We start from the raw sequence: 72,089 nt of genomic DNA, 5'->3' as shown, positions 1-72,089 counted from the left end.
CAGAAAACCGCCAGAAGACTAGCAGAATGGACTCTCTAGAGCCAAGTGTAGACAAGGGGCCCATGGAAGAGGGGCCCCTCCTGAAGCAGACTACCAAAGGCAAAGCGAGCTGAGTCTGCCCCTCCAGCCCCTGTGTACCTTGCGGATCCGCCCCGGCTAATACGTCAGTTCCCATCTAAGCAGCACCACAAGCCTGGCAATGTATAAGTAGCCCAGACAGGGGCCACACCACCCCTGGGAGAGGGGAAGATAAGGTACACACCAGTCTGACTGTGGCCCCAGGGGTGGGCTGGGGGCAGACATCAGGTCTGACTGCGGCCCTGACCACCAGCGCGAGTTACTCCAGACAGCACAGAGGAAGAGCCCTGCAGTTCCGTGCCACTCCAGGGACTATCCAAAATGACGAAATGGAAGAATTCTCCTCAAAAGAAACTCCTGGAAGTAGCGGCAACTAACGAACTGATCAAAAATGATTTAAGCAATGTAATAGAAAATGAATTTAAAATAATAGTCATAAAATTAATTGCTGGGCTTGAAAAAAGTACACAGGACAGCAGAGAATCTATTACTACAGAGATCAAGGGACTAAGAAACAGTCAGGAGGAGCTAAAAAATGCTATAAATGAGCTGCAAAATAAAATGGAGGCGCCCACAGCTTGGATTGAAGAGACAGAGGAGAGAATAGGTGAATGAGAAGATAAAACTATGGAAAAAGAGGAAACTGAGAAAAAGAGAGATTAAAAAATCCAGGAGTATGAGGGGAGAATTAGAGAACTAAGTGACACAACTAAACGTGCTAACATATGCATAATTGGGATTCCAGAGGGGGAAGAGACAGGGAAAGGTGAAGGTGTACTTGAAAAAATCATAGCTGAGAACTTCCCTGAACTGGGGAAGGAAAAAGGCACTGAAATCCAAGAGGCACAGAGAACTCCCTTCAGACGTAACTTGAATCGATCCCCTGCATGACATATCATAGTCAAACTGGCAAAATAAAAGGATAAAGTGAAAATTCTGAAAGCAGCTAGGGATAAACATGCTGTAACACATAAAGAGAGGCTGATAAGACTAGTGACGGATTTATCTACTGAAAGATGGCAGGCCAGAAGGAATGGCAGGAAATCTTCAATGTGATGAACAGAGAAAATATGCAACCAAGAATCTCTATCCAGCAAGTCTGTCATTCAGAATAGAAGAAGAAATAAAGGTTTTCCCAAACAAACAAAAACTGAAGGAATTCATCACCACTAAACCAGCCCTACAAGAGACCCTAAGGGGAATCCTGTGAGACAAGGTACCAGAGACATCACTACAAGCATGAAACCTACAGACATCACAATGACTCTAAACCCATATCTTTCTATAATAAAACTGAATGTATATGGACTAAATGTGCCAACCAAAAAACATAGGGTATCAGAATGGATAAAAAAACAAGACCCATCTATTTGCTGTCTACAAGAGACTCATTTTAGACCTGAGGACACCTTCAGATTGAGAGTGAGGGGATGGAGAACTATTTATCATGCCACTGGAAGTCAAAAGAAAGCTGGAGTAGCCATACTTATATCAGACAAACCAGACTTTAAATTAAAGGCTGTAACAAGAGATGAAGAAGGGCATTCTATAATAATCACAGGGTCTATCCATCAAGAAGAGCTAACAATTATAAATGTCTATGCGCCGAATACAGGAGCCCCCAAATATATAAAACAATTACTCACAAACATAAGCAACCTTATTGATAAGAATGTGGTAATTGCAGGGGACTTTAACACCTACTTACAGAAATGGATAGATCATCTAGACACATGGTCAATAAAGAAACAAGGGCCCTGAATGATACATTGGATCAGATGGACTTGACAGATATATTTAGAACTCTGCATCCCAAAGCAACAGAATATACTTTCTTCTCGAGTGCACATGGAACATTCTCCAAGACAGATCACATACTGGGTCACAAAACAGCCCTTCATAAGTATACAAGAATTAAGATCATACCATGCATACTTTCTGACCACAATGCTATGAAGCTTGAAATCAACCACAGGAAAAAGTCTGGAAAACCTCCAAAAGAATGGTTAAAGAACACCCTACTAAAGAATGAATGGGTCAACCAGGCAATTAGAGAAGAGATTAAGAAATATATGGAAACAAATGAAAAGGAAAATACGACAATCCAAACACTTTGGGATGCAGCGAAGGCAGTCCTGAGAGGAAAATACATTGCAATCCAGGCCTATCACAAGAAACAAGAAAAATCCCAAATACAAAATCTAACAGCACACCTAAAGGAAATAGAAGCAGAACAGCAAAGACACCCCAAACCCAGCAGAAGAAGAGAAATAATAAAGATCAGAGCAGAAATAAACAATATAGAATCTAAAAAAACTGTAGAGCACATCAATGAAACCAAGAGTTGGTTTTTTGAAAAAATAAACAAAATTGATAAACCTCTAGCTAGGCTTCTGAAAAAGAAAAGGGAGAGGACCCAAATAGATAAAATCGTGAATGAAAATGGAATTATTACAACCAATCCCTCAGAAATACAAGCAATTATCAGGGAATACTATGAAAAATTACATGCCAAACAACTGGACAACCTGGAAGAAATGGACAATTCCTAAACACCCACACACTCCTAAAATTCAAACAGGAAGAAATAGAAAGATTGAACAGACCCATAACCAGTGAAGAAATGGAATCAGTTATCAAAAATCTCCCAACAAATAAGAGTCCAGGACCAGATGGCTTCCCTGGGGAATTCTAAAGCAGGCATTTAAAGCAGGCATTTAAAGCAGAAATAATACTTATCCTTCTCAAGCTATTCCAAAAAACAGAAAGGGAAGGAAAACTTCCAGACTCATTCTATGAAGCCAGCATTACTTTGATTCCTAAACCAGACAGAGACCCAGTAAAAAAAAAGAGAACTACAGGCCAATATCCCTGATGAATATGGATGCAAAAATTCTCAGTAAGATACTAGCAAATTGAATTCAACAGCATATAAAGAATTATTCACCATGATGAAGTGAGATTCATTCCTGGCCTGCAGGGCTGGTTCAACATTCACAAATCAATCAATGTGATACATCACATTAGTAAAAGAAAAGATAAGAATCATATGATCCTGTCAATCGATGCAGAAAAAGCATTTGACAAAATTCAGCATCCTTTCTTAATAAAAACCCTTGAGAAAGTCGGGATAGAAGGAACATACTTAAAGATCATAAAAGCCATTTATGAAAAGCCCACAGCTAACATCATCCTCAATGGGGAAAAACTGAGAGCTTTCTCCCTGAGATCAGGAACACGACAGGGATGTCCACTCTCACCACTGTTGTTTAACATAGTGTTGGAAGTTCTAGCCTCAGCAATCAGACAACAAAAGGAAATCAAAGGCATCAAAATTGGCAAAGATGAAGTTTTCACTTTTTGCCGATGACATGATACTGTACATGGAAAATCCAATAGACTCCACCAAAAGTCTGCTAGAACTGATACATGAGCTCAGCAAAGTCACAGGATACAAAATTAAGGTACAGAAATCAGTTGCATTCTTATACACTGATAATGAAGCAATAGAAGGACAAATAAAGAAACTGATCCCATTCACAATTGCACCAAGAAGCATAAAATACCTAAGAATAAACCTAATCAAAGATGTAAAAGATCTGTATGCTGAAAACTATAGAAAGCTTATGAAGGAAATTGAAGAAGAAATAAAGAAATGGAAAAACATTCCGTACTCATGGATTGGAAGAATATTGTTAAAATATCAATACTACCCAAAGCTATCTACACATCCAACGCAATCCTAATCAAAATTGCACCAGCATTCTTCTCGAAGCTAGAACAAGTAATCCTAAAATTTGTATCGAACCACAAAAGGCCCCAAATAGCCAAAGTAATTTTGAAGAAGACAACCAAAGCAGGAGGCATCACAATCCCAGACTTTAGCCTCTACTACAAAGCTGTAATCATCAAGACAGCATGGTATTGGCACAAAGACAATAGACCAATGGAATAGAACAGAGTCCACAATTGGACCCACAAAAGTATGGCCAACTCATCTTTGACAAAGTAGGAAAGAATATCCAATGGAAAAAAAGACCATCTCTTTAACAAATGGTGCTGGGAGAACTGGACAGCAACATGCAAAAGGATGAAACTAGACCACTTTCTTACACCATTCATAAAAACAAACTCAAAATGGATAAAGGACCTGACTGTGAGACAGGAAACCATCAAAACCCTAGAGGAGAAAACAGGAAAAAACCTCTCTGACCTCAGCCACAGCAGTTTCTTACTTGACACATCCCCAAGGGCAAGGGAATTAAAAGCAAAAATGAACTATTGGGACCTCATGAAGATAAAAGCTTCTGCACTGCAAAGGAAACAATCAACAAAACTAAAAAGCAATGAACGGAATGGGAAAAGATATTTGCAAATGACATATTGGACAAAGGGCTAGTATCCAAAATCTATAAAGGGCTCACCAAACTCCACACCCGAAAAACAAATAATCCAGTGAAGAAATGGGCAGAAAACACGAATAGAGACTTCTCTAAAGAAGACATCCAGATGGCCAACAGGCACATGAAAAGATGCTCAACGTCGCTCCTCATCAGGGAAATACAAATCAAAACCACACTCAGATACCACCTCATGCCAGTCAGAGTGGCCAAAATGAACAAATCAGGAGACTATAGATGCTGGCGAGGATGTGGAGAAATGGGAACCCTCTAGCACTGTTGGTGGGAATGCAAATTGGTGCAGCCACTCTGGAAAACAGTGTGGAGGTTCCTCAAAAAATTAAAAATAGACCTACCCTATGACTCAGCAATAGCACTGCTAGGAATTTACCCAAGGGATACAGGAGTACTGATGCATAGGGGCACTTGTACCCCAATGTTTATAGCAGCACTTTCAACAATAGCCAAATTATGGAAAGAGCCTAAATGTCCATCAACTGATGAATGGATAAAGAAATTGTGGTTTACATACACAACGGAGTACTATGTGGCAATGAGAAAGAATGAAATATGGCCCTTTGTAGCAACATGGATGGAACTGGAGAGTGTGATGCTAAGTGAAATAAGCCATACAGAGAAAGACAGATACCATATGGTTTCATTCTTATGTGGATCCTGAGAAACTTAACAGAAACCCATGGGGGAGGGGAAGGAAAAAAAAAAGAAAAAGAGGTTAGAAAGGGAGACAGCCAAAGCATAAGAGACTCTTAAAAACTGAGAACTGAGGGTTGATGGGGGGGTGGGAGGGAGAGGAGGGTTGGTGATGGTATTGAGGAGGGCACCTTTTGGGATGAGCACTGGGTGTTGTATGGAAACCAATTTGACAATAAATTTCATATTAAAAAAATTAAAAAATAAATTTAACCATATAGATGTATCATATCAAGTAGACAGAGCAAGTCCTTTGAAGTTATTTCAATGCACAAAGATACATACATATAACATCTGAGATGTTGAAATACTTGACATTAGAGAGAATAACTAATGTTCGTTTTTTCTTCACCTTGTCCCACAAAGGATTTAAGGTAGCTACAAATACTATACACACCCATTCATTTAAATCACACCTAGCAGGAGTATAATCTGGCCCCATCACTCTGCAATAGTTAACACATACAGCTTCATCCATTTTAACCCATGCTTACCTTATGAGTTCAATAACAGGATCCCAGAGGGCACTGAAGTTAACATACAACATGCTTAATAAATAACGAAGTGGCACCTGTGATTATAGGAAACTAGTTTAGTAAATGGGCTATAAACTACAGAATATATGAAATATAAATATCCCAACTCAGACAATCAGAGGTTAAAAAGAAGCTTGTGCTTTAAGGAACAAGTTGTAGGTACCAATCCAAAATTCGGCATATAATAGTTTTCTGACTCTCCCCAAAATGTCACTCGCTATTTAACAAAGAAGAATCACTAAAGCAAAAGTACTCAAACTCACTCCAGATGTTCACAAAGGATACAGCATTTGAATAAACAGATCTGACTCATGATTAAATTCCCACCTAACAAACACTGCTATTACCATCACCGTGTGAGCTAAAACCTGAACAGCAAGCAGTAAAATACAGATACCAAAGAGCCCAAGACGGTATACACTGTGAATGGCAGCTGCAGCTCTGTGAGCAGATGGCTGAGTTTTCAAAACTATGCATTAAAGGCATTCAGTTCAGAGGGTCTCAAGTTTTCTCAGTCACCTTTGAGAATGACTGCCATCACTCATATCTCCATGTGCTGGGAGGCATCATATAGAATGGTAGTTTTAGTATTATTTGGGAATGAGGTGTTTATTACTCTTTTAGCAGCAGAGCCCTTTTTCCAAACGAAACGTTAACACAAGACACTAATGTATAAAACATGTAAAGAGCAGAAATGCTCTGATCTAAAGGGAACACTTCCATTGGCCTTACTCACAAAGGGATCTGTGATCCATCCTCAAGGGTCACGCACAAAAACCCCCAATACAAAAGATAAGAGGCCTGACATCCTGCAGCACATGGAGAAGAATGTCAGGTCTTAAACCGGATGTTGAGCCCTTCTGTTGCACCTACCTTCACATATTATGCCTGTATTCAGAGGGAGGACAGTTATTTCCACTGTGGAAAAGGCTGGCAGAGCCATTTAATTCAAAATACCTAAGGAAACTGGAGATTTATCTAGCTTAAATAAAAAACTTTTTTTAACTACTTGCTATGTTTCTCTTTCCAAAAGCCAGCTAAACAGATCAAAAAGCACAAATTGTTTAAAAACCTGAGACGCTGTTTTATACCTCCTGTAATGGCCCGTCAGGGACTGCAGCCTGCACCATATCATGTCTTAGTTTTCTCAAATGAAGAAGCTTCTCTCTGTAATCACTCACAGTTGCTGGAACAAGTTCTGCCTGGCGTAATATAGCCAAGGCAGACTGACGCTCTGAGAGCCCATCATCCTGAGTGGACAGAGAAAACCAAGGAGGCAGGTCAGTACTTTGATTTCGCAAAAAGAACATGATATGTGACCAAAGTTCTAAAAAAAAGAAAAACTGGGGTATGTTAATGTTGTAATTAAATAAGCAACACTTCTTGTGGTAAATGATCCATTTTTCCTCAAACTATTTACTTTTTGTTAGAATCTAATTTAAGAATAATGTCTAGCACAGAAATGACAAGGAAAAAACAGGAAACTCATTCTCAGAATGACTCAAATCGATTGGCAACATTTGTTCAAATAAAAACGTATACATATACTTCCACTTACACAATTCTACTTCTATAATTTCTACTTCTACAAGTAGTAATATGCATTATGGGAATATTTCCCTATTCAAATATATCAACATAAGGATGTTCATTACTATTTTATTGGAAATGCTGCAAAACTCCAAACAATCCACCTCAGCATCCAGCAACAAAGAACTGGTTATATAAGATATTTTAAACTCTGGTATCGGGGCAGTATCCTTTTAAGCCTCAAAAGAAATGAGGTAAGCCTGAGGTACTGATATGGCAAAACCTCCCTGATGCTATTTAAATTGTACATGTGTACAAAAGATCTGAAAGAATATTCACCAATTACCTGTGACTTTTCAGTGTGGGCAGGACTAAGAATTACAACAACAATTTCAGTTTTTATGATAGATATTTACACAATGGTATTTGAATTCTCTGTAAAAGTATCACTTTGGAAATTAAAAAAAGAATGATGTTTTTAAAAAGTTATCCAAATTGAACAGCAAAAATACCTCCATCAGTTCTGGAAGTCGAACCTCAAAATGGTTTAGGATCCTTATTGTCAAAAGCCGTATCTAGAGAAAGTAAAAGGCACATTTAAAACTTCAAAGTTTACACATAAGAAACCGATTAACAGCCAGTGAGACTTAAGTTTTATAGCATTAAGGAAAATATAATGCTTATCAGAAAGATACATGTTATTCTATACCTTATTTCATATTAGACACCAACCAACACCTTATTCAAATAGTACACGGAACAAGTAATGACCAGACTAGACAGAAAAGATAAGGTTGCCCATAGAACCGTGTTTTTCCTTCAACCGTGACACTATAAGCATCTCTGTAAATAAGGGCAAAGAAACTGATTAAATTTACAATTCTGTTGCAATTAGTGATTGTTATCCCTACATAACAATCCCTACATAACGTATTCAGGTATTTCTGCACACCTGACCAAGCGGCAGAATCACCTAGAGGGCTTTAAAAAAAACGATGCAGATTTTTCAGTTTCTGAATCAGAACTCCAGCCTGTGAGGACCTGGAATTTGTATTTTTATTAAGCTCCCCAAGTAATCCTGCTGCAAACAGTTTGTAGGTCAATTTAGGAATCACTGCTTCAAACAGAAATCACCCCCTAGCAGCATTTTCTGATTAAGGAGCTCTGACAACCACTGGCGATACATATATAATCAAAGAGGAGAGACTGAGAACATACCACAAAACACCATTACCTTGGATATGCCAGTTGAAATGTTAGCTTGTAACCTGGGAAATAATTCCATTAAAGCTTCCTCAGAAAGTGGCCCTTTGCAGCCACATAAGGATAATCTCTGATAATAGAGATCAGCTAACAGCAACACAGATGGCTCCACAGGAAATGTTCTGCAACAAGATTATTTATTAGACCCAGCCTGCACCACACAGCTGGGTATTTAGACTGTAAAAAAAACTACAGAAAATTATCACTGGTAAAGGAATTGTAAAAGAGACCAAGGTAAAATGTAGACATTTTATGCAGACATTGACTCCATTTTAGAGACAAAGAATCTGAGGCCTTGCAACAGTGAGTAATGAGCTCAAGGACACACAGCTAGGTGGAGGCAGAGATGGGATTAGCATATGCTATTTAAAAAAATATATTTTTTTAATGTTTATTTATTTTTGAGACAGAGAGAGACAGAGCATGAATGGGGTTGGGTCAGAGAGAGGCAGACACAGAATCTGAAGCAGGCTTTAGGCTCCGAGCTGTCAGCACAGAGCCCGATGCAGGGCTCAAACTCATGGACTGTGAGATCATGACCTGTGCCGAAGTTGAATGCTTAACCAACTGAGCCACCCAGGTGCCCCAGCATATGCTATTTTTTTTTTTTTTTTAATTTAAATCCAAGTTAGTTAACATATAGTGTAATGATGGTTTCAGGAGTAGAATTTAGTGACTCATCACTTACGTATAATACCCAGTGTTCATCCCAACAAGTGTCCTCTTTAAAGCCCATCACCCATTTAGCCCATCTTCCATCCAATACCCCACCAGCAATCTTCAGTTTGTTCTCTAAATTTAAGAGTCTCTTATGGTTTGCCTCCCTCTCTGTGTTTACCTTATTTTCCCTTCCCTTCCCCTATATTCATCTGTTTTCTTAAATTCCACATGAGTGAAATCGTGTATTTGTCTTTTTTGACTTATTTCGCTTAGCCTAATACACTCTAGTTCCATCCACATTGTCACAAATGGAAAGATTTCATAGAATATGCTATTTTAACTAAAACCCAATGCTAATTTTTCTTTCTTTTAAAAAATCTTTTAATGTTTATTTATGAGAGAAAGTGAGAGAGAGACAGTGTGAGTTGGGGAGGGGCCAAGAGAGGGAAACACAGGCTCTGAACTGTCAGCACAGAGCCCGATGTGAGGCTTGAACTCATGGACCATGAGATCATGACCTGGGCCGAAGTCGGACGCTTAACCAGCTGAGCCACCCAGGTGCCCATAATGCTGTTTTTTCAATCTACACAGTTATAAATGACAATGACATAAAGGGAGATTATAGAATATTAGTAAGTGTTTTCCATGTGCCAGGCACCGAGCTGAGGGAGGGACAGTACAGAGGAGGGTACAGCACAGGCTCTGGGGTAGGGAAGCCCAAGTGTGAAACCAGCTCTGCAGTCCATCAGCAGTGTCCCCCTGACAAGGCTGCTTAATTTTTGGGTGTCATCCTCCTTCAACAAATATTTAGTGAGTATCTACTATATGCCAGTGACCTTTATAGACACTGGACATAGCAGTAAACACAAAACAAAGTCCCTATCCTCCCGGAGCTTATATTCTAACAAGAGAAGGTAGCCAACATAATAAATAAACTAATTATGTATGACAGTGATGAGTGAAGCAGAGAAAAGCAAACCATGGAAAGTCAAGACTGAGAGACAGGTTGTGCAGGGGGGGAGGAAGGTTGAAAAGGAATATATGTGATATCGGGGTGGTCATGGGAGGTAGGGCCTGAAGGAGGTGAATGAGTCAGCCACTGGATATCTGGAAGGCAATTCAGGCAGAGGGAACGGCGATGCCAAGTCACAGATAGGTGTGCTTATCTGGAAGAGGAGCATCAAGAAGACCAGTCCAGCTGGAAGGGAGTTATTAACAAGGAAGAGTGGCTGGGGGTAAGGTCAGAAGTAGCCCGGGTTGGATCTTACAGAGCCCCAAGGAACAGGATAAGGACCAGACTTTATACTGAGTAAGATGGGTTTCTCATAGCAGCATGACTGACATTTTGGGCCAGATAGTTTTTTGCTGTGGAAGCCATCCTGTAGGGTGCTTAGGAACATCCAGGGCCTCCACCTACTAGATTGCAGTAGCAGCCCCCAGTTGTGACAACCAAAAGTGTCTCTGGCATCACCGCTAGTGGAGAATCACTGTCGGCAAAAGAGTGCCATAATCGGTCCTTCATTTAATAGTATCGTACGGTTGGGAGACACCAAACAGAGCAGCGGGACAAGGACAGAAGTAAGGGGGCTTGTTCGGAGGCTAACGCAATAATCCAGGTAAAAGAGATGGTGGTTTAGAGCAGGGTGGCAGTGGATGCTGAGTAGTTAGATTCTGCACTTATTTTGGAACTTTAGTGCTCCCATCTGTAATGATAACAGTCCCCACACCTCATGGAGCTGCTGTGAGGATTAAATAATGGACATGAAGTACTCAGAACAGAGACTGGCATGTAAGGACATAATAAAAATGCAATGTGTATGACGCCATGACAGGATGTGGTGTTCAATTTAACGCCCATGAGGGAAGTGCTGTTATTCCCTTGAGAGAGATAATGAAGTTGAGGTTAATAAACCCACCAAAGGCTGCAGGGCTAGTAGATGGTAGAGACAAGATTCTAATCCAAGTTGTCTTGGCTGTGAAACCTACGTGCTTAACCAGTAACTAGCACGGCACCAAGTACAGAAGCTTGCGTCTAAAGCTTTCACAATTCCAAGTTTACGCCTCCACTTTCAAAGCTGTATATACTCCTGTTAGAGGTTTCCAGGCCTCCAAGGCTAAGTGCCACCTGGTTGGGAGGCTGGCTGGTCTTCTGCAGGGGACGTACTAATCCCTGTGTTATGTGTGCCTTTTTATTTCAAAACCTCTACAGATGGCTTAAATTGTTTATACCCAAGAATATACCATGAGAAGTTTAAACAGATCAATAAAGTGAACAAGAGAACATAAAACGTGAGATATAGGATGATATCAAAGAAAAACTCCTTAAAGGAATGTAAACCAATTCAAGGAACCATGGAGAATTGCCAGCTTTGTCCAGATCTGGAAATGGAAAGAGACTCTGGATTACTGCAGTAAGTCTTCTAACTGGTCTGCTTTGTTCTCAGCACAGTAGCCAGGGTGGTCCTGCTTAGGCCTAAGTCATTCTCCTGCCAAAATTCCTCTTGTAGCTTCCTTCCCTTTCACTCGGAGTAGAAGCCCAGGCCCCACAACGGCCAAATGTCACACACTGTCGGTCATGGCCACCACCTCTGTGTCATCTTCTCCTACTACTCACCCCTCGCTCTGCTCAGCTGCCAATAGCTCCTTGCTGGGCACCCCCTACAGCGGTGGCACTCAAGTCTCCCAGGTCAGGAACGCAGAAAGGCCCCAACCCCAGATACCCTCATGATTTACCTCCTTCTGCTTCTGGGTTTCAGCTCAGATGTCTCCTTCTTGGTGAGGCCTTCCCTATTTAAAACTGTTGTTGTCCCCAACCTCCAGAATGTCCCTATCCCAACTCTCCTTTAATTTTCTTGCCACTTGTCTAACATGCTATAAATCTGACTTATTTATCGTGCTTAGTGTTTCTTCTTGCTAGAATAGTAGCTCCATGAAGGCAGGGTATTTTGTGTGTGTTTCATTCACTATGCCTCCCAGTGCCTAGAATAGGGCCTGGTACCTAAGAAAAGCAAATGAATATTTACTGAATGAAGTAAATGAATAAATCTGTTTCAAGCCCCAAGTAGAGCTCTGTGCTGTGTGTGGAGCCTGGTTAAGATTCTCTCTCTTTCTCCCTCTGCCCCTCCCCTCTCCCTGGCTTGCACTCTGTCTCTGTCTCTCTCTAAAACAACAACAGCAGCAACAACAACAAAAAACAGCATGGATGGAAAATGGATTAGACTCTGGAAAAAGAAGCCAACTACTTTACCAGGTTTTCAAAAGGTGTGACCTTTAGAAAGGGTGCTAAGCTGAGAAGAACACGGCTCCCCGATAACAGACTTCTACTACTACCAAAATCAGGAGCTGGTTGACATAAACTTATAAAAACAAAAACCTGGGTTGTTTTGCTATGTAGTAAAAGGACCACAGGAAAGTTTTCCAAAATGGTGATATCAGGATGAGACAGAATGAGTGTAGTGGAAATGCGTGTGTTGGAATCACTCAGGAAGTCACAAAAGGTCAACACTGTGCAAGTCTCGGTTGGGAATAATCAGTATTATATACCCTTATGCTCTACAACATGAGCTTACCCACATGGTAAAATACCGCTCTACAAAGATGAATCTGCATTTAAAGACTGCATAAAAAATGTACTTATTTTAAGGATTTAAATCAATCATAAATTTCTAATATGAATACAACTTGGGTATAAAATAGATCAAAATAAGGACTTTTATCATGCCCAAGATTTCACAAAAACAGAAGCTTTTATATTTTATTCATGATTAATATACATGGGAGATATGTTTACTTACAATACTAAATTCTTCACACGTTCCACAGGAACCAAATGCAGAATTTCAGAAGATTCTTCCAAACTTAACATAGTATTTACAGCTTGACAAAGAACAAACAAGTTTCCTAAGGGCAGAAAAACAGGAGAACCACATAACTTATTCCTTTGACACAATTACTACCAGGCATCTCATTTATCTAACACTTGCTGTTTCTAGGAGTTCCTAAATGAAAGTGAAGCTGTACCACCTAAAGAATCATGTGTCAAACGTAAGGATGTAATAGGCAGTTTATTTATTTATTTTTTTTAAATTTTTTTTTTTTCAACGTTTTTTATTTATTTTTGGGATCCAGGCTCCGAGCCATCAGCCCAGAGCCTGACGCGGGGCTCGAACTCACGGACCGCGAGATCGTGACCTGGCTGAAGTCGGACGCTTAACCGACTGCGCCATCCAGGCGCCCCGTCGTTTATTTATTTTTGAGACAGAGAGAGACACAGCATGAACAGGGGAGGAGCAGAGAGAGAGGGAGACACAGAATCTGAAGCAGGCTCCAGGCTCCGAGCCGTCAGCCCCAGAGCCTGACGCGGGGCTCGAACTCACGGACCGCGAGATTGTGACCTGGCTGAAGTCGGACGCTTAACCGACTGCGCCATCCAGGCGCCCCATCGTTTATTTATTTTTGAGACAGAGAGAGACACAGCATGAACGGGGGAGGGGCAGAGAGAGAGAGGGAGACACAGAATCGGAAGCAAGCTCCAGGCTCTGAGCTGTCAGCACAGAGCCCGACGTGGGGCTCGAACTCACGGACCGCGATATTGTGACCTGAGCTGAAGTCGGACGCTTAACCGACTGAGCCACCCAGGTGCCCCTCTTGTAGCTTTCTTAAGAGAAAAATATATTCAAAAATAGAGAATCAAAATGTATGTTCCATTAAGATGAGGAGATAAGTTCAATGGTTCGATTCGCTGCCAATAGCAAAATTAGAATTTTTGAGGAGACACACTTGTACTTTTCAAAAGCTAATAAATTATTTTTTTAAATTAGGCATTCATTTAATCTCAGACTAGAGATTGGGAAACTTTGGCCCATAAGTCAGATTTGTAGGTAGCCTGTTTTTATATGGCCTGTTAGCTAAGAATGTTTTTTACATTTTTTAAAGGGTTGTTTAAAACAACAAACAAGCAAACAATAAAGAATATGCCACAAAGACTGAACAGGATTTATAAAACCTAAAATATCTACTATCTGGTCCTTTACATAAAAATTTTGCCAATCCCTGTTTGAGATACTAGAACAATGCTGTCCGATAAAACCTTCTGCAATGACAGAAATGTTCTGTACTCGTGCTGCAATCCAATATGGCAGCCACTAGCCACATGTGGCTATTGAGCACTTCAGCTGTGGTGAGTCTGCTTTACCCTCTAACGTGTTTGCTTAGTATCAAACAGAGAACCTAACATTTTAATATTTAAATGAATGAACAACTACTATATATTACATTAGAAAATACTGTCCTAGGATAAAACAAAATATCTACTTTCAAACTGCTATCTTCATGCTAGTGGGAGGAGGTGTTCAAGTGTATAATAGGAAAGGAAGTTCTGGGCAGGGCAGCCTAACTCTGCCAGGAAGTCATGTAGGCCTTCCTACAGGTGCTGTGCTTGAAATGAGTTTTGAAAGAAAATTAAGAGTTCACCAAGTGACAAAGGCCTAGAAAGGACTCTGGCAGAAGGAACACATGTACAAGGGCAGCGGAAGGCTGTAAAAGATAGTATCTTGCTCAGAGTGAGCAAATGGAGGCAAATGGACTATAAGGTGTATACCAGGGATAGAGTATGCATGGGAGACAGAGAACAAGATAAAAGCCGGGGCTTGAAAATGAGGGGTCATATACCATGGCACCCTTCTAACACTTCCTCTTCAGATTCAGCTTGTGTTCAAGCCGCCCTGAGCCGGTCACCACATTCTGAAGTACAAGTGCAATACATCCATCTTATCCTTTTTTTTTTCCTGTATTTATCATATAGGGGGTTATGTCAGAGCACAATGCTAGCACTATTCTCTGGTATTCCGTTGTGTTTATAGTTACTTTGGGTGTGCCAGAAAAGAAAGAAGAGAACAAATGGGGATTGTAACTGACCTTTTGCAAAACTCTCTCTGTCAACATTCATGAAGAGTGACTCTATGAAGCATGTGACGACTGGTATCACCTTCTCTTTCTCAAGAGGTCTGTCCAAGTAGGGAGAAAAAGAGAAAAGTTCAAAGTTGCATTCAATGGCTTTTTTCAGGGAATAGCAAGGAATGGCTAACACATGTTGAACTCAGCATGCTAAGTACTTCTTTCAAAATTACCCACAGTTTATTTTCTCACCTGATGTGAGGTAACACGACAAGGGCTGCCCAAGAATGTGAAAGGTAAGTAGAATCTTTATTTGCAGGTAACTGAATTAGAGATAAGAGGTGGTCCAGCACTGGGATCTGTTCTTTTCCTCCCTTGGATCTAGTCTTCTTCTGCCTTACACAGGATCTGAAGGAAGAGAAGAAACACGAATGTTGAAAAGAGGAGGGAATATAATTGCTCTTGTCCTCTGAAGTCTGAAATAAAACTGGCTCCTCTCCATGAGCGGAACATGGAACATTTGTGGGGAGGTGCAAACTGGGGGTGGTGGTTGAATATAAGTAAGTAAATGAACGGGAGTTGTTTCTGGACTTTCAGTGAAAGGCTTTTCCAACTCCTTTGGTTCTACTTTCTTCTACTCTCTCTTTTTTAAAGTTTATTTTTTTGAGAAAGAGAGAGAGAGAGAGCGGGCGGGCGTACGCATGCCCAGGTATGGGGGAGGAGCAGAGAGAGAGACAGAGAGAGAGAGAGAGGGAATCTCAAGTAGGCTCTACACTGTCAGCACAGAGACTGACGCAGGGCTCGATATCATAAACTACAAGAGAATGACCTGAGCCCAAATCAAGAGTCGGACACTTAACCGACTGAGCCACCCAGGCGCCCCTTCTATTCTCTATTTTAATTTACTTCATAACTTAAAGCAAGTCTCTTCTAATTTTAGGTATTATTTCTGAATTTTCTAATTCATTCTGATTCATTCTTTTCTGTACATTCTGCTGAACACTTTTTTAAAACGGGAGAGGTAATTAATTGTAATGAATGGACTTCCTCTATTCCCCCCTTCCATTTTGACATGAATTTTGATTTTACAAATGTAGAATGATGTTGCACATAGTGGTGAATTTGACAAATGCCACTGAAGTGATTATGATTTAGAAGTAATGTTCTCTGTTTCTTTAATCTGATAAATTCTTCCTTGATGTTTTCTGACATGACATTTAGGTTTAGGTGTCTGTTACTTTGGCACTATTCTTGTTTGCCTCTTTTCCTTTTTGCCAATGAACTACACCTCACGCCTATTTGAAAGACAGAAATCTAATTGAAAGAAAACTCATAGAAACAGTAAGTAAATTGATTTGTTTTGATAATTTAGCCTCCATGCCCAGTCTGTTACACAACAGAAGCAGAATATCAGGTTTTTATTTCTGTGCCCTGTTATTATTAAAATTAACTAAAACGTTGTATTCTTTTTTGTTTCATACTTACCAGGATATCAAATGTTCAGAAATTATAATAGTTTAATTTCATTGGTGATTTCTGAAAGTCACTACATCTTGACATATATTCTAGTAGTAACCGCGAATCAACAATCTGCAAAAACCTTACAAGAAAACATTGAGCTGCTTGAAAAAAAAGTGGGTCATTCCTTGCCAAGTGATTCCCTTGCTTTGTCACACCTGCCGATGAGCTCCTCCAGGAAAATCCACACTCCCTACTTCACCCTACAAGACCCCATGTGATCTGACCCAGGCCTCCCATTCTGCCCTCCTCCTTGCTCGATGCTCTGTACTCATACTAGGCAGAGGGAAGACTTCCTGCAGAGGCTGCTGGACAGGAATCAGCCCAGTATGCTGAAAAACCAACAAGATTTTGTTTGCATGTTTTGATAGAGAGAAGTTACTTCTAAAGTCAGCAGGAGAGCAACATGTAAAGAAGAGGAGTTCCTCCAGAATCTCAAACTGATCCCGAATCAACAACTAACTCCGCTGTGTGACCATGGGCACAATGACACCCATCTCAAGGGATTCTGTGATGCTTCAAAGCTGAGTACTCAGGAAAAACTCAAGAATTGTTCATCTATTCCTACTGTCCCAAAGCAAAATATAAATGCAGCAAGTCTAACAAATCCCAGAGAAATAAATTTAAGCATGAACACATAGGAATGATAAGGGAACTGGTTTCCTAATCTATAATTTCTAAAAACACACCCACAACTACTTGAAAAATGATCAGCAGAATCCTCTCACATGTTTATATAAACCTCATTTTCAGCTTCCAAAGGGTATGCATTATTTTTAATGAAATTAAGAAAGTAATCCATGGCTCTTTTAACAATTCAAATGATGCAAAGTTATATAATCTAAAAGTTAACAGTCACTTCCTTCTTTCCCTTCCTGTCCTCCTGACATAAACAAAGTTAACAGTTTTGCGTATCTTTAGGGAAACGTCAATTGTCCCCAAATTGATCTTTGATTTAAGGCAATTCCAAACAATATCCCAGCAAAGTTTTTTTTGTAGACATAGACAAGATTCTGCTAAAATTTATATAGAACGACGAAGGACGAGGAATAGCTGAAAAAATCTACAAAAGAAGAATAGAATGGGAGGAATTTTTTTTCAAGATTTCAAGACTTATTTTAGAGCTAGTGTAATAAGATAGTGTGGTATTACAGGAGGAGAGATACATGATCAATGGAAGAGAACATAAAATAATAGCCTTTTCAACAAATGTTGCCAGAACAGTGGGCATCCACAAGCAAAAAAAAAGACACCTGACCTAAACCTCACACCTTATATAAAAATTAACTCAAAATGGATCATGGACTTACATGTAAAACAAAACTATGAAACTTTTAGAAAAGTAGGAGAAAACATCTAGGACTTACAGCCAGGTAAAGAGTTCTTGGACTTGACATCAAAAGCATTACCTATAAAAGGAATGTTGGTCAACTGAACCTCATCGAAATCTAAAACTGTGCTCTGTGAAAAATCTTAAGGGAACAAGACAGGCTATAGACTAGAAGAATATATGTGCAAACCATTCATTTGACAACAAAACCTTTAACTAGAATATATAACGTGTTCTCAAAACTCAACAGTAAGGAAACACACGGTCCAGTTAGAAAAAGGGTCAAGGTGGGGAGCACCTGGGTGGCTCAGCTGGTTAAGTGTCTGACTCTTGATTTCGACTCAGGTCATGATCTCAAGGTTTGTGAGATGGAACCCAGCATTGGGCTCTGCACTGTCAGTGCAGAGCCTGCTTGGGATTCTCTCTCACCCTCTCTCTCGGCCCCGCCCCTGCTCGTGCACTTGCTCTCTCTCAAAATAAACGTAAAAAAAAAAGAAAGAAAATGAGCCAAGGAAATTAATAGATATTTCACTGAAGAGGATATATAGATAGAAAATAAACCCACGAAAAGATGGTTAACGTCATTAGCCATTAAGGAAATGCAATTTAAAATCACAATGAGATTTCACCATATCCTATTAGACTGGCAAAAAATAAAAAACAGTGATGATACCAACTGCTGGAGAAGATGCAGAGAAACCGGATCACTCAGACTGTTGGTGGGAATGTACCATGGCACAACCACACTGGACAACTACTGACAGTTTCTCATCAAATGAGACATGTACTTATGATATAACTCAACAATTCCACTTTCGGGCATTTATCTCAGAGCAACAAAAAGTTACGTACATGACTGTTCATAACAGCTTTATTCATAATGGCCAAAAACTAGAAGTCTTTCAACAAGTGAATCACTGAATGGAGTATGCTACATCCATCCACACCATGGGCTGCTACTCAGCAATAAGCACATGAAAAGATTTTTAACAAAGAGATGGGCTACTGACACACACAACTTGGATGGGTCGCAAGGGAACTGCATAACTGAAAGACAACCTCAAAAGTTGTACTCTTTAATTCCGTTTACATAATATTCTTGAAATGACACAATCCTAAAAATGGAGGACGGATTGCCAGGGGTTAGGAATGGAGAGCGGAGTGTCAGGGTGAGCATGGCTATTAAAAGGTAGTGCAAGAGATCCTTGTGGTGAGGAACAGCTCTGTATCTGGACTCTGGTTGTGGTTATGAATCTACAAGTGTGATAAAACTACACAGAACCATACAGCCAGATACACACATACCCAGAGATGAGTGTGTGTAAAACTGAGGTAATCTGAAAAAATGTCAATTTTATGGTTGTGACATCTCATTAACTTATGCAAGATGTTACTACTGGGGGAAGCTGGGGGAAGAATACACAAAACATCTCTGTATTATTTCTTTTCTTTTTTTTAAAGTAGGCTCCATGCCCAGCATGGAGGCTAACGTGGGGCTTGAACTCACAATCCTGAGATGAAGACTTGAGCTGAGATCAAGAGTTGGACACTTAACTGACTGGGCCACCCAGGCACCCCATGCTATTTCTTTCAACTGCATGTGAATGTACAATTATTTTAAAATAAAAGGCTAAAACAAATCAACAGTCACCTCTTTCTTTCACATTCTATCCTCCTGACGTTAACCAAGTTAACCTATTTGTGTATCCTTCCATGTCTTTTCCAATGCTTATATACACTTTGTTTTAACTTTACAAAATGAGATCATCTTCTTTTTTCACAGAACAATGTATCAGGGACATCTTTCCAGTTAAAATACACAGATCTTCATTTTTACAGCATTCTTGTTACGTTATAAAACAGGTAACCCTATCAACATTACAGGGAATAAAGACTTAGAACTTACCCCACCGTCTGTTGTGAGAAAAGCAGAGGGTACTTCTCAATTGCCATCGAGCCAGCAGTAGGAGGTGCTGCTTTGTTCAGAATGAGCTTGGCCAAAATGGCTAGAGCTTCATCTTTGACAGCAGCCTCATCAATCAAGAAGCAATTTTCAATGTATAAGAGAAAGCTGGGTAGAAAAAGCTAAAAATGAGAAAGGAAATCACATTTATTAACAGATAGACATTTTAGAACACCTAAGGAAGACAGGATTCTCATACTTCCACAGAGAAAAAAAAAAAAACAGATCATAAACACAGGATCAGAAATCGTAATGGCATCAGACTTCTTCAAAGAAACAATGAAAGCTATAAGACCTTGAAGAAAAGCCTGAAAAACTGAGGGAAAATGACAAACTCTAGAATTCTATAGCCAGCCTATAACAATATGAATAAAGACATTCTCCAGTGTACTAAATCTCAAAATTTTACTTCCATTCGCCCTTTCTTAAGAACTTCTGGAAAATGTGTACCATCAAAATAAGGAAGTAAAGCGTAACAAGGTAAAGACATGAGACCCAGGAAATAGGAGAAAAGCAAAAGGAAGTCCTAGTATGACATCTGTTCAGTGTGTTGAGAAAGCAACCCATTCAGACTTGCACTGCTTCAGGAGGAGTGTGTCTAGGAAAGGAAAATAAACAAAAACAAAAACTCAAGCTGCTAAGTTTTCTGACAGTTTGCCCTGTGAAAGGCATTTTAGAATGCTGTGGGAAAACAGACTCACTGTCCAGCTATTCAAGGAAAATAATTTCCAGTTATTCCAGAATGAGGCAATCTGTAACTTTAGGAAAAATGGAAAAGTATACAAAAAAAAAGGAAACATAATTATAAAATACTCCCTGTTTGGAAGGATTAATTATATGGTGAATAGGAATCCAACCAAAATTTGTGCTGTAACTCTACAGAGAAGATGAGAGTATAAAAGAATCAGAATCCATCCACCATAAGAAGAAGTCTATAGCTAACAACTAAAACTAATGCATCAAGGAAAAGCAGTATATTCAAATGATTAGAAAGTATGAAGTAACAGAAAAAGATAGATGAAACCTAAGAGATGTGGTTGCTCCTGGTGAGGGAGATGTGAGTGGAAATCAAATGATTGTCTTTTAGCCCTGCTTGACTGTTTGAATACACATAAGGAGTCCTCTGATAAAAATAAGGTGTTTATAAAAAAAACCAAAGATATGGATTCTCGGCCTTTTGGGTAAGATCAAGTGTAGTCTCTGTTCTTACCAGTTTAAGAAAATAAAAAGAGAACAGGGGAGAAGGAAACAATGGGGTTGCTACAAAAACCAGAGCAAGATAAAGGGCTCTCACTGGACAGGAAGGAACAGGGCTAGGACACACACAAAGGTTTGTTTGTTTGTTTGTTTATTTAATTTATTTATTATTTACTTATGGAGGCAAATGATAATATATTAATGACTAATGGGGAAATCAGAACAAACACAGACAGGCTTCCATGAGGTATGCTATGCATGACCAGTTATAAGGAATGGCAAATGTTTGATGGAAGGGAGGGAAAGGGATAAAATAAAGTCAGGATTTAATGGGAAAGATTTCTATCTCATTAAATCAGGTACTGTATTTACTTTGTAGCAATAAAGTGCATTTGTAACCTTACTGCAACCCAAAATGTTTCAGAAACTATTTTTTCTGAATGTGACTTTTCCAAAGTCACATAAAAGTTCCTTAAACTCTTTTTTCAATTTTACCACACGGTTCTATAACTTCCTCAAGGATTATTAGAAAACAAGTTGGTTATCTAACGGCATTTTAAATGCCTTGGCATATGAAACAAAGTTTTACTTATAAACTACAATTGGAATATAATCGCATCAAAAAATATGGACTAAAACATCAAATACTTATTCTATTCCTCTCAAACAAACAAAAATCATAGGATTTTAAGTTTGATTATTTCATCGTGACAGATCCATAACAAAACAAATCCAAAACATTAGTTGCTCACCTGCTCAAACTGCTTCATAACAAACATGACTTCAGAAAAATCCAAAATTAGACGTCTTTCAAATCCACTCTCAAAAATCTGTGGACCACAGGTTAAAAAAAAAAACACACACACACACATTAAATATACAGAGAGTACTTTCCCCATTCCTGAAAACAAAAAACACCCAAAACCTTCAAGGTCCTCTAATTTGCAAGCAAGAAGTGGTAGGATGCCTGGTACAAGTCAACAGAGTCTCGGGAGAAGTCACTCTCAAAAAGAACTTGGTGGCAAGGACACCCCCAGCTGTGAGACACAGGCACTAAGCCCTTCTCCTTGGGAAGGCAGCTGGAATAAGGTAGCGGCAGGCACACTTCAACCAGTCTTCTGTCCAAATGCTTGTCCTTTGCCAAAGAAACTTACTTATAGACGTGAGGGGCACTAGGTTTCCAGTGATTATGCAGGCCTCTGCCTAAGAGCTGCTTAGTTCTTTCCCAGCTACAGAGAATCATGAAACGGCAGGCAGCACTATTTTACACCTTTCTCCATACTTTTTACTGCTGCGCGGCATGAACCTAATTGGTCTATTTTCAATCCCGCTTCCCTATAAAACCTCTTCTAAACTCATTAAAATGCAAATCTCAAATCATCAGATCATTACCCTGCTTAAAAATTTTCCAGGGCCTTCCACTATTTGCAGGATAAAACCCAACCAAACTTTTCAAAGCCAAACAGAGCCTCGCTGATATACATCACACTTCCTGTGTCCATGGAAGCCCAATTGGCATACATTTTTGTACTTTCTGAACGCACCTTGTGCTGTTCCCTGGCATTTTTAAACCTTCTCTGACTGGCAGATGCTAGTTAACCTTCAAGGACTATCCCAAATATAAATTTGTTGAAAACCATTCTCTGTCCCTCAACCCCAAGCAGAATTAATCATTATGTTTCAATGACATCAATAGATTAATTCAAAGGATTATAATAACTCGTTCCCTGGGCCCCACTTTCCTAACAATCAAAAACTGCAGGCACCATACCGTCCATCCTGGAATACCTAGTCCATACCTAGCACATGGTAAGCTATACGTGTTGCTGAATATATGCCAAACATTTACTTTATCACATTTTGTTTTGTCTGTCTCTATTACAGCATGCAACTCACGTCTCCTTAACAAGATTATAAATTCCCTGAAGGCAGAGCCTTTGCACACTTCATTTGTATTCCCCAGGAGGCCTACTCAATGCTAAACATCTTATTAACTACTCAATTAATATTTGTTGAAGTAAATTACTTTCTGTATGGTTTCTTTGATAAAGGTCTCTGGCAAGGAAACATTTTCACCCAGGATCAAAGCAGAAATTACAGCCAAGAGGGTCTCCCGGCAAGTTGTGGAAAGATTGGCTATGTGTATTGTTTGACATAATACCTGTAAAATAAAAGAAAAAACAATGTACACTTAGCAATAGATTTTAATGAACAGACTCTAAACAAATGCAGTTGGGAACTCACCTCACAAACATCGACAGGTTTGGTTATCTTTGATCCATTTCCATGTTTCACAAGTATTAGATATGTTTCTAACAACCTTCTTATCTGTTCAGAACTTTCCCCACAGTTCGTTGTGGTTACTTTTCTATGTAGATCCAGAAGTGATTCCTGCCAATAAAGAATTTAACAGAAAAGAATAACTATAACATATGAAACTCACTTGTTAACCCAATAATGAAAATACTGGGTGAAGCAGTTCAAATTTTCACATTCCCTTGTTTTGAAAGAAAGACACACCTACCAGGAGTCACTAAGAATACCTAACGTTTTTGAATGCACAGTCATAAAGTGCTTTTTAAGTGTTTATTCACAATCCTGATAACAACCATGAGGTAGATAATATTACTGTCCCATAATCCCACCGGATGAAAACACTGGGGAACAGATATTTAAGTAACTTTCCCAAGTCACACTACCAGTAAGTGACAAAGCCAAGATCTGAACAGGGGCGGTCTGGCTCTAAGGGCGTTTAGCCACTATGTTCTATTGCATCTCAAAATATCCAAAACAAAAACCAAAAACCAAAAACCAACCAACCAAACAAAGACCAGGAGATAGAGGGGGAAAAAATATCCTAGTATGTATGCAAAAGTATAAAGATAATAATTATAAAAATACAATCTCCAGGAGTGTTTTGCTAAACTAAGAGCAAGAACAATCAACTCTTGGGCTTCTTATTACAAACAAATCCTTAAAAATTAGAACTCACTTGCAAACATTCAAAAAGTGGACCAAAATGTTCCCTGTAGATGTAGGACACAGTGGATTTGACCATGTTTTTGAGTGTTTCTCCAACTAACATCCATGGTAGCTGAGTTTCTGTTTCAGTAACTGGTCCTAGTTTTTGCAAAATTAGCTTCACTGCCTGTGGGAAGCCAATAACCATTAAAATAAACATGTACAATCTTATTTTTAAGTATTAACACTGTTATTTCCCAGTCTGATTATTCCCCACTCTGATTAACCTATCTTAAAATCTGATCTGGAATAATCAAAGACAGGGTAGCTTTGATGGTTAACTGCACATCCCAAAAGGAATTTCCAAACTAGGATGGAGAATTTTATCATCCAACTGTCTACTCCTCACTCATTAATCAATTTATGTTACCTTCTAGGATCCAGATGGAGAAGACAGCAATGATTTTGTAAGTAAATACTATACCTAATCACCCAGAACCTACATTAGGTAAGCATTGTTATCAACAACCTAATGCTCCCCATTTAGTGCTTTTTATTTATTCTAGGCTATCCTCTCTCCACACCATTTACATAAATATCATGGGTTTTCTTTTTAATATCTTTCACACAGACACAAAGTATCCTTCCGGTTATTTACCTTCCCTGTACAGGAATGAAACATATTTCTAACTCCTTTGCACATTTCAAAGAGCAACTGTCCAACTCCTTCTACTTTTTCCGGATGTTCATCAAGATCAAGAAACATTAAATTGAAAAGTGCGTTTTTATCAGAAACCTAAAACACAAAATGCAAATGGAAAACTGTATTTACAAAACAAACAAATCCAAATGAATACATATTATTTACTGGTCCACAGGTTTCAGTTAAATGTAATTAGGATAAAATTCTAAAAGGAAGAGAAACCTGTAATGATTTCAAACTATTATAATAGTATACCACTTCTTATTTCATATACAACAGTGATTCAATGAAATAATATGAAGGTCTGTGCCAAGAAAAACTACATAAGGCAGTATTTTATTTTTGAAAGCAAATCACATACTTATAAGAGAAATTAATACCACTGTGACCCTCTAAAATTTACTATGGAAACAAACACAAGTGACACTATGTCATCAGTTCTTTCCAGGAAATTATGATAAAATTTTCCACTACTCTCACCATTCATATATTTACTGACTTGAATTCGAGGGCACTTCTGATATGCACACACTGCAAGCTACCAAAAACCTAAATAACAATAAACGAGTGACTCAAATTATTTCACATTAGTGAGCAATTTTATGATAAGATAAATTCAAAATGGTAAAAGGTTTATTCGTGTATATATACATATATGTACACATACATATACATACATATATATTTAGTTCATAAAAATCATATTATAAAAGATATCTGCTTCTGTTCATCAGATTCTTGAGGATTAATGAGCAATAAACATATATCAGACTAACCTTTCTCATCAAAAAAGTAAAACTTTCAGCAGCAAAGTTTCTTATATGTAGTTTTTTATGAGCCAGAAGTGTACTATACATGCTATAAATGAGAAAATAAGACATGTTTAATCACATTTTAATAAACATACATTCCATGTCAACTGTATGCCCAACACTGTGCTAGGTATGCAAGGAATACATTTCAAGTATAAAGCAAGTGCTTTAAAACCTCATTCAACTACCAAGACAGAAGATGAAGGTCACAGACAAGAAAAATCCTAGGACCGGTGGTACAGGTCTTACAGAGAAGACTCCATGAAGAGCTGAGTCCTGAACAATATGAAGAATTCAAGTGGGTACAGTAGTGCGTATGACTAGAGATAAAAGCGAGAGCAAAGATGGGGCGAGCAGAAACAATCTAAAGGAGGCTAGTCTGTCTGAAAGAAAAAGGGTGATGTGGCTGGGTGGGCTGCTGCAGATAAAGCTGCTCAGGTAAACCGGTCACTGTGAACACCAAACAGAGGAGACTAGGCTTTAGCTTTCATCTTCGTAAGCACTTTCTCTGTTACTTCCTGTAAACAACACAACTCCATGGGGTGGGAACTGTTATCCTGGTTCCACAGATAATGAAACTGAGACAGAAAGGTCAAGCAACCTGCTTAAGGTCACACCGCCATGTAGCTATAACTAAATAATTACCTGAATAATCACATTGTTTAAACTGGTCTCCCCAATGACAGGAGAGCATGGAATGTATCTCTTATTTTCGCTGTACCCTCAGTACCTAGCACTTCGTTGCCCATAACAGGTGCTAATAAATATTGGCTAAATAAGAAGTTAATATTTCAGAAAGTTTAATTTAGCAGCAGGATATAGGATAAAATAAATGAAGAAAGAAGAGGCTGGCAGTCCAGCTAGAAATCTGTTCAAGTCACGCAAGCTTGGGCGAACAAGGGTATGAAAGAAGCTGATGGTAGAGTGAAATGGCAAAAGATGGACCCAAGAGACATTTCAAGAGTCCTTGTGGTGGAAGCAAAGACCTTACAGTGCCCACAAGGCCTGGACCCTTATTAATATGATGTGGCACTGTCTAATTAGTCTCTACTTATACATGCTGCCCCACCACCCAGGATTCTTTGTTGTTCCTCACACATGCCAGGCATGCACCCAAGATGTTCCACTGATAAACTGTAAACTTTGCATGAAGAGGGATTTTTTATCTGTTTTATTTGCAATTGCATCTCAGGTGCTGTACAGTGTTTAATAAATACTTAATCAAGTGAGTACATGAATAATGGAATCAAGAGGATTTGGGGTCCTTGAAGACAACTGGGTCAAAAATGCCTCTAAGACACCAAGCCTCAGTTGACGAGAAGAAAGATGGTATCACTGTTGGGAAATGGGCAACCAAAAAGGGCCTAACACAGTACATACTTACTGAACACATGAACGAATGAAGAGATAATTTGAGCAGGAATGTGCTGACTTTGATTTTAGTAATACTTATGTGAAAATATCCAGGCTGTTGAAGATGTCACACCAACAGCAAATAAATTTAGAAGTGGAAAGCGTGGCTTAGAAGATAAAAAAGTAACAAGGGAAGTCATGAAACCAAATAGCCATGCAGTGGTCCCTCCTTATCTGTGTTCCATTCAGTGGTCTCAGCTACCCATAGTCAACTGTGGTCTGGAATCAGGTGCTCCTCCTACTGACCACTGTCAGCTCAATAGGAGCATAGCACTAATGCCACAATATCTACCTTGTTGTTCATCTCACTTCATCTCAACACATTAGCCTTTTATCATCTCACATCATCACAAATGTGAGTACAGTACAATAAGGTATTTTCAAAGAGAGACCACATACACACAACTTCTGTTACAGTATGTTGTTATAATTGCTCTATTATTAGTTATTGCTATTAATCTGTGCGTTTATAAATTACACTTTGTCATAGGTATGTATACATAGGAAAAAACATAGCACATACAGAGTTCAGTACTATCTGTGCTTTCGGGTGTCCACTGTGGGGCTTGGAACATAAACCCCACACATAAGGGGGGGACTACTGAATACTGCCCCAAGATCTTGCTGGTTTTGACAAAGTAATCTGGTTTCTAATACATTTTACCAAAAGCTTCACAAAGAACCAGCAAAGGCTGGAAAAATATTTCTTTCTCATTCTTTAATCAAGGCAGGTAGAGGGAAGGGTGGTTCAACCAAGGGTAGGGTAAAGGGGGTTGGTATAAAAACAAAAACGAAATCTATAGTCCTATCCCAAACCCACACCTATACTTGGGAGGAGGGCGGTAATCTTACATACTCCTGTGGCAATTAAAGTATGCAGAAATAATCAGTACACCAAGTGGAAAGCTCCATCAGTCCCAGACTGAAATTGATTATAAACAATCTTTTCCTTAAACAAAATGTAACTACGGAATTCATCCTCTTTCCCTGTCCACATTTGTTCACAATATTCTCTGAATGTCTCTTCAGGCTTACTTAATATGTTAGGGACTGGGTAAATGCAGATATTTAAGACTGGACTCTTGAACAGTTCACAGGTTTGTAAAGAACATCATTACTATGAACAAACAATTATAACAGAAGTTGTGTAACGTAAGTGTATAGAATACCAGAGGAGTTCAGAGTACAAAGCTTTCACTTTTGGCTAAGGTGCCCAGAAATATTTGTGGAGATTATGGAAACCAAGCCTGACTTTGACGGCAAGAGGCAGGATTTCAATGGCTGCAGATAAGAAAAGACCAGGTCAATGCAGACCGGCCAATGTGGACCACTTTGGCTGGAGAATCAACTTTGTATAGAGACTGAGCTGGAAGGGCAGTCTGGAGTCAAACAGAACTCCAGAGAAAAACAATCAAAAAAATATGTCAGAGTCAGGCAGCCATGTCAGCAGGTACGCATGATGGGTAGTGCACATTTTTTAACTAAACACAGGGCAAGAGTGAGCAATCCTGGTTGCCAGTATTGATAAAGACTGCACTTGAACAAAAAATAAAAACTTGCAAAACTCAGATGCTAAACTGTTTTGTTACTGAGGAGGACTGTTCTATTGAGGAGCCTAAAGCACAGCTGTTTTCACAGAGACAATTATGACTATTTAATACATATATATATATACATATATATATATATATATACATGTATATATATATACATATATATTGCTTTTGCTCTCAAAACTGATGCAGATGGGGAACAGGACTGACTTGTAGACAGACATGAGAAATCTTTTGGCGATGATGGAAATGCTTAAAAAAATTTTTTTTTAATGTTTATTTATTTTTGACAGAGAGAGAGAGAGAGACAGAGAGAGAGAGAGAGAAAGAGACAGAGCATGAGCAGGGGAGGGGCAGAGAGAGGGAGACAAAGAATCCAAAGCAGGCCCCAGCTCCGAGCTGTCAGCACAGAACCCAACACGGGGCTGGAACTCACAGACCGCGAGACCATGACCTGAAACGAAGTTGGACGCTCAACCGACTGAGCCACCCAGGTGCCCCATGATGGAAATGTTTTTAAACTGGATTATGGTGGTATTTGCACAGCCCCATAAATTTACTAAACAGTGCTGAATTGTACGTAAGATAAAATAAAATTGAAAAGGGACAAAAATCAAACCAAACCCGAATTAGAGAAAAGGGTCACCTGTATATATTGGACATGTCCTTCACCATCAGTCTCCACAGGTACTTGTAAAGATAGGACAGCGAGGTGAAAGCCCATTCTAGTAACTCTGTGTCCTGAGTCTCCAGGATTGAGGTGATGGTCAGGAAAAAATCCTGAAAATGTGGATAAAAGTCCGTCTGCAGATCTCGTGCCAACTGTACAACCAAACTGCATTAAAGATAAGTAGAGGTAACTGATTCTGAGACATGCAGATCAAAAGACAGACTATTTCACAAATGATAACAGATTGCCTGTGATAACAGGATTAATTAAAACTTCCAAACCAAGTCTTGAGAAAGGCATAACATTTTTCACATTTTAAGAGTTCAGCAAAGAAATTCAGCTGGAGCAAGAACGTGTATTTTTTTTTTTAATCACAAATTATGCTCATTCCCGTAGCATGAAAGAAATATGAATTTTCTTAAATGTATAAAAGAAAAACAAAAGGAGGATAACTCTAAAGATTCTGCTTTTTGACAATTCACTAATGTTCTGATCTAACAGAAAAGGTACATTCTTGTTTCCAAATTACAGACACCAGATCTAAGGCAAATGTAGTATAAAACACAACCTTTCTATAATTCAGATAAATGTCATTGAGCTTTCTCTCAACACGTTACTTACTCCAAAAGGGGCTGATAAGCAAAACTGTTCTTGGTTTGCAGGTGAGTCTTCAAACTCTGAACTATCTCATTTTGATGATAGACCAACTGATTGAAGGACTGGCACTTGTCAATAACTTCTTTGTAAAATTTTCCTGGGTGAAAAAAAAAAAAAGGGAGAAAGAGAGAGAGAATAGGTTCTGCTTTTCTACCATACCACTAATTTAGTCGTTTTAAACACATAAAGTACAAATGATGGGAGAAAAAAATAGAAGCAAAATAGAAAATACCAAAGTGCTCTGTAAGGTTCAATTCTCTCCATTTCAGCAGACCCTCAAAAAAGTAGGTTTCGACTTCCTGCCAAGATTAAAGCAGTCCATTAATCAGGCAACTCAAAGAAAATCTATGATCAAAGTAAATAAGAATAATGATACCTTGAGACAATGATAATAGGAGTTTAAACACATTTTTTTTAAAGGGTGATAACTAACATACTCAAAAAGCAATCAGATGTATAATATGGGCAAAGGATTTATAAACACAGTATTTTGTTGATTTGGTTGCAGCAAATGATTCTTTAAAACCTATGTGATAGTCACACTAAAGAAAAAAATTTTTTTCCTGTTTTCTACAATTTTAGGCCCAGAAAAATGTGCTCTTGTAATTCTTTCATTCTGCTTTTGGAAATATGAATTACAACCTTGTGGGAAAATACTCCAGCAATCATTAAAATGAAAAAAAAACCAAAAACAAAAACAAAACAGGTATGCCCTCTGACCCATCAATTCCCATTCTGGAGATGGTTTTTATAAAATTTACAAACATACTAGTATAAGGATGCTTATTCAACTTTATTGTAGTGGGTGGAAAACATAAAAAGTGTAAATATCCAACAACAGGAAAGTGCTTGTTGTAATTCATGGTCCATAAATTCTAAGGTATATTATATAGCTACTAAGAATAGTTGTATCTATATTGAATTAGAAGGATGTTGAGGATAAACTCCCAAAACGATAAAAGCAAGTTACGTAGTAAAGTATATGGTAGGAGCCAATATTTTTTAAAAAGGCCTCTATAAATATACACATTTGCAAATATTTGTATGACAGAAAAGTACAGAATATATATATACCAAATTGTTCATATTAGTTTCCTTGACAATAAGGGGTAGGAGAGGTGAGATAACAAGTTTTTCTAAGTTCACCAATACGTTGTCATACTGTTTAGCTTATTATCCCAGTGTACATTACTTTGTACTTTGAAAGGTAAAATCAATAAAATTATTACTGTATGTGCGTGTGTGAGTGGAATGTGACAGTACAAATTAGTACACAAACTGCATGCCAAATCTACAATCTCAAAAAAAGAGCAAACCTTTAAAAAGTGCTTTGGAAATCTTTAAAAAATAAAAATGAAGATAAATCAATAGGCAGAATAGAGGGAAAGAAAGAGGATCTCATTAAATTTTGTTCGGTGTCTCTTAAGAGAGAGAAATACACCTAGCAGTTTAAACCTAAATGAAGAAGGCATTCCCAGTATAGCATAGCAGCAGGCACATGTCAGCCATTTTGTGGTAGACTATGTCCCTGTCCCTTTGCCATGTGACTCACAGCCCCTACCACAGAGGGATGGAGTCTATTTTCTCACTCCTTGAATCTGGCCAGGTTTTCTGACTTGCTTTGACCTATAATGTGCAACAGAAGTGATCTTGCAACTGCCAAAGTTAGGCTTTAAGAGGCTTTACAACTTCTGCTTTCTCTCTCTTGAGAAGATTCTGCCATTATGAAAAGAAGCCTAGTCTAGCTTATCAGAGAGTAAAAGGCCATGAGGATAACTAGGACTAACAAGCCCCAGTTAAAATGTGATTGAGACCATTCTGGACCATCCAGCCCAAGATCAGATCCTAGGCTCTCTTCTCTAACCTGACATTCTACCTCTTAAACCATCTATCTCTCCTGTGGCTTAAATTATAAACCATATACTGAATTCTAAATCTATAATTCCACCTCCAAAATCACCTGTACTCCTCCATATCCATATATCCAAATAGATTTTGGACACCATCATTTGGATGGCCACAGGTACATCAAATTCAGTAAGCCCCAAATAGAATCAACCCCCTGCTTCTCTTCCTACAAATCTACCTTGATAAGTGATGTCCTCAACCACCCAGTTGTTAGAACCAAACTTTAACCTCCTTCCCTCCAAAACCAGCAGGTCACAAGTCCTCTCCATTCTACTTCTTTAATATCTCTGGAATCCTTCTCTCCATCTTGACTGCTGCTACCATAATAATTTTCTCACTTGGATGACTACCAAATCCTCACAACAGGTTGTCCTGACTCCAATCCTACTCTTCCTTTCACATTAAAGCTAGAGAGATCTAAAACTGAGACCTGATCATGTCACACACTCCTCTACCTTACTCCAAGAATGACATCCCATAGCTTCAGGATAAAATCCAAACTTAGCTTGACATATGAAGTTCTTTATGCTCCTTGACTATTTCTTCAGCTTTATCTCTCACCAGCTATCTCCTTCCCCTATCCCAGTCACCATCAACACAAACACTATACATACAATTAATAACCACATTGAAACGTTTTGCAGTTCCTTAAATGTCACATGAATTTTCTAGTCTCTGTTCCTTTATATAGGTTTCTCTCTCAACATTAAACAGTATTTCCTGTCCTTTTTGCCATGCTAAAACCTATACAAATAAAGCATTATGTGCTTACCCAGATCACATCATTTAACACATTGAATTCACACGTTGGAATAAGGCATCCAAAGGGACAGTAAGCAAAGTCTGACTAGAGTTATAAGTGAAGAACTGTAAGAACTGAAGTTGAACCCCTAAGTTAAAGGCATGTTATAGAGGACCTTAATAGGGTAACAGGGACATAATGAAGATGCAGCAAAAGCAAGATTTTTAAGTACAGGTGTGACTGAGAGCATGGTTAGAACTGGAAATCTAGCTCCTTTCATTTTGTAAAGGAAGAAACTAAGCCCTGGAAAAGTGATGTTCTTAAAACCTCTTAAAAACTGTAGCTTCAGGAAAATGAAAATGCACCATTGCATTCTGCAATCAGAATGCACATGGAAAAGGGAGAGGCTGGAATCACAGAAGCCTAAGTATCTAGGTATCAAGCCAATTGTCTAACACAGTATCACCTGATAGAACTTTGCACAATGATGGAAATGTTCCATATCTACACTCGTCTAATATTGTAGCACATATGGCTATTGAGCCCATAAATTTCTAATTTGCTTTAATTGAGACCTAATTTGCCATATGTAGCAACTTATAAAATCACACAGGTATAATGCATTTCATATTCATTAAGGAATGGCTTGAAAAACAATTCACTTCTAAGAGGAGAGACTAAAAAACCAACTGTGAATACTCAAAGATCGGCTAGTAAACATTCTCTTACCTCATCATAGCTTGCAGTTCTATCAATCCGGTGAATAATATCAATATTCACATTCGCCAATCGTTCAGCAAATGTAAGAAACTGCGAAAGGGAGGGATATTTAATATACGATCATCATTTAACACTTATCACATCTTGAATATCTGTTTTAAGCGCTGTATAATAATTACATGTCCACAATTGCCTTGTGAAAACATAAAGTTTAAAGTTTCAATAAGCCTCCTCACGTACTATCATTACGAATAACAGTATGCTTCTCTTGCAATTTCAGACTTGTATTTTCAATCAATCATAAAATATATAATTGTGTTTTGAAACTAGACGTAGACATCACTGATGAGTCACAAAAGCGAAGTGTAAAAACAAGCTCAAAGACATAGTGTTAAACGCCCTGTACTACTACTATATGAAGATAATTAAATACTTCCACGAATGTATTTGCAAAAGTTCAGTTATGTCATTTCAAATAAAATTTCCACACTAAATTGTGGTGGATCCAGGTGAAAGTCGGTGATGTGGCCTCCCTGGATCTACTGTTAGGTTTCATAACCCGCTACAAGCACAGGGATCTGGCTAAGTCGTTGCATGCAACAATAGTGTTTTTAAACACATACAGACATACGATTGGTACAATAACAAAGAAACTCTCAGAAGAAAAACTGAAAGCGGTGTCATAGCCATTAGCCAGAAATCACTTACCTCCTTCCGCCGGCTCGCCCCCCAATTTGGTCTTTAAGGAGAAAAGAGTAGTGGAAAACATCTCCTAAGCAATTAGTCTGTGATAATGAATTTAACTCTGGACCAAAAAGAATTCCCAGGCAGGCCAGACCCCACAAACCGCGGGCGAAACGTGCTATTCAGACGTCTTTCCCCATCCCATGTTTACTACACCCGCCAAGTCCCTCTCTTTTGTCAGGTAAGTGACTCACGCTCCGCCCAGAACACCTCAGACCCCAGTGTCCCGCTCAGACCCAGTTCCAAGGCTGAGGCAGCAGGTACCCACGGTTCCTGGCCCAAGTGCCTTTGCTCACCCTGTACGTGTTCTCCGTCTTGTGGGACATAGGCTTTGTCTTCATGGCGGCAGAGACACAGGGGCCCGCGAGGACCTAGGTAAGGGTCGAAAGGATGGAACCGATGGTACGGAGGTAAACTTGCTCACACACTTGCACGCTCCAATTTCCAGGTGCTCGGACTCCATCACGTGCAGCTTGTGCCCCTGGGCGCGGCCATGTTGGAGATGGGGAGGAGCCTGGGAGGATCACGTGGGCGGAAAAGCCGACCGAGCAGTCGCAGCCTTCTGGGAAGCGGGCGGGGCCGCGGTGAGTTGATGTTGGAGTAGGCGTGGAATTCTTTTTCTCTTTTCAGGGAAGACTTATAAAAAAATATATGTATTTTTATTATAAAAGAAAATCTCCCTGTCCGTATTATCGACTAACAATCACTACCCTTCACTATGAGCCTTATACCACGCAAAGCTCTTTACATCCAGAATTTTACAGAAAAGCGCAGTGTGAACGCTACATGGACATAATTGAGGTGCATTTTTTAATTTTTTTTTTTTACATTTTATTTATTTTTTTTTTTTTTGAGAGAGGGAGAGAGACAGAGTGCAAGTGGGGGAGAGGCAGAGAGAGAGGGAGAAACAATCCGAAGCAGGCTCCAGGCTCTGAGCTGTCAGCACAGAGCCCCACGCGGGCTCGAACTCACAAACCTTGAGGTCATGACCTGAGCCAAAGTCTGTGGCTTAACTGACTGAGCCTCCCAGGGGCCTCTGAGGTGCATATTTTTGAGCCCCTTTGGCATACGAAGGAAGCAAGGATGTGCAGCTGGTAAGGGGCAGTCTGGCAGAAGTCTCTGAGCGCCAAAGTCATATTAACCATTACTGTCTGAATAAAATTGAAAAATAGAAAAAGAGTTTTATTTTTTTAATGTTTTACTTATTTCTTAGACAGAGAGAAATAGAGACAGGGACAGAGAGAGAGGGAGACACAGAATCCGAAGCAGGCTCCAGGCTCTGAGCTGTCAGCACAGAGCTGGACACAGGGCTCGAACTCAGGAACCGCGAGAGCATGTGACCTGAGCCAAAGTCGGAGGCTTAACCCACTGAGCCACCCAGGCACCCAGAAAAGGAGTTTTAAAGAAAAATCTTAATTTCATAAGCAACCAGTTAAAATTTGGGTATTTTTCCTACCACTCTTATGTTGTTAAACGTAATTGTACAAGCAGCTGTATGTGTATTTTTTTTTTCACGTATTTATTCAGAAAGTATTTCTTGAGAATCTACTTGGGCCATGCACTGTTGTGTGAATTGAACAAGACACAATAATAATAGTAATAGTAATAATAATAATAATAATAATAATTCTGTTTGGAAGTATTTAGTCTGAGGTGCTTACATCTTAGACAAGGAAAGATATTAAGTAGACAATTGAATACATTCCTGCCCAGAGCTTGGTGTAGAGGTCAGGACTGGAGGTGTGACTTAAATACGTTAAACACTCTTTAACTACTGAACCATGTGGAGTATTTATAAAGCCGTGAAACTGGATGAGATATTTTAGGGAGAGAGCTATGGAAAGGAGGGTAAAGAAGAGAAGAGGACCGAGTTGATCCTTGGAGTGCTCTAACATTTAGCAGTGGCCTGGAAGGGAGATGGGATAGAGAGCCAGTGAGGTAGACACAGACTAGTCTTGGCACGGATGAAGAACCACTGGTCAACTATGCTGAAAGCTAAGGCTGGGGAAGTAGCTGCTGGATCTGACAAGGTGAAGGTCACTGGTGACCTTGACACGTACGGTCCGGTATTGAAGAAAGGAAACAAAATATGCATAGACTGTGGAGGGAATCGGATGAAGAAGTGAAGTAGATCTAAACACTTTCATATTATTATTGGCATTACAACGTCAATATTTTGTATGTCATCATGGGGTTGTAAATATTTTTAACGGCTCCATAGCATTTATGGACTTTTTTTGCAGACGTACACAACTTCAATAACTATAGATTAGCAAAACAATAAGACAGATACAATACAGTAAAATGGGTGAGGTAGAGATAGAAAGGGCAGAAGGACACTGAATATGATCACAGCAACCAATGGTGATTCCTTTGGTGCCCTAAGGAGGTCATGAGACTCTTCACTCATGTCGCCAACAAATAAATGCAAGTTCACCACCAAGTCTGGAAGATAAATAGTGGCAGTAATGCTGAGTTTAGGATAGGGGCAGCGGCCCTCTTTGTCCCAAAGTGTTAATACTCAAGGAGGCCCGGGCTCTGAGTGTTAGGTCAGCATTGTGTCATCAGGAGAGGGCCCTCTTCAGGACACTGTCCTATTCCCTAACACTAGGTGGAGAAACAGGTCTCCCCACTCAGAGTAACAAGGCTCCATTATGCTGTGGCCTTTTGATGCATAGCAGCACTGCACACCGCTGTACCTCTTGCCAGCTTCACTCTGTTTACCAAGCACCCTTCCTGCAGATGGATTCTTGTGAAGCAGAGAGTGAGCAAATCTGGAGGAGATGGGAGGAACCACAATGGTGGGATTTGAGGGACAAGAGTTGGCTGGAGGAGCAGGTTTGCACCGCATTGGGTCCCTCCCAGGCATCAGTGAGATTGCTATTGCTCAGGAGTGTCTGCTCCCTAGGTTTGAAGGCTGGCATCCCAAGGTAAGGGCAGCTGGCACAGCAGAAAGCATTACCCAGGTAGAAATTTCTACAAGCCCACTTGGGCTGGAGCTCACCTGTTCCCTTGGCTTCTCTTTCTCCAGTGCTTCTGTGAGGCCACAGGTGCAATTCTTCCTCTTTTTTTCCCCTTCCTCACACAAAGGAGCCCACGGGGAAGCTGAATCTGGCTTCTTAAAATTTTCCGGATCCAGCTGCTCATCTGAGTCAATGAGATCCATGCTTTCATCCTCTATGTCATTGGCTGAGAGGGTCCAAAGCTTGGCTGCTGCAGGGTCCATAGCAGGCTTCATCAGAGGAGAAGACTCCTTGGCAATGGAAAGCTTCAGTTGACTAGAAGAACACACTTCAAAGTTGGGTTTTTGCCGGCAATCTGTAAACAAAGCAAACTGTCACTTTGGTAACAGGTGTTCTTGGACAGACTGTATCTCTTCAGGGTTCAAGGGCTCCTGCTGCAGCTCTTTCACTTCCACAAGACCAGAAAGAGTCAGGGCCAAACACAGCTTAGATGTTGTCCTCCCTTTGCTATTGTTGACTACAGCTGTCTCTACCAGCTCTTTCAGAAAAAGACATCCACCAGGGCATCTCAGCCCAAATCTCAGCACTGTGCAGAGTAGTGCTTCCAGGAATTACACCCAACAAAATAATGTCAAGGCTAGATTCTTTGTGGGCAGATTGCAACAGCTGGTTGATGTTTTCCACAGACACTTGGCCCTCATTGCTGATTAATGTTTGAAGCTTATCTATCAGATATTTCAGAGCTTCCACCAAAGATGACTTACTCCAGACCACTGCCACAGACTGGCCAGCCAAGATCCCATTAAGTTGCCATTCCTGCAGTGCTGATGGACCTAGAAACTGCTGTTCAGGGCTTGCTCCTGGCTTCTGGATTTTTTAATAATAAAGTATGGAAGTGCCCAATATTTGGCTTGCCTCCAGTAAGCTAACTGGCTTTTTTTCTTTAGGTGGTCCTTCGCCTTAATGCATCACAAGTCTCTTAAGGAATTCTGTGAAAGCTGCAGACTTTCTCCTTAGAAAAAAGCAGATAAGCTCATTCACACTGAAGTGTGTAGATGATTGCAGAAAATTAGAAGTCTTCAGTCCCCTGAAGGTAAGAGCCCCCACTCTAAGCAATATTCCCAGCCATTGCTAAAATCACCCCAGATAATTGTGTCCTTTTCTTTCTCTGTTGTTTATTTTTGATGGTGGAGTTAATGGGACAATAAGGAATGGAGAGAAAAATGAAAATCAAGGACACTAAAAGAACTTACAGTTGCAAGTTATATATTGCATTGTTACTCATTATATGATTCTCCAGTACAGGCATACCTTATTTTATCATGCTTCATTTTTATTGTGTTTCACAGATATTGCATTGTTTTGTTTTGCTTTGTTTTATTTTTTGCCAATTGAAGGTTTGTGGCAACCTTGCATAGGGCAAATCTATCAGTACCATTTTCTCAACAGCATTTACTCACTTTATGTCTCTGTGTCATATTTTGGTAATTCTGGCAATTTTTCAAACTGTTTCATTACTATTATATTTCTTATAGTTATCTGTGATCAGAGATTATGACTTGCTGAAACCTCAAATGATGGTTAGCATTTTTTTGTCAGTAAAGTATTTTTTAAAGTTTTTATTTAAATTCCAGTTAATTAACATACAGTGTTATATTAGTTTCAAGTGTACCATATGGTGATTCAACACTGGCATACATCACCCGGTGCTCATCACAGGTGCACTCCTTAATCCCCATCACCTATTCAACCCATCCCACCCCCACCTCCTCTCTGGTAATCATCAGTTTGTTCTGTATAGTTAAGAGTCTGTTTTTTGGTTCGCCTCTCTATTTTTTTTTCCCTTAGCTCATTTGTTTTATATCTTCCACATATGAGTGACAGCATATGGTATTTGTCTTTGACTTATTTCGCTTAGCATAATACTCTCTAGCTCATCCATGTTGTTGCAAACGACAAGATTTTTTTTCCCATTCATTTGACTCACTTTATTGCAATATTTGTATTATTGGGATAATCTGGAACTGAACTTGCAATAGCTCTGAGGTATGCTTGTATTGACAGCTCTGGTTGAATAACTTATGTATATAATATGATGATTAAAGAGCACGGATGCTGGAACCAGATTGCCTGAGTTTGAGTCCTAGCTCTGCCATTTATTGGGGGTGTGACTTTGGGGAAGATCTCTGAGCATAATTTCCTTAAATGGAAAATGAAGGTAACAAAAGCACTTATTTCCTAGGGGGCTGTTGTGCAGAATAAATAAGCTAATGGGTGAGAAGCACTTAGGATGGTACCAGATACTGTGCAACCTTTGATAAATTACTTAACCTATCTGAGACCCAACTTTCTGATTTATTACACGGAGATGATGATAATCCCAATCTTTCAAGTTATCGTATTGGCATATAGAAAATGGAACAAATATTTGCTGAATGGATAAATAAGTGACCATTAATTCTCTAGTATGTAGCTACCTAACAAGTTTTTTCAGGGCAGAACCCATGCACTTTTTCAACTTTACATTGCCAGTGTATCTCTTGAACTTAAGAGTTGTTTAATGAATGTCTGTTGAATTAACAAAACGTACAATACTTTATTTAACCCTGACAAACTCCAGAGTAATAGAACTTCTGCATTGGATATGGGTTATACCACATGATTTTTAAGGTCTCTCTCAAAGCCAGGTTTCTGAGTTTCTGTGGAATATCTGAAGTAGCCACAAAAAACACCTCTTTTTTTTTTTTAATGTTTATTTGTTTTTGAGAGAAAGAGAGAGAGAGAGCAGGGGAGGGGCAGAGAGAGAGAGAGACAGAATCTGAAGCAGGCTCCAGTCTCTGAACTGTCAGCACAGAGCCTGTTGCAGGGCTCAAACTCACAAACCATGAGATCATGACCTGAGCCGAAGTTGGATGCTTAGCCAACTGAGCCACCCAGGCGCCCCAAACACCTCTGTTTTTATGAGTACCTCCATGCCCCCAGCCTTTTCCCTCTGTGCAGAGACATTGAATACCCCATGTAATCCTCTTTTTTTTCCCCCTAATATTTTTCTGTCTGATCCACTTATCCCAGTCAGGAAACATAATTCCTTCATTCCTTCCTTCTCAAGCTTGATCAGGAGCTCTTGGAGTTTCACCTTTTAATCTTTGTTTCCTTATTGCCTAGCACACTGCAGTTTCAAGCCCAGGGGACTATATAATTACATGAGGAGTTTACCCGGCCTATACATGGAAGTGGAGCTCAGAGAAGGCCTTTGGGTAGAAGTGACATCTAAGCTGAGACCCAGAAGGTGAATAGAAGTTAGCCAGGCAAAGGAGGAGCATGGACATGAATGGTGTTATCTGGGTAAAGGAAACAGTATAAAATGGAGGGAATAGTATATGAAATGATTTAAAATGGTTGAGTATAAATTTGCTTATTTTTAATTCCTCATCCTAAGCCACACCCTGTCAAGTTAGCACTGGGCATTGACATCATCCCTATCATCCTTGGGCTAATAAAAGGAAAATGTAAGGGAGAGTGTAAAACTCAGAGGTCATGAGAGCTTCAGGTTCCTGATCTATAAAGTGGGGACAATAGTCACACAGGCTGCTGAAAAATTAGCTCAGGTATTGTATGTGATGGTCTGGAAGGGGGTAGGTCTGCCTGGTGGCATGGTCTTGTCTAGAAAGGGGTTCAATAGGTGAAATATATCAAACCAGAGATGATCCTCACTCAACAAGGGACAAAGGAAGTGAGATCTCGAATGAACAAAGGGGAGTGAAGTGAAAGAGAAGGAGTGGACCAAGGAGGATCTTTTAGTGACTTGTAAGCAGTAGGGTAAGCTAATCCAAAGATCATTCCACTCTTGGGGTGCTTGGGTGGCTCAGTTGGTTGAGCACCAGACTCTTGATTTCAACTCAGGTCATGATCCCAGGGTTCTGGTATTGAGCCCCACCTTGGGCTATGCAGTGAGTGTAGAGCATGCTTGAGATTCTCTCTCTCTCTCTCTCTCTCTCTCTCTCTCTCTGCTCCTCTCCCCCTAAATCCCCCTCAAAAGAAAGTCAAAGATTATTCCATTCTTGAGAGAATTATTTACTGTTCACAGTTGTGTGGCAATCAGAATGCATCCAAAGCATGGAAGCTAGATCCAGAAGAACAGCTGGGTCCCAGGTATGGGATTTTCCATGTATTAGCTGATAATTGGACTAGTGATTTAATCACTCAGCCTCAGTTTCCTCATCTTTAAAATAAACACCTGGGTGCATCTTTAATAGGGGCACCTAGGTGGCTCTGTCAGTTAAGCATCTGACTGCAGCCCAGGTCATGATCTCATGGTTTATGAGTTCAAACCTCCCATTGGGTGAGCACAAGTCCTACATCTGGTGAGCTCAAGAGTCCTGCTTTAGGCTCCGAGGAATTCCCTCTCTCTCTCCCTCTCTCTTTCTGCCCCTCGCTCACTTGTGGCCCTCTCTCTATCAAAAAATAAAAATAAAAAAATAAATTAAGCATAATAACCCAATCTGCTTTTTTACTGCCTGGTTGGTAAGGAGATCCTTGATGTAAAGCTGGTCAAAGTCTCCTGTAGCCTATACAGAGCTACACAAACATTAATAATAATAATTTTTATTATTATCATTATTATTTCTTTTTCAATTATGTGACCACTTTTTGGCACTGGGACCACTGACCTTCTTTTCCTCTTTCCTTTGTTTAAAGCTCAGGCATCAGAGACATCAGACCTGAAATTGCAGATTAGTGGGTTTCACAAGCCCAGTGTAGCCCACTATATTTTTTTGTTTACAGTATTCTTAAAATATTTTAGTTTGTCAAAAATCTGGAGATTTTAGATGAAAATCCAGATTTCCATCTTGTCTTTAAAAAATCCACAAAGTCACCCACATTCAGAAAAGCAACAGTCAACTGGAACTGAATAGTGGCAGCCCCTTTGCCTCTGTCCCAGCTACTCCTCCCCTGGCCCATAACTGGTTTAAGTTGTTCACCTGACCCCATGGGCATTTCAGTTTGCAGCCTCTGCATTAGACTCTTCAGGGTAAGTCTATTATTATCTTCGATTTTAAACATACCTCTTGCAGATAGGTTGTTGTTGCTGCTGCTGGTTTTTCTTGTTGAATACAGTGAGTTACTCAACTTTTTACAGGGGAGTTGGTGTAGTTCTCAGTTGGTGTTAGAATATTTGTAACACCCTTCACCATACTCAGAAACACACGCACATACACATATGCACACATGCACTTGTGTATACACACCATTGCTGTCAATTTTCAGCTTGTTTTCCTTCCTCATTTCCACTCACCATTTGCATTTCTGTCATGAACATTAAATTCCTTATTTTCTTGTTAAAGATACCAGAGGATAACCTAAGTTAACCTGCCTTTTGAACAATTTAAACATCTGCATATTTTTACATACTTATTTTCATGATTTCCACTCTTTGTTTTTAAATGTTTACTTATTTATTTTGAGAAAGAGTGTGAGCAGGGTGGGGGCGGGAAAAGAAAGAGAGAGAGAGAGAGAGAAAGAGAGAATGAATGAATCCCAAGCAGTCTCTGCACTGTTATCACAGAGCTGACATGGGGCTCGAATTCACGAACTGTGAGATCATGACCTGAGCCTAAATCAAGAGCCAGACACTTAGCTGACTGAGCCACCCAGGCACCCCCATGATTTCTACTCTATATTTCTATCCTTAACTAGATCACTGACATCTTCTTTAGGAAGGATCAGGAGTCTCATAATTTGGATGTATTTCTCCTTTTCCTTTGCCCACTCTCCCCTTGGGTTATATCTTTGCATCAAAATGGTTTTTGTCTTGGTTGTTTTATATCGCAGTTGCTTCTTTGAATGAGAGGTGGGATGAGCTTGGACTCTGCTGTCAGGACTTCAGCCTCTCTTGCTCTGCCACTACTGTGTGGGCCTTACTTTACTGACCCAATTCAGGTGCCCCTCATGGGTTTGTTATGAAGAATCAATGACTTCGTAATCTGGTTTTCAAAGTGTGATCCCCCTACCAGTGGCATCAGCACCCAATGGAAACTTGTTAGAAATGCAAATTCTCAGGCCCCACTGAAAGGGCGGGCCTATGCAGGCCGACTCCATCTTGTTCTGGGTCCTTCACCTTGACCACACCTCCTCCCCTTGAGTAACCCTCACCTGCCTAACAGGACTCGGACCCTTCCCCAGGACCCTTCCCCAGGACCCTTCCCCAACCAATCGGCTGAGGCCATAGCCATTACCTCACCAACTGCCCCTAGGCCCCAATAAAACCTTTGTCCTTTTGAAACTCGCTCTCTCTTCCTGGTATCTCACCGCTGCGTCGGTGCAGGTAGGGGATTGAGCTCGAGCTAGCTCGAATAAAGGCTCTTTTGCTTTTGCATCGGACTCGGCTCCCTGGTGGTCTTTGGGGATCACGAATTCTGGGCATAACACCACCACAAAACTACTGAATCAGAAGCTCTGGAGGTGGGGTTCCTGTGATCACAAGCCTGCCAGATGATTCTGATGCAGGCTCTAATTTGGGAATCACATGACCAAATGTATGCTAAAGCACCTAGAACCTTAGCACATACCTCACTCTTGGTGTCTGAGGTTCAGGTTAGGTAACAGGAAAGGCCTGTGTCCTAGGCTGTATTTCTTTGGCCAAGTAACTGGTTCAGAGTTGAGCATGTGTCCCAAGCTGGGCTAAGAGCCCTATCTGGAATTTTGGCTAGAGCTATAAGGAAAGAGGAGCTTCTTTTTCTTGGATGAGTCAAGATAATAGGAGCCTGAAGCTATTGGTGGCCGTTGTCATTGCCAGGAGAAGTTGGCTTGAAAATGAAGTTTTTGCAAAGGAAAACAGAGCTGAGAGAAAAAAAGGGAGGGGGAGGGGAAGGAGGAGGGGAGATGGAGAAAGAGATCAAGAGATTAATTACTCCCAGCCACTGGATCCATCCAGTCCTCAGATTTTTCAGTTACCTTACTTGATTATTTTGCCCTTCTATGCCTAAGGCCATTTCAGTTGGGCTCTGACGCTGGAAATCAAAATAATACTTGTATAGCTAATATAAAATTTTTGTGTTGCTGATAAACAAGGCTGGAAACTTAAGCTTTCCTCTCAAAACAAATTTTTATATGAGGAATAAGAATCAAAAAAGTGTGGATGAGAGGAGTCAGTGTGATGGATAAGAAAGAATATCAGGCCAGGGGTCAGAAAACCTGGGTTCTAATTTTGGGAAGTTCCCTCCACTGTGTGACTTTGTAAAATTAACCCTATGTCAAAAGAAGTAATGTACATATTCATGATTTAAGTGTTGTATCATGTGAAGTCAAAGAATTAATAGAGTTGCTTCCAGAATTCCTTACATATATAAAATGGTAAGTTTTCAAATATTAGTAAGGGGAGGCAGAGGAAGGGACACTTCTTAGTTTTTCATATGCCACTCTTTCATCTAGATGATAGAATAATTTTTAAAATAATTTTTAATGTTCTTGAGAGAGAGAGAGAGACAGAGTATGAGTGAAGGAGGGGCAGAAAGAGAGGGAGGCACAGAATCTGATGCAGCCTCCAGGCTCTGAGTTGTCAGCACAGAGCTTGATGAGGGGCTCGAACCCACAAACCTGAGATCATGACCTGAGCCGAAGTCAGGCGCTTAGCCGACTGAGCCACCCATGCGCCCCAAATACTTAATTTTTTTTTGAGTTTATTTATTTATTTTTTGACAGAGACAGTGTGCGTGCAAGCAGGGGAGGGGCAGAGGGAGAGAGAATCCCATGCAGGCTCTGCGCTGTCAGCACAGAGCACAACGTGGGTCTCGATCCCATTAACTGTGAGATCGTGACCTGAACCGAAATCAAGAGTTGGACGCTCAACTGAGCTACCCAGGCATCCTTATGATGGAATACTTTAAAAGATACACTTAAAAATGTATCTGAAGAGGATGAAAAGACAAGCCAAAGAATTGGAAAAAATATTTGCAAAACACGTATCTGAATAAAGACTTGTATCAAAAATATGCAAAGAACTTTTAAAACTCAACAATTAGAAAACACAATTAAAAAAATAAGCAAAAGCTTTGAATAGACACCTCACCAAAGAAGATACACAGATGGCAAATAAACATATGAAAAGATGCTCAACATTGTATGTCGTTGAAGAATTGCAAATCAAATAGTGACATACCACTACACACCTATAGAATGGCTAAGTTCCAAAGTAGTGACAACATCAAGTGCTGGAGAGGGTCTGGAGCAACAAGAACTCTCATTCATTGATGGTGGGAATCCAACATGGGACAACCATTTTGGAGATTGATTATTTATTTATTTATTTGTTTATTTTAAAGTAATCTCTATACCCAACATGGGGCTTGAACCTACAGCCCTGAGATCAAGAGGCCCATGCTGTATGGACTCAGCCAACTAGGTGCCCTGGGACAGCCATTTTGGAAGACAGTTACCTATTTCTTACAAAGCTAAACTAAGGCTTATATGGCCCAGCAGTCACTCTTATTTAAGTTAATGAATTGAAAACTTATGTCCACACAAAAACCAACACATGGATGTTTATAGCAGCTTTATTCATAATTGCCAAAACTTGGAAGAATTAAGATGTCCTTTAAATTTTTTTTTAATTTTTTTTTTCAACGTTTTTTATTTATTTTTTTTTGGGACAGAGAGAGACAGAGCATGAACGGGGGAGGGGCAGAGAGAGAGGGAGACACAGAATCGGAAACAGGCTCCAGGCTCCGAGCCATCAGCCCAGAGCCTGACGTGGGGCTCGAACTCACGGACCGCAAGATCGTGACCTGGCTGAAGTCGGATGCTTAACCGACTGCGCCACCCAGGCACCCCAAGATGTCCTTTAATAAGTGAATGAGGGGCGCCTGGGTGGCTCAGTCAGTTGGGTGTCCGACTTCGGCTCAGGTCATGATCTCGCGGTCCGTGGGTTCGAGCCCCGTGTCGGGCTCTGTGCTGACAGCTCAGAGCCTGGAGCCTGTTTCAGATTCTGTGTCTCCGTCTTTCTCTGACCCTCCCCTGTTCATGCTCTCTCTCTGTCTCAAAAATAAATAAATGTTTAAAAAAAAATAAGTGAATGATACACAAACCATAGTACATCCATATAATAGAATGTTATTCATCAATAAAAAGAGATGAGCTATCAGGTTATGAAAAAACATGGAAGAAGCATAAATGCATATTGCTAAGTGAAAGAAGCCAATTTGAAAAGACAACATACTATATGACTCCAACTATGTGTTGTTCTGGAAAAAAGCAAAAGTAGAAAGGTAGTACACAGATCAGTGCTTGCCAAGAACTTGGAGAAAGATAGGGAGAGAAGAAATAGATGGAGTGCAAGGGATTTTTAGGGCAATGAAATTATTCTGTATGATGCTGTAATGCTGAGTACATGGCATTATACCCATAGAACTATGCAACCAAGGAGTGAACCTTAAAGTAAACTCAGAGTTTAGTTAATAATGATATATCACCATTGGGACATTCCTCATAACAAATACACCACACTAAGGCAAGACACTCATAATGGGAGAAATCGTATGAGGACAGAAAGTAGGTATGTGGGAATTCTCTGTACTTTCTGTCCAATTTTTCTGCAAACTTATAACTGCCTCAAGAATAAAGCCAGGGGCACCTGGGTGGCTCATTCGGTTAAGCATCCAACTTCAGCTCAGGTCATGATCTTGTGGTTTGTGAGTTCGAGCTCCGCGTTGGGGTCTGTGCTGACAGCTCAGAGCCTGGAGCCTGCTTTGGATTCTGTGTCTCCCCCTCTCTCTGCCCCTCCCATGCTCATGCTCTGTCTCAATCTGTCTCTCAATAATAAATAAACATTAAAAAGTTAAAAAATAAAGAATAAAGCCAATTAATTTTTAAAAATAGCACTTCCTCTTAACTCCTCCTTCTAAACCAAAAGTCCTCTGCTAAGCATTATGGCTACCTAATATGGGATCTAGAAGGATGACACCCTGTTCTTAAATACTGGGAGTTCCAAGAGGAAGTAGGACCAGAATGTCAATACTAGAAACCAGGAAAATTAGGATCTGTGAGATCCAAAGTAAATCACAGAGAAATGAGTGCCTAACAACAGAAGAGGAAAAAATAATTTACTCACTAGGTAAGTCTTTATTGAGTGCCTACTGTTAGGCACTTATCTAAGGGTTGGAGATACAGCAGTAAAAAAAAGTTCCCTAACTTTATGGGGCTCATATTCTAGTGTGGGGAGACAAAAACAAACATGTAAATCTATAGGCCATTAGATTGCAGTAGGTGGTATAGAGATAAATATAGTAAGTGAATAGAGTGTGGCAGAAACTTTTCACTTGTTTCACAGAAGTTTTTCTTTTTCATCTTTTAGAAGAAGAACCCCTACCTCAAGTTTTAGCTAGTGATGTGGCCATACATTTCCTCCCCATTTTGCACGTGGGTAAAACTTTGTGACCAAGATCAGGCCAGTGGATTATGAGTGGAAGCATTTCATGTAACTTGCAGGTCATTTGCTGAAGGGTAAAGCTACTTGCCTTGGAACCTCTCTTTCTCTTTCCCACTGGCTGGGAAATAGCATTGACTGAACCATCCTTGGAAGCCAAGTGAGGAAGATAGCAGAGTCCCAGCTTTAGACTGTTCAATTCTTGACTTTACATGAGAAGGAAATAAACCTCTATCTAATATGAGCCACATCATTTTTGGATTTTTTGGTTATCACATCTTAGCTGGTACCTAATTTAAGGAACATCAGAGCAAAGTGGGGGAAGGTTTGCTATGTTACATGAGGTGGTTAGGGAAGCAGAAACCTGAAGGAAGGAAGTGAGGGAAGGATCCATGGGGCTAGTTAGGTGAAGATAATTTCAGGTAGAAGGACAGTCAGTGCAAAGGCACTGAGGCAGGATTAAACTCTGATCTGGTCCAGGACTAGCCAGAAGCCCCACTTGTCTGGTACACAGTGAATAAGGAGGAAAAGAAGTCAGGTTGGTGTTGGGGAGCAGATTGCATAGGGCCTTTTTGTTTTGGGAGAGACAGGGTGCAAGTGAACGAGGGGGAGGGAGAGAGAAGCAGGCTTACCTGAAGTGGGGCTCATGCTCACAAACTGTGAGATCATGACCTGGGCTGAAGTCAGATGCTTAACTGAATGAGCCACCCAGGTGCCTCTGCATAGGGCCTTGTAGACTATAGTAGGAAATTGCTGAAAGAGCCTCTTAGAAGACCTGACAGAGTCCCAAGGCAAGCACAATGGGAGAGGGTCCATGGAAGAGGACATTTCCAGATGCCTTGTAGGACTGAAGAAAGGAAGACTGCTGTTCTGGAGCATTTATAAGTTGGTCTGTGCTTGTATTCGTGGGGAATTCCAGAGACAAAGACATTGTGGTTTCAACATATACTCTTAGGTATATTCTCTTAACCAAATATTGTATTTATAATACAATGCCATCTGGGAAGATGTATTTTCCAGAGATTCAGAGATTTCCAGAGATTCAGATTCATTTAACACTAATGATGAGTAATCCTCTACCTAGAAACAATCAGAACCCTAATGCCTAGGAACTTCTCTGTCACAAGAACCATGCAGTCATAGTATAGCAAACATGCCTCATTTTACAGACTAGAGAACTTCAGAGAAATAAAATGACTCACCCAAGATGATACAGTAAGTTAACAGCAGAACCAGGAACTAAAATCCAGATGTCCTGGCCCCCAATTTTTTAATACCCTTTCCATTACAATCAACTTTACTTCATGTTAAGCATCAAGGTGGCAGTGGATATTTCAAATCACATAATAGTCCTGTTGACTTTTGAACTGGGTTTGGTTGAGGAGTCCATTATTTTATTTCAGCAAAAGATTTTCTTTCCTAATGATTCCTTACTCAGAGCAGCATCAGATGAAAAACTTCTCTGCTAACACACAAATCAGATAATCTGGATGGCGATGATTAATATTAATAAGGGACTTGGAGTTTTCAAAGTAGTTAGAACTCATCATCTCCTCTGATCCTGTGGCAGCCCTGTGAGGTAAGCAAGGTAGATATAATTTCCATCATATTGTAAATGAAGAAGTAAAATAATCCCAGAGACGATAAGTGACTCAGCCAAGGTCATACATCTTTGATTTATGGTACCACACTTTCTTACCCCAGGTTCAAAGGACTTGTTTCCACATGCATCCTCCCAGATGATTAATAGCTGACACTTTAAGCTCTTACCACATACCAGATACTGTTCCAAGTTCTTTGTACATTATGACTCATTTACTCTTCCTACAAGGTAAATTCTATAATCTCTACATACTGATGAGAAAACAGGCACAGAAAGACTAGGGAACTTCCCCGAAGTCACATAGTGTCATAAAGCAATAAGAGCAGGGACCCAAACATGTGCAGACTGTATTCAGAATCTGTGCTCTTAACCACTGCACTATGCTATGTCTCTAATTAGGACTTGGAACCAATTTTATGATTCAGGAAGATTATGGGTACACTTCAAGAATCTTTGAGATCAAGTTCAGATACCTCATAGCTTCTAGGACTGTCACAAAACCTTCCTGTCATGTGTATGGGCATTTGATCTTATTATCTACTTACGTGGTAGATGTGATCAAAATTTGATTTTGACAAAAATTTGGGTGGGGTGGAGGAAGAACTGCATATAGTAATAGCTACTTTGACATTAATGTTGAAATGTTTTTCTGGGTAAGGGTGAACCACTTGCTGTTCTGCGGAAGAATCAATGCTAAGAAGTCATCACTCTCTTTTCTAATTCATTAGTAATATTGAAGAGTATAGAAATCATATATTGTTTTCATTTACTGCCCATTCTTTTGATAGCACTACTTTAATTTTCCTTTAGGGAACCCCCTCTGTTTGTTCTTAGTCTGTGTGGTTTCCATACCAGCCATCCCCTTTCTCTGGGGTTGGCTGCATGACCCAAGCCTAGGCCCAGGATATCTCCTTGAAAAAACAGGGGTAGGTGTGTGATTCTAGTCAGTCCAGTGAAAGTTGTCCCTAAGACTTTTACATGAATTATTGGGGAACAGAGATCCTCTTTCTACTTAACAATGAATACAACAGAGTTAAGCTGGAAGCTGCTGGTGGCCATCTTGCCCCATGAGGGAGTATTTGCATGAACACGAAGCTAAGACAGACAAGAGTAGAACCAAGAGATGGAAGGAATCAAGTTCCCAATGACAAATTTGGTGCATCTAGATATAGCTGTGTCCATCTTTGGACTTTTCAGTAACATAATCCAATAAATCCCTTGTGTGTGTAAGCAAGTCTAGGTCAGATTTCTGTCACTTGCAACCTAGATTAATTTTCCTGATGGATTATTCTGATGAATACAGGCATAATTCATTTACCATATTTTCTGCTTTGCTTGAAAGCTAACAATGTTAATTATCTATTGCCACAATAAAGCTTCAGCGGGGGAAAAAACCCAGCCATAGTGGCATCCAACAAGTCTATAGTTGGCTAGGTGTTCTGCTGTTCTGGGTTGGTCTTGGCTGATCTTGGCTGGGCTTGTTCAGGCATCTGTGGTCTGCTGACAGCCTGGTCAGGGGCTGGCTAATCTAGCATGGCTTTGACTCGGATGGCTTGGTTCTGCTTCACCGTGGTCTTTCATCATCCAGCAGGCTAACCTGAGACCAGGTAGAGTCCTGAGAGAGCCTGGAAGAGTGCGAAGCCCAGGCTCAGATCTGTCACACCACTACTTCTGCTATTCTGCTAAGCAGAGCAAGTCACAGAAGCAGACCACCTTCAAAGGGTGGGGAAATGGTTTCCATTTCTTAATGGGAAGAACTGCAAATTTCCGTTGCAAAGTGCATAGCTACAGAGAGGAGTGAAGAATTAGGCCGTTTTTGTAATCAGTCTACCATACTCATCTTTGTTCCCTTTATAAAACCATGGTGGTAAGGAGATAACATAAGCAGATGGATACCGCAACTTAACCAGATGTTCACCAAGGGAAACAGATTCCTTCAGCACATCAAGCAGTGTATGCTGCTACCCTGTCCTTATTTCACTCAGCATGTGTGATTTTTCTTTAACTTGGAAATGCATACAGAAACCCTGTTCTAAAGGAGACTTTAAAGGTCATCTGGCCCAACCTCCTTATTTTTCAGAAGAAGAAACCAGACCCCGAATTAAGACCATCACTCCGACCTTTATTTCAATCATCACCTCACCTTCTCACCCAGGGTCACACAGGGGAAAGTCTGGACCCTAATCTGGAGACTCCCGGTACACTAGGCTTTCCATCATCTTGTGCTATTCTTTTCCCACACCACGGCAATGTACTATAAAGTCTGCATACTTGAACTTTGGAGTCAGTCAGCCTGGTTCTAATCCTTGCCTTATCACTTGTGAGCTATGAGACCTTTGACAAATTATTTAATGCCTCTGTGGATGATCTAGTAGTACATACCTTGTAGGGTTCTTGTGAGGATTAAGTGAAAGACAGTAAATAAAGCACATAGTAAGTGTTCAGTAAATTTTCTTAAAACACAATACTTTCTATTTGACTCATTCCTGCCTACATTTAGTCTGGGTTTAGGAGTTTAGGGGAACTGAGAATATCATACCTCCTAATATTTAGATATCAGACAATAAATTATTCTTTTAAAATTATGTGGAAGTACAATTCCATGTGTTTATGAGAAGAGATGCTTATAGCCTTATTCATCTGTTTATTTACTAAGAAATATTTACTGAGAGTGTATTTAGCGTCAGGCATTGTATTAGTTTGTTATTGATGCAACATATTACCTTAAACGTAATACCTTAAAGCAATGTATGTTCTGGGGGCCAGAAGTCTAAAATGGGTCAGCCAGGCTGCGTTCTTTCTGGAGGCTCCAGGGGACAACCTACTTCTTCGTCTTTTTCCAGCTTTTTGAGGCTGCCAGCATTCCTTGGCTTATGGCCCATATCACTCCAACCTCTACTTTTATCATTACATCTTCTGTCCCTCTGCTACCATGGCCTCGCTGCCTTCTCTGACCTTCCTGCCTCCTCTTATAAACCTCTCTATGTGGCTTGTGCTTCCAGACAGCAGAGTGGCCTGGAGTAGTCAGACTTCTTACATGGCAGCTCAGGGCTCCTAGCATGACTCTTCTCAGGAAGCAAAACAGGAATCTTCAAGGCCTTTTATAAACTAATCTTAGAAGTCACATAGCTTCATTTCCATCCTATTCTGCTGGCTTAAGCAGTCATAAGCCTATTCTATTTCTAGGGGAAGGGACATATATCACATGTCTTGATGGAGTACGTTTTAAAGAATTGCAGTTACATTTATAAAACACAAAAATGGACCTCCCAAATGTGAGGTTTTTTTTTTTTCAGTTGCCACATTTCTCTGCCATTTCACCAGCCTGGCTCTGTAGAGGTATATGAAGTTGTCAGTGGTTTCTTGCAGGCTTCTGGGTTGGGTGGTCGTAGCTCTCTGGCTCTGAGGCAAGGAAGCTGAAAGCTAGTGGGGAGCTCCCTGAATTTAGCTTGTCAAGACTTCCTGCCCATCCTGCGAGCCCCTAATTTCCTGTGTTAAGTACCTCTCTACTTGAAATGCCTACCAGTGATGTCTGTTTTCCTTACAGGATCATGATGGATATAAGCTCCTAAGTCTGCTCTTTTAACTGCTGCATCTCACCTTATTGATCTTCACCACTTTTCTCAAGCTCCCAGCCTCTTCCCTCACAACCCACCTCCACGCGGGCACAGCTAGCACGCCCTCAGGAAGATGACTGTTCTTATTGCTCAGAAAAAAAAGAGCACTTTAGACATGACCTCCGTCAACTATCCTCTCTTCCCAACTGGAACTATATCTACCCTTTTATTTTCTTCTGCTCTGTCTTAAAAGAATTATTCCGTAATTCTGAGAGTAAAAAAAGGGTGAGACTTTTTTATATGTTACATGACACCCTTCATTTATCTTTTCAATCTAATTTTCTGCTACTTTCTCATATGTACTTATATTAACTACAGTAGACTAATGGCATTAATAGAGAGACTTATAAAGTAGGTGGAGTTATTGCTGTTAACAAAAAGACCCAAAGATCTATAATGGCTCAAACACAATAGAATTTATTTCTTGTTCAAGTAACAGGGCTGAGCAGGTGAATAATCAGTGGGACAAGCCCAGCTCTATTTAGGGACCCAGACTGATAGAGACTCAACCACTTTCAACATGTGCTTTCCAAGGTCATCCTTTCTAGATATCCAGAAGGGGAAAAGCATATGGAGGATATACATGGAAGGTTTTTATGGGTCAGGCCTGGAAATAGTACATGTCTTTTAGTTGGAATTCAGTCACATGGCTACACCTCACTGCAACGGAGGCTGAACAGTGCGATCTAGCTGAGCACCCTAGAAGGAAAGAAAATGGGTTTTGATGACCAGCTATAGTGTGTGCCATTGTGCCTTAAACCTTGGAAAAGTTTCAGTAGTCCAATTTTCTCATTTCTAAATCAGGGTAATGATTGCCCCTCCTTCCTAGGGCTGTTGTAAGGATGAAATGTGTTGGTACTAGAAAGACTTCAGAACATTGTCTGGAACACAGTCAGCACCCATCAAAATTATCTGCTATTATTATAAACCATATATGTTCCTTCCTGTGTCAAAGTTTTTTTGTCCCATTTTTCTCTTGCCCATTTCTCTACCAGAGTTGCATTGTATTCTAACTACCTGTTTTATGATTGGTGGTTCTTCCTCTACATGCTTCTTGAGGGCAAGGGTTGTGTTTAGTTAATTTTTATATCTCAAGTACCTAATAGTCCCTGGGATATTATAGGTACTCACTAAATATTTATTGGAGAAGAAAAGAAGTGATGACAGAAGCGTGGCAGGAGGAAGGGACAAAGGAGGGAAGAGAGGAAGGGAGAGATGAAGGGAGGAAAACCATGTAAAGATCAACATCTTGTCATGGGTAGATTCATGAAGGGTCAGCCTGGTAAGCTGCAGAGCAACTTTAGTAGTCACTATATCCTGGGTCCCAGAGGGTCACTTGATACTTCTGCCAGCTCAGGACCAAGGCTGTCTGCATCACCTTCATGCTTTGCATCAGACACCCCTTGCACGCTGCCTGGCATCCTCTCAGCCTAGCTTGACTCCAGCCATTGTTGCAGCACCAAGCCACCGGAGGTGTGAGCCTCTAGTCCCTCACCTCAGATGTACTGCATCTCGTTCTGCCCTGGGGCTGCTCTTACTCCTCTTCTTTGGACACCTGCAGAAATGTGTTTTGACTTCCATGTATGCAACATGGCAAGTGCAAGGAAGTTGGCATCTGTCTCACAGGGCAACTTAACCAATAGAGGACTGTAGCTGGTAAATAAATGTTCCCCTCTTCTGGCTTTGGGTAGATGATTTCTGAGGGTGGCCAACTCATCCTAATTTTCCCAGGACTTTCCTGTTTTTTTTGCACTGAAAGTCCCATGTTGTAGAAACCCCCTAATTCTGGAAGGTATTGTTTAAAACTCCTCCTGGGTTTGCAGGAGCTTAATAAGACACCTTTCTTGATTCTCCCTTCTTCCCCAGATTATAGCCCCAAATAAACTGCCTCCACACAAGCCCCATCTCAGGCTCTGATTTCTGTTGGCCTTTGAATTAGGTAGCCCTGAGCTTACCTGTGCAGTGATGAGTGTTTTCAGCTCTAGAAAACTAAAAAAAAAGGCAGAGACAAAGGAAATGAGTCAGTGCCCAAAACAGCCAAATTATCACTTTCCTGATGTTGCTACAAAGTTAATCTGGAAGATATGGTGCAGTTCGAAGATATCATCATGAAATGTTTATCATAAGGTTTAATTACTTCAACAGAAAGGTGTTAGAAAGAACAACAGACAGGCAGAAGACTTAGCTTTTAGTCCCACTTGGAGTATTTAAAATTCTGTATGACTCGTCACTTTTCTTCTCCTTGGGCCTCAGTTTCCTATCTGTAAAATGAGGAGGTTGGACTAGTCCTTTTTGCTTTTACCAGTTGTCCTATCCTTGGCTGTTGCTCATGAGGTGGAGGGAGGGCAGAGGATTGAGGGGCGTCAACAGGGCTAGTGGTAGGGAAGGACAGGGGCTGAGGGTTCATACCCATATCAGTAGCTGAGTACATGATGCAGAAAGATTTTATAAACAGTCCCTGTAGACTCAAGAACCCCTAACTCATTTCTCTAACATTCTTGAGATTTAACAATCTCAAGTCCTTTGCCCATTGTGCCAACTAGACAAGATTCCAAGGCCAAGAATATTTGCCTCTGAATTTTAAGAAAAATCTTTATATAAACCAAAGGACTTGAGGCCGTGACCATCATAGCCGAGTCAAACATCTCTGGCCAGTGATGTGCTGGAATGGCTAATACCTATTTGCAGGAACTGATTGCTGAATATTCAGGAATTTTTCGAGCCAAACAAACTATCCATAGTTACCCAAACAATGGATAAATTGAAACCAGTCATAATAGAAGTGTTGACACCGTAGACATTGGAAAACACTACAAACTGGGACTCCCTCTGCCCTGCAAGCTGTTAACTAGCCCATCTGTTAACTAGCTACCCTGGTAGCTTCTTCTCTGGGACAGCTTCTTATCTGGCTGAATTAAGTATGTGTGGCTTAAAAATAATTTTTTTTCTCCTTTGCTTTTTGGTTTGTAGACACAATGAGCAGAACCATTAAAACCTGTCTTTCTGTCTCCTCAATAGTGGCTTTCTTTACAGATTCTATGGATCTGAAAGATGCAAATTCCTGCAGAATTGAGGCAAGTTTCTGCAACTCCAAGCCCTGCAGGCTCTAACAGGGGCTGGCGCTGCCAGGAAGCTCTCAGATCCACATGTGCTGTTGTTTCAAGGGTGTTTGTCCTCATGAATTGCCTATTTGGTGGTTTTGGATAATTTTTTAAGGATTTCGGAAGCCTGGTTAGAATATTTGCTTTGCCACTTGGGAGCTCTGTGACAGGGTTATGTTTAACTGTACTGAGCTTCCTTGTATGTAGAATGGGTAGTACATGCTTGAGAGGGTTTGTGGGTTTACCAGGAAGCTAAGAAAGTTTAAGCATTGAGGTACCTCACTTGTATGGGCCCCTCACAGGGAGTCTTGGGCATGTTGTATTTTGAATTTTATAATCTAAAAGACCCCCCCCCCCACCTCCCCTCTTCCCCCGCAGAGTGTGTAATCTTCAGAACTTCACACAACCTGGATCAGCTCCTGCTTGTGGGAATGAATCACATAACATATGCAAAGCACTTAGCCCAGGGGCTGGCCCATTATGAGAGCTTCATAACTAGATAAATAGTCCTTGTTGTAAGACAGGAACTTTCCCTCCATTACCACATATCCCAGATGATTTTCCTCCACTCCCTAAGTGTCATCACTCAACTGCATTCTGTTCATACTTAGCCTTTCTTCCACCTATAATATTGGTTTTTACCAATCATTTGCCACTTTGCCAAACTTATTCCATGAAGTACAACGTTCAGTGTGCTACTATGTTCATTTTAATGGTGGGAAAACAATATTTAGCAATTATGCTCTTCCCAGAAGTGATGTGATGGCAAGGAGAAATGATAAATAAATTGCCCAAAGCTCATTGGTGTGATGAGGAATCAGTCAAATTAATGCTTAACAAAACATCCAACAGGACAAGGATACAAAGGGCAATTGAGGCAACGCTGTGATGTTTTGCCAGTTGTTAAACTAAGAGGCCAATTGTCAGTCAAGCATGATGTAGAGATGCTTCCCTTAAGAACACGTGTATCTCAGAATTATCAAAGGGCTGTAAGTCACCCTAATAATGGGCTTTTACCACAAGCAGAGAGAATGAAAGCCACGTTTATTCTTAAAAGACTCAGGACTTTGCACAGCAGCTGTAACAAGATTCTTATAGCTATTTGTCTTTACTGAGGGTGAGTAAAGGGGCGAGTGGATGCCTTTGAGCCTCACATGGCACTCTTGCCCTGAGCTGTAAAAAGGAACTTGACTCAGATGCAACTTAGGTACAACCATTATTTACAGCCTATTGTATACAAGGTGCCTGAGTGGTGATGAGTAAAATTAGGTGCCTGGTGCTTTCCATCATGCAGTGCTGGAAGCTGTCTGGTCAAGGGGAGAGAGTGTGGCCTTGGGATTAGATGAATCTGGTTTAATTCTGGTTTTGCTTTGTACCAGTATGTGCTTTAAACTATTTATGTAACCCTCTTGAACCTCGTTTTCTCATCTGTAAAATGGGAATAATACCACCACCAGCAGAATTGCTGACACATAGCAAGTACCCAATGCATGTTAATTTTCTTGTTTCCTTCTGAAAGCCATAGAATCTAAGTGTAATTTTGGTACTCTCCAAAGCTACTTATGTAGCTTTTCTGAATCTTGTATTATTTTAGTAGTTGAAACATTTTTTTTCTTTTTACAAAAGCGATATATCAAAGCGAGAATTATAATAGGTAAGAAAAAATATAAAAAATAAAAATTACACACAATTCCAGTATGTAGTTATAACTTCAATTAACACCCTCGTGTATATCCATCCAGAACATTTTTTATGCCTATAAATATATATGTTATTAAAAATATAATTATATAATTTCATAAACTGCTTTTCTCAGTACAAAATATCATTATTATGGGAAATCCTTGGGAAAATCTTTTTTGTGACAAGGTCAGGTAACAGTTTTTCCTTGTCAAGGGAAGAAGTTGAGATTAACACACTATGACAATTGTCTATTGCTATTAAGTAAGTTATACCAAAATTTTGGTGCCCCTTTCCCAGGGAAAGGCTGTGTAGCTACTACAAGGAAAGAAAACAAGTAAAATCTACAAATCCTATCTCGAAGCCCCTTTATCTAGAAATCATGCTTGTTTTCTTTCAACAGTTTTATAAAAACTAGAAAGAAGCCTATCCCTTTGATTTAAAACAAGGCAAAAGAAATTTATGATTGGATATTGTCTTAGCTTGGGCTGCTATAACAAAATCCCATAGACTGACTGGGTACCTTAAACAACAGACACTTATTTTTCTCACATATCTGAAGAGTTGAAGTCTGAGATTGGGATGCCAGCCAGTTTAGTTCCTGGTAAGAACTCTGTTTCTGTTTGCACATGGCCACCTTCTAGATGTGTCCTTATGTGGTGGCAAGAGAGAGCTCTGGTTTCTTCTTCTTATAAGTACATGAATCCTACAGTGGGGGCTTTATCCTCATGACCTCAGCTCAACTTAATTACCTCCAAAGGCCCATTTTCTAATGCCATTATATTGGGGGTTAGGGCTTCAACATATAAATTGGGGGGGGGGATACAAATACTCAGATCACAACAGACGTTATAGACCCATAAATTCTGCCCTAAAGAAGATAATAAAAGGGGGAAAAATACCTCTATGATCCATCTTGTTAGAAAAAATTACTGGATTGACACAAACAGGCAGCCAGTCTACTGTTTGGATGGTTGAGAAATCTTGTCCCTGACTGAGGGATGGAAGCAGTACAGGTAACCATTGGTATATTACTTACTGAGGCATTTCGTTTGGAACCAAGGTAGAGTGGGATCTATTGATCCCTCTGCTATCTCTTGTGCTCTCAATATCCCTCTCATTGAAAAAAAAAAGAATCAAAATAAAATCTTGTTATAAGAGGAGCTATTTCCCTAATTTAGGGAAGTTGCACACTATTCCTATCTTCCTATACAATACATATAATATTTGCACAGTATGCAGTTGTCAAGATTGTTCCTCAGTTCCTAATGAAGATGAGGATTAAGAGAATGATCCTTCTACTGATCAAAAGCCTACATTCCAGTGATTGCCTCCTACTGTCGTTCTAACAAGTACTGTTTGAACCCCTACTATGTTCCAGGTACTGCTTTTTGTGCTGGGGATACTGTGGTAAACAAGACAGGAAATGTTTCTCTTCCCATGCAACTTACATCCTGCTCTTTGCTGACACAAACCATGGTAAGACAAACTTAATGCTGATGACTTTAAGATTTCCACTTACTAGAAGCAAGGTGAAGGAAGCCACAACATAAACAGGGAAATGTTTATGGAATGTCAATTTCACTTGAGAATTTAAGGGGCAAGGACATCACTTTTTAAAATTAAACATTTTATGGAGTTGAAGCCTTCATTTTTAATGAAATTGTATAGGAAACAAGGGCACACAACAGCATCTGCTCACAATACATCTCTGGGTCACATAAGGATGAGAGCTGGCTCTCCTCTGCATGTTGAGGGCATTTTGGTGGAATTGTTTGAAAAGCATTGCCCATGAGTTTATATCTCCTTCATAGTGTTCTTGGGAGAATTAGATGAGATGACCAGCGTAAAACAGCTCACATTGGACTGGCATGTAGAAAATGCTCATTCCGCGAACAGTGTGGAACATCCATGGGCTTTGGACAGATCAGGGTTTGAACCTTTGCTTCTCACTTATTTGTTGGGGTATCTCTGAGTGTCATTTTATGTATCAAGATCTCTGTTCTTGGAATGGGGTGCCTGTCTATTCCTCTTTGAGGGTTCTTTCCAAACTAGGATTTTGAAAAGGGGAGAGAGAGTCTTTGCTACAAAGAGGAGGAAAAATTCAGACCATTTGCATACCAGAGCATTTGATGTATATTATAGGAAATGGCCAACATAAGCAGGTGATTGGATTAGATTGTAAATGTTTCACTCAGAGGCTGAGAATGAGAGGGCTGTTTCCTTCTTCTCCTTCACCTAAGCACAGCACTTGAAGCCTCTTCTCTCAACGTATTTAAAAACTGCCACTGGCTCCACCAAGGATAATATTGATGACCCCAGTTTAGTAGTCACATAAATCATAGGCTAGAAAGAATCAGCAAAGCCTTAGGGTAGGACAGAGGGGCAAGAAGAATGATGAGGCCTTGGAAGAAAAGAGAGAAGGCATCTAGAGGGAAGGGATTGCCCAGTTGCTGAAGATGTGTACAGATTAATAGGTGGCTCAAGGGAAAATCTTGTGCATGCTTGATAGAGGGATGTCCTTCCCTACAGTGTCCAAAGAGAGAACCCAGTGGAGAGGTCACATTTTGGATGCTAATACTACTACTCTTTATCTCCACTCTCTTCTTTAAACTCTAAAATTTAAGACCTCAGAACTGAGAATAGTATGGTGCTACTCCACCCACCCTGCCAACCACCACCTCTGTTTATAATTGTGACTGGTTTGCTGAATGAGTTGAATTTGGTGGCGTAAAACTTCTTCTGGCCAACTCCATGTTCTGATGAATTTAGTAGTAATTGTGACCACCCTGACCACAGATGCTTCCCTCTATCTAGATAGAATGTTTTCTTATCTTCCTTCCCTTGGCAAACTCTTAACTTATCCCTCCAGAGTCAGATGGGGCATCATCTCCAGGAAACCTTCCTTGATTCTACCTGGAACTTCCTACCCTGTGGCTAAGTAAGGCATCTCTACCCTGTGGCTAAGTAAGTATGTTAAAGTATCTACTGGTAACCTCATTCATCTTTTTATCCCAAGGCGCTAGTCTAGGTCCTGCCAAGTAAATAGCTGCTGTATGACTATTGTATTTGTTGCCCTTCTTATCTTTGGTTAAAAAAAAAAGATAGTATAGGCATCTCCAGTTATGCATATTTGCAGATCAGGTTCCCTGGGAAGCAGACTCTGAAATGGAGTTTTACGTGCAGGAAATAAACTGGGGAGAGCTGTCAGGCAATACATATGGAGTAATGAATGAAGCAACAATGTGCCAGAGGAAAAGGTTGGGAAATAAGGCTGCCACAACAAAGGCCTAAGCTAATCCCTTTGGAGCAGAATTGGCCTTACAAAATTGTCCTCGGTTGTCATGAATTGGAGCACGAGACCAAGCCTTTTCACCAAGGCTTTTCGGTCAAAATGTGCAGGCTGCCTTGAGAAGGGGCATGATCTTGAATGCAGAGGCGGTCTTCAGCTGAGGCTAGTGTGGATATTAGCCATCATAGCCTCTGCAGCTGAGGGAATGCAACGGGAGGGGAGATAGGATGATACACTCCTGTGTCCATCATAGTGCATGCCTGGTGCTGCTTGAATCCACCTGCTTAAATCCAATAAAGGGGCTTTCTTGAATAGGAAACATGAATACGCTCTTCCCTAAAATGTCTATGCCCCAACATGGGTAAGTACCATGACATCCTGGTTTACACATCAATCTTTTATCAACTGGTGAGCGTGAGTTTTTTCTAGGTAGGGTTATGAACCTAAAATTTGAGAACCAGATTTTGAATCTTAGAGAGCCTGCCAAGATATTTGGAAGCCCTTTGAAGGCATTTATAAGGCTTTAGCTATTTTTTTAGCTATTTTTAATAGTTATTTTTCTGTTAAAGCTATTTAGCTATTTTTCTGTGAATATTTCTTGAGTAATAGAAATTTCTTAGAAATGTAGCAATCTGTGAGAACATTTAAAATGAATACGCACAAAAAAACCTTGGGACTGTAAGTTTTGTTGTTTCAACCCATGCAAAATAGATCCTGGACTAGGGACCCCCTTGTACCCTTGGTCCTGAAAGTAATTTGCAAAGTCCTATATGAACATCAGACTGGATTTTCCTTTATTGATACCTTTATTTGAATGTTAAAGTTTAAAAATTAAAGATGGTGACCAAAGCAAAGTGAAACTATGAATTTAGAAATCCAGCCTCTTAGGTCTGAGGGGTTAGTTTGAGAGCACTGAAGTTTCAGTGGATGGTGAGAGAAGCAAAGAGGATTAAACCAAGTTTCTGTGCTCAAGTCTTTAGTGAAATTAGAGTTGGCACAGTTTTCTTTGAATCTAAGCCATATTCTGAAAACAAGGTGGGGCTATTGCCAAGAATAACCTGTTCTTTGGCCACTGGGTATAAAGTAACTTAGTAAGTTTTTGCATATATCTTAGGACTTCTAGTCTCAGATGGGCTTCCTGCTGCATTGCTGGTCAAATTGAGGTGATCAAGCTAAAATGAGATCATTAGGGGAGACTCTAATCCAATATGGCTGATGTCCTTATAAAAAGCTTGGAAATTTGGAGACAGACACATGGAGAGAATGCCAAATGAACATGAAAATGGCCATCTACAAGCCAAGGAGAGAAGCCTGGAATAGATCCTTCCCTCAAGGCTCTCAGAAGGAATCATCCTTGCCAACACCTTGATTTTGGACCTCTAACCTCACCCAGTTTGTGGCATTTTGTTACATTTTGCAACAAACTAGAAAACTAGTACCTGAATGGACTTTTTCCCATTCCTCACAGAGAATCATAAACTGTGCGGGATGGGTCTTCGGTAGCAGGTAACAAAGAGAACTTCAGTGAAGCCAGCTTGAGCTAGTTTAAGTGAGAAGTAGGAATTTTTTTATAAGCGCAGATGGTCTTCTTAGAAACCCAAGTGCAAAGGTGTGCGATGGGCCACAAGGACAAACTGGAACCAGTGTCTCACTTATTATCAGGGCTGGTTCTATCTCTGCAGAGTGACTGACTATGAGTCTGTAGACTTTAGCAAGACCAACAGATAGGTTCCTAAGTTTACATAGTTGACGTCCAGTTACCAGAGAATGACCAAAATCTCACAGTACCAGACCAGGGGGAGGGACACTAGCTCAGCTGTAGTCACTGGTTTTACTCCTGTTGTCCCTGCTTCAGACCAGTCCCATACCAACATTGCTGCCAAAAGTGTCCTCTGTAACCATGTGGGTTATGAAGGGAAAGGAGTAGGCTGTTTCATTACTTAGGGCAACTGTAACAAATCACCACAAACTACATGGCTTAACACAACAAATTTACTCTCCCACAGTCTGGAGGCTAGAAGTCCAAGATCAAGGTGTCAACAGGGCCATGCTCTCTCTGAAGGCCCTAGAGAAGAATCCTTCCTTACCTCTTCCTGGTGGTGACCAGCAATACTTAGCATTGTTTGGTTTGTAGTAGTATCACTCCAGTCTCTGCCTATGTTTTTCCATGGGGTTTTCCCCTCTGTCTCTGTGTTCAGATTTCCCTCTTATAAGGATACCAGTCATTGCATTAGGGCCCACCCTAATCCATTATGACTTCATGTTAACTTAATTATATTTGCAAAGACCCTAGTTGCAAATACGGTCACATTCACAAGTATTGCGGCTTAGGACTTGAACATATTTTGGGGGGAAACACAGTTCATCCCCCAACAGATGAGCGATCCAATCGTTATCCACTCCACAGACTTCTAACACTTTTATTAGCTCCTGCCTTCTTTGACTTTTCTATCTCCTGGGACTAACTAGATCTTCTTGAACCCAAAACCTAAATTTCCAACCCCACTATATGTTAGCTACCTCATCAGTCATCTCTTTTGTCCTCCCTCTTACTCTGAAGAAAAGTCTAGATAGGGTTATTGGATAAAAGACAAGACACACAAGTAAATTTGAATTTCAGCTAAATAATGGCTAATTTTTTAGTATAAGTACATCCCAAATATTGCATGGGAGTCTTGAATTTTATTTGCTAAATCTAGCAACTCAAGTACTGCACTTAAAGAACTGGAAGTGTTCTAGATAAAGCATGTGTTCTTCAGGATGCCACCACACCAAAATATCTATACCTGACCTGTTATATTCACTTAAGTTATCTGTTGCCTGTTGGTATTTCAGTTTGCAATACCTAGTCACCCTAAGTAAGATTGGAGTTAGAAGGTGAAAGTCGGGTGGAAGATAACCAGAGATGGAACTAAGGCAAAAATATAGAGATGAAGAGGAGAGGGATGGATTTGAGAACCGTTAGGATGCAGAAGAAAGTATTTGATGTCTTTTTGAATGACTCTGGTTTCATCAAGTGGGCTACCAAATAAAGTTAGTCATGTTGGGTGTGGGGTGTCCTTTAGGTGGTTGGGTGTGGAATGCTCAGGGAGGAGGCAGGGGCTGAAGATTTAAATTTAGAGCCATAAGCATATATTGAGATGTGAAAATTGAGATACGAAAGTATTTGGGATTTCCTAAAGAGAAATTATAGTGTTAGAAGGAAAGAAAATCCTGTGAACGACCAATATTTAAAATGCCAATGCCCTATTTGTTTAAATTTTTAAAATATTTATTTATTTTTGAGAGAGAGAGAGACAGAGCATGAGCAGAGAGACACAAGAAGACACAGAATCTGAAGCAGGCTCCAGGCTCTGAGCCATTAGCACAGAGCCCAATGTGGGGCTTGAACTCATGAGCCGTGAGATCATGACCTGAACCAAAGTCGGACACTTAACAGTCTGAGCCACCCAGGCGCCCCAGGCCAGTGCCCTATTGATATGAATATTTAGGTTCTATAGCACTATTTTCTTATTTCATACAGTGTTACAGTACACAAACATCTCTGTCCATCTTCTTACTTGGTTCATTTACTTCCTAACCATTTGAAATGTTAAATAAATTGAAGGAAGGAAGGAAGGAAGGAAGGAAGGAAGGAAGGAAGGAAGGAAGGAAGGAAGGAGGGAGGGAAGGAAAAAGTTTAGATTCCACCAGGGTCTACCACAGGGACTGAAAAGGCCATTTGGCCCAGGACATTCAGAAAAGATCTCCAAATGAAATTTTACCTATATTCACCAAGATTACATCTCTCAGCAACTTTAAACCTGTGTCCCTATCAAGTATATTTTGAATTAAAATTGTGGGTTCGAGCCTGTGTCGGACTCTGTGCTGACAGCTCTGAGCCTGGAACTTGCTTCAGATTCTGTGTCTCCCTCTCTCTCTGCTCCTCCCCCACACATGCTCTGTCTCTCTCTGTCCCTCAAAAATAAACGTTAAAAAAATTAAAAAAAATTTTTTTTACAAATGCTTTAATTGCTTTTTAAATAGTACAACTTCTCCATATTTTGCTTTGTTTAAAAATTAACTTGTTAAATTATTAACTTATAAATATTTAAGAAAACCTACACATCAAGTAACCATGTGTTTACGTTTCTTTACTTTTTTATAGAGTTGGGAGCTTCCAGAAATAGCAATGGCCTGGACTTCTTTCTGTGTGTTCCTTCATCAGACTTGATCTGTTTGAACCAATGATTGCACTTAGGAAAGCAGACTTGGGTCTTCCATAACTTAAATATGATTATTCTTCAAGATCTCAAACCAAATCTGGCTCGTGAATTTTTATGTCTGGGTTGTTATATAAAGGCATATATTTGCAGACTATTGCTTGGTTTGAACTGTGAGGTTTTTCTTCCTAATCCAATTGAAAGGGACCATATATATTTAAGTTCTGGATCCTTACTAGATAGAAGAGAGTTCAGGATTTTAGATTGTGCTACTTGCATGGGATGTAGGTTTATATTTACTAAAACACACATGGCTATACATATGTTCAAGCATCTCTTTGTAAGAAGGGTCCAGTATAAGTGGGAACGTTGCTTCTACTATTCTCGTGAGGCAGTATTGCTTACTGATTAGGAGCACTAACTCCAGTCCCAGACTGTCTGAGCTTAACTCAGTCAGCTGCACCAACTGTAAACTAGCAATCTTGGGTAAGTTAGTTGTTATTAGTCTCTATTGTTCCATCTGTAGAGTGGATATAATAATAGTTCCTATTAATAGTTATACCTACCTCGTAGGGTTGTTGCAAGGGTTAAGAAAAGTAAAAAACAAAAACAAAAACAAAAACAAAACAATGTTTATAAGTTAAAGCACTTAGAACAGGGTCTGGCATATAATAGAAACTATATGTTAACTACTATCATTCTACTAGACTTCTAATAGGACTGGCAGTTTCCTAAGTGCCATGTTTTGCTCATTCATTACTCAAATAACACATGGTATCCTGGATGCCTGGATACATCAGGTACTATGCGAGCTTCTGGGAAACAACAAAACAAAATGCCCATTTTCCATTTCCTTAAACAAAAACACAACCCTAATACACACATCTTCTAAAACATCTTTGTGGCTGGGGTTGGAGAGATCCCTTTATGTAAAGCAGGAATCCTGAGAGCATGACCATGCTCTGTGACTCACCTGTAAAGAACTCTGTCACTTTGCAAGAGTGAATAATACAGGGAGTGCGTTGAGGTTCCCAATGCCAGCTCTTCCTGGATATGCATCTGTGTAGCTGTCAGAGCTGCCAGCACTGTCAGCGTATGGTGACACCAGGATGGGGCTTGGTGTGGGAACATACGGTTCCTAGAGTTTGCCCTGTTGGCCTCCTATGGGGTGGCCTCTGTCCTGCTTTCCAAAAATCTTCCTCCTGCTAGTCTGAAGCCAGGGTAATGAGGCTACAATTATTTACTTTGAAAATTTTGACTCTATTCCAGTTAAATCTTTTTTTTTTACGTTTATTTATTTATTTTGAGAGAGAGAGAGCGCGTGCAAGTGGGGGAGGGGCAGAGAGAGAGAGGGAGAAAGAAAGAGAATCCGGAGCAGGCCCCACACTGTCAGTGCGGAGCTCCATGCAGGGCTCAAACTCACCGTGAGATCATGACCTGAGCTGACGTTGGATGCTTAACCGACTGAGCCACCCAGTGGCCCCCCCCAGTTAAATCTTTTGTACATGTTGATAAGTCGTTTGCATTATTAGAAGGGCCAAGGGGCTCCTGCAGTATATTCCTTTTCATTTTATTTTTAATTTATTTTAATTTATTAATTTTTTTCCTTTTCATTTTATTTAAAAGGAATTGATGGGAACTTTTTCACTTTGCATTAAGGAGGAGAATGTGGAAGGGGGAGAGGAGGGTAAAAGAACTAACATTTATTTAGCACTTTCTCTATGTCTGGAAGTTTATGTATGTTGTCTTTGGGGGAACTCAGACTAGACTAAGGTCTGTGAGGCCAAGGCCACGTCTTTACCTATCTATACATGTACTGCAGCAACGAGCACACTGTCTTGTCTATAGTAGATGCTCCATGTGCTGAATGATATGAACATATACACATGACATATGCACATGTCTGTCAATCTATCTACCTAATCTTTGCTAAAGCTCATGTCACTTAAAATTATAATTACCTTGGTCTCAGTGAAAGACCATCCCATAATTTCCATGTCAAGTAATTGGATTTATACTTAACTACCGTGTGATAGCTGCAGAGCTAATTAACTCATTATTATAGTCCTTTGAGCATTTAGATGTCTTCGGTGGTGTAGATTGAATTCATCTGTCGGTTTAATGAAACTAACTTTTTAAATTTTTTTTTTCAACGTTTTTTATTTATTTTTGGGACAGAGAGAGACAGAGCATGAACGGGGGAGGGGCAGAGAGAGAGGGAGACACAGAATCGGAAACAGGCTCCAGGCTCCGAGCCATCAGCCCAGAGCCTGACGCGGGGCTCGAACTCACAGACTGCGAGATCGTGACCTGGCTGAAGTCGGACGCTTAACCGACTGCGCCACCCAGGCGCCCCACTAACTTTTTAATTAAAATGGTTACATTGACCTTATTTTCATTATCCGTAAAACAGAACTTCCCTATCTTCTTATGTAAAATTTGGGCGTTGAAGAGCAGTTGGAGATGAAGCATGCATATTGGAAAGTTGAATGGGTGGAGAGGTAAAGTGTGGTCACATTAGGAAAGTGAATTGGCATCTCAGGTTTCACTTGTCTCTACATGTCTTAACTATTTTGGGTCAGGATTCAGAATTGAGATGAACTAATTGGAGAATGGTTTGATGGACCTGTCCCAAACCTTGGCTCACAATCCTGATGACGTTTCTGGACTTAAGCATTCTTCTTCCTAGAGGTCTTCTAAGCTATTATCTGTAGCTGTCAGTGCATATTCCAAATAGGTCCTGGTAGTTCTTGATGCAACGCACGTCTCTTGTCTCTCTCCTTGCAGTTCACGGATGCTTCAAGTCAAGGGCTGCAGAAATTCATTTGATAAGGGATCATAGAGTAGAAGATCTTGTTGTTGTATGCTAATAGTGAAGTTGCATTAAATGCATATTTAACTTGCATGAAGGAGAGTACAAATTGGAAACATGCCCAAATTGCCATGGTTGATCTCTAGCACGGCTTCTTCTGAAGCTGCCCTAAGTTCTATTACCTCTGAAAATTTGGGGGGCTTTCAAATAAATAAATTATATCCCTTCTTCTCTTAAGTTTCATAGAATGGACAGTTTGTTAGGGGTTTGTGTGTGTGTATGTGTGTGTGTGAATCTCTGTCACCGAATTCTTCCCCAGGTGGGGTTAGTTGAACCTTATTCCAACTCCATTGTTTTACCACCATCAGAATCCTGGTGGGAGGTCTCCATTCCTGAATGGACTAAAACTCTTCCAGTGCTGGCAATGCCAGAATATGCCCTGCATATTCTCTAGTTTATTACTATGTAAGAACATAAATGTACATTCTTATCCATATGTATCTATACCTGACCTCATAAATATGACATCTAGGAGTCAGAATTTTTTTTTTCTTAAATGGGCTTATAAGTGCATTGGTGCATATCATATTCTAATTAAATGCTTTCTAGATGCAATTTTAGATATCAATTATGGGTTTCCTTTCATGTGCAAAAATTAAAGTGTAGATTACACACTAGCAGAAATAAGAGCTCTTTATCTATCAAACACTTAGAAAGCACTTACATGTCCTAGACTCTGTCCTAAATTGCTTTATAACTCATTTCAAATTTATCTCAAACTTATGAGCATTTACTATGTGATTATAAAGACTGTTCTTTATTACCTTATTTCTTATTCTCACAATAATCCTTGAAGATACTTAGCATTATTCCCAATGTTGTGACTACTCCTAAGAAACAGGACCTCCACCGCAAGTCGGGTTTGCATGTCAAGACTAATGATGGCACATACCTACCAAGAGTGTATGAAAAAAGTTCATTACTCACATAATGAGGCTTTCTGGGGGAAATCAGTGTGGCCCCCAAGGAGATTTTAAAAATGGTTTGAGAGAGAGCAAGGAAATGAGACTGGCCTGGGTGTTTTTGGTTTTTGTTGTCCTTGTTGTTGTTTGTTTTTTGGTGGTTAGGGGGTTGGGCCAGGGTGAGGGTTTAGGGAATTTTGAATTTCCCATCAGCATCAAAAGAGGGAGTATCTCAGCTTTGTTACCAGTTGTCCCAGATGTAGGGCAGATGGGGAAGAAGGAGTGAAGCTTAAAAGCTGTCAGTAGTCAAACTTCAAAAAAATGGAGTCAGATTGACTATACCAATTTTACCAATGAAGAAACTGGGATTCTATGATGTGTTTTGAATTAGGCATGACATTTAGATTAATCCTTATATGTGTAATTTAGTCCACATTATTCTGTGGTCACATACTAGGTGCTCATCTTGAAAATGTGCACACCCCTGATCATTGAAGGGGAGTGAGAGACCTAGGAAAGCCAAAACACCATTGCAAATCTATCCATACCAGAGATACTGGAAAAATAACGTAGCTTGGCATGGTAGAAGGAGCGTGGCCTTTTCAATTAGGTTACTGTTTGGCTTTGCCTTGCTTTGCTTTGGTTTTATTCACCTTGATGAGTCTTCGTGATACAGAATACCTCCAGTGACATGGAACTCTAGGAGGCATCTCATTCCATTTTAGGGAGTTTTCTTGGAAAGTTCCTTCTTAAATAATGGCAATTTGCTACATTACGTTTGGTCTATATATACATTCTTTGAACACTGGAATATCAAAGAAGGTTGTCAGGAATTCTAAAGTATGAAGACACGCTGGTCATCTGGAAAAAATATTGAAGAGGGTTTTGGGTGATAGAGAGTAGATACAGGGACAGTAATCAAGCTCTATAGCAACAGGTGAGAGGAAAGCATCATCAGCCTCTTAGAAATCCAAAACACACTGGAAACTACCCCAAATGAGGAAAAAGTTGAAGTACCTAGGACATTCATTGATTACTAGCAATAGTTTTGGTACAATACTGGGATTTGCTATTCAAATGTTGCTTCAATCCTGTCCCAGGAGAGTTTAATTCTCAGACTGGCTCTACATCCTACGATTTTATAAAGCCCTAAAGTAAATGTCTCTTTTGTAATTGTTCTGGCAAAAGTCCTAGGGCTGCCTCTCATTGATCCAAATTGGGTCATGTACGCACATACCTGTCCATGAACCAATCACAGCTTGAATCATAGAACAATCACTCTGATTTGTTAGGCCTGAGCCGCTCATTTGTTCACGCCTGGTGTGTTGTGGTCAGCTTACCTGAACTGCATGGACTGAGAGCATGGGAGAGTAGATACCAAGTCTGAAAACCAAACTGCTGTTCCCAAAAGAGTGAGAAGGTGATGCTGAGCAGGTACAGCAGCAGAGGCTTATGACAAGTCTCCAAAGAGTGACCTCACTCTTCCAGTTTTCATATATTTCTAACTGCGTGAGAACTCAGCATCTTCCTCAGGTGCCAAATTCACTTGGACTATGATGGAAATGGAGACCCTGGATTTTTGCAATGCTTTGCTCTGCTTCCTCTCTCCCTGCTACAAACTTTTCCCACAAACTTTCTTCAGCTTCTGGTCTTAATAGGTTTTCAATAGATGGAAGGGAGATAGGGCTCAAAGCACAGGCTTCCACAGAGATACTGGGACTTCAGGTATGTCACACTGTTAATGAGTCCCAGTGCATAGACCCTAGTGTCAAGGTCTTTAGGCTGTTGATTCAGACCTTCCAGCACATACACGTGCTTTCTCTATGACAGAAAACTGCTACTAACTATATCTTCAGAATTGTTTCATATTTATCATAGGTCATGTGTGTCTCTGATAATAATAGCAGTCATCATTTAATGAATGCTTACAAATGAGTTTTTGGAACATTGCCTATGCATAAGCTGAAAATTGCCTGTGAATTTGGAAATGTGTGCCAGCATTAACCTGACTAGACATGTTATTTTGGTTATAAACCAGTAGGGTTTTATTTTCTTATCCCTCTGTTTGGCTGCATAAAAACTCCTTTGCTCTAAGCCACTCAACTGTAGATACAGAAGTCCTCTTTCTCTATTCTTTCCCATAACCTCAGCAGGGTAACATCTAAACTGGAGATAAGATGGAGATAAAGGTAGAATTTATAAGCTACAGGGAAAATGATGTGTTCTACCTGTTCGTCATATAGTAAATAATGTAGTATGTATACTATATAAACTATAAAAATCACACACATGCATAAATATACATTATATATGTTATATATTATATATAATTTCCTTTGCTTCCAAGCTTTAAGTTTGTGGTGTGTCTGTGATTTTAACCAATTTATCTTGCCTTTCCTGATGTATCTCTTAAGAACTTACAGGGGAATCCAAATAGATGACTAGTGTAAAGTAAATTTAAAGTGCTTAATGGAAAAAAAACAAAGTACTTGACCATCAATATTCTTTTTTTTCTTTTTTTAATTCAAAGGGCAAATTATTTTTTAAATTGTATTTATTTATATTCAAGTTAGTTAGCATACAGTGTAGTATTGGTTTCAGGAGTAGAACCCAGTGATTCATCACTTACGTATAACACCCAGGGCTCATCCCAACAAGTGCCCTCCTTAATGCCCATCATCCATTTACCCCCTCCCCCCACCTTCCCTCCAGCAACCCTCAGTTTGTTCTTTGTATTAAGAGTCTCTTACGGTTTTCCTCCCTCTCCATTTATATCTTATTTTTCCTTCCCTTCCCCTATGTTCATCTCCTGTGTTTCTCAAATTCCACATATGAGTGAAATCATATGATATTTGTCTTTATCTTACTGACTTATTTCACTTAGCATAATATCCTCTGGTTCCATCCATGTTGTTGCAAATGGCAATATTTCATTCTTTTTGATTGCTGAATAATAACCATTGTATGTATATACCACATCTTCTTTATCCATTCATCAGTCGATTGACATTTGGGCTCTTCCCATACTTTGACTATTGTTGGCAGCATTGCTTTAAACATTGGGGTGCATGTGCCCCTTCAAATCAGCATTTTTGTATCCTTTGGATAAATACCTAGTAGTGCAATTGCTGGGTCATAGGGTAATATTATTTTTAATTTTTTGAGGAAACTCCATACTGTTTTCCAGAGTGGCTGCACCAGTGTGCATTTCCACCAACAGTGCAAAAGGGTTCCCCTTTCTCCTCATCCTCTCCAACATCTGTTGTTTTCTGAGTTAATTTTAGCCATTCTGATAGGTGTGAGGTGGTATCTCATTGTGGTTTTGATTTGTATTTCTCTGATGATGAATGATTTTGAGCATCTTTTCATGTGTCTGTTAGCCACCTGGATATCTTCATTAGAAAAGTGTGTATTCATGTCTTCTGCCTATTTCTTCACTATTCTTTTTTTTTTTTTTAACATTTATTTATTAT

At 40.0% G+C, this 72,089-nt stretch overlaps 1 protein-coding gene, 1 long non-coding RNA gene and 2 pseudogenes across 3 annotated transcripts in view; 2 read left to right on the top strand and 2 right to left on the bottom strand.

Annotated features, from left to right (window-relative positions):
* The window catches only part of UTP20 (UTP20 small subunit processome component), a 108,620-nt gene extending 74,162 nt beyond the window's left edge, over positions 1–34,458 (bottom strand). For both annotated transcript variants that reach the window (XM_042993011.1, XM_007085664.3), the window contains exons 1-19: positions 34,261–34,458; positions 33,230–33,310; positions 30,083–30,149; positions 29,815–29,947; positions 29,170–29,358; positions 25,522–25,603; positions 24,701–24,838; positions 24,074–24,229; positions 23,326–23,472; positions 23,108–23,242; positions 21,834–21,911; positions 19,828–20,006; positions 15,326–15,481; positions 15,095–15,183; positions 12,973–13,078; positions 8,490–8,640; positions 7,768–7,830; positions 6,817–6,975; positions 5,684–5,760 (exon numbers count right to left, since the gene is read on the bottom strand). In XM_042993011.1, coding sequence (XP_042848945.1) covers positions 5,684–5,760; positions 6,817–6,975; positions 7,768–7,830; positions 8,490–8,640; positions 12,973–13,078; positions 15,095–15,183; positions 15,326–15,481; positions 19,828–20,006; positions 21,834–21,911; positions 23,108–23,242; positions 23,326–23,472; positions 24,074–24,229; positions 24,701–24,838; positions 25,522–25,603; positions 29,170–29,358; positions 29,815–29,947; positions 30,083–30,149; positions 33,230–33,310; positions 34,261–34,305 — 2,231 coding nt within the window. In that variant the 5' untranslated portion in view covers positions 34,306–34,458. The remainder of the gene's footprint in view (positions 1–5,683; positions 5,761–6,816; positions 6,976–7,767; positions 7,831–8,489; positions 8,641–12,972; positions 13,079–15,094; positions 15,184–15,325; positions 15,482–19,827; positions 20,007–21,833; positions 21,912–23,107; positions 23,243–23,325; positions 23,473–24,073; positions 24,230–24,700; positions 24,839–25,521; positions 25,604–29,169; positions 29,359–29,814; positions 29,948–30,082; positions 30,150–33,229; positions 33,311–34,260) is intronic.
* On the top strand, positions 21,046–21,257 carry LOC122240717 (annotated as a pseudogene).
* Positions 34,459–36,684: 2,226 nt separating the features above from the next.
* On the bottom strand, positions 36,685–37,761 carry LOC102960829 (annotated as a pseudogene).
* Positions 37,762–37,882: 121 nt separating this feature from the next.
* Positions 37,883–64,961, top strand: LOC122240143. The gene is made up of 4 exons (XR_006219499.1): positions 37,883–38,020; positions 58,730–58,827; positions 60,221–60,315; positions 64,788–64,961. It is a non-coding gene; the product is annotated as an uncharacterized LOC122240143 (long non-coding RNA).
* The last annotated feature ends 7,128 nt before the right edge of the window (positions 64,962–72,089 follow it).

This window comes from Panthera tigris, chromosome B4, assembly GCF_018350195.1.
Source record: "Panthera tigris isolate Pti1 chromosome B4, P.tigris_Pti1_mat1.1, whole genome shotgun sequence".
NCBI lineage: Eukaryota > Metazoa > Chordata > Mammalia > Carnivora > Felidae > Panthera > Panthera tigris.
The sequence above is the reverse complement of the archived record's forward strand: the minus strand, read 5'-3'. Positions and strand labels throughout refer to the sequence as shown.